Source organism: Raphanus sativus, chromosome 7, assembly GCF_000801105.2.
Source record: "Raphanus sativus cultivar WK10039 chromosome 7, ASM80110v3, whole genome shotgun sequence".
Classification (NCBI taxonomy): Eukaryota; Viridiplantae; Streptophyta; class Magnoliopsida; order Brassicales; family Brassicaceae; genus Raphanus; species Raphanus sativus.
The window spans coordinates 8,503,162-8,558,351 of record NC_079517.1 but is presented as its reverse complement, the minus strand read 5'-3'; the positions used below and the strand labels follow the sequence as shown (position 1 = coordinate 8,558,351).

Genomic DNA, 55,190 nt, shown 5'->3' with positions numbered 1-55,190 from the left:
CTTTTAAATTCAACCTGATTGTGATTATACCGGTTAACCCGGAGATCTGACAATTCAATTTATGTTTTTAAAATATTCATATTAAAAAATCACTAAAACCGAGACTAACCGATTCAACTGATGGATGACCGATATGTAATCTAATTAGATTTAAATTGTAATAGTTTCATAATTTGTAATCTTATAATCGAAATTTTAAAGTTCACTATTTTGCAATTTATGAAATTATGACGTTTTTACAAAATTTTAAAGAGAAAATGATAGATATAAAATAACTAAGATTAATTATTGTATTATTTGGAAACATTGATAGTAGTATAAAAATATATTGTTTGGAAACATTGATAGTACTATAAAGAAATAAGTATATTGTTTGGAAACATTGATAGTAGTATAAAGAAATAAGTATATTGTTTGGAAACATGGATAGTAGTATAAAGAAATGAACATTGGTGATTTAATGTATGTTTAACTATAAAGTATAAAGGTGTATTTAATTTAAAAACTTACAAAATAAATGTTAGGTCCAACAGAATGTTTCTGTTTTAATAAGATAGATACTACTCCCTCTATATTTAAATATAAGTCGTTTTAATAAAAAAATCAACACTAAAAAACTTATTAATTTTTAAAAGTTGTATTTATGTATAAATCCAATCAACCATAAAAATGCATGCATTATTTTATTGGATACACAATATTCAATAAATACAAAAGGTGTATTGAAATGTGAAAACAACTTATATTTTCAAATAAAAGTTTTCTTCTAAAACTATTTATAATTAAAAACAAAAAGAGTAGATTTTTATCTGTACTTTTAAAAGGGTGGACTTTTTACTTTGTAAAAATCTAACAAAAACATATCAAAATAATTTTATAGACTTTAAAATAAGTAAACATTTAAAGTTTTAAACCCATATCATATAGGAACCACATAATTTAAAACCATAACCCTTTTACACCATTTTAGTTTTAATATCTAATACAATTTTCCTATCTAAATATGTGAATCGATAAATATATATTTCTTTTTACATATTTGTTATTATAACAAATGTGTATCTACATAAAATGTATATCAATGATTTTGGATAGCAGTTGTTATGACAATCATTATTTTTGTTTATTTAAAAGTTATTTGAAATATAATTTAATTTTACAATGACATAATATTAAATTTAAATAACTTCTAATCTATCTTATTAAAACAGAAACATTCTGTTGGACCTAACATTTATTTTGTAAGTTTTTAAATTAAATACATCTTTATACTTTATAGTTAAACATACATTAAGTCACTAATGTTCCTTTCTTTATACTACTATCCATGTTTCCAAACAATATACTTATTTCTTTATACTACTATCAATGTTTCCAAACAATATATTTTTATACTACTATCAATATTTCCAAATAATACAATAATTAATCTTAGTTATTTTATATCTATTATTTTCTCTTTAAAATTTTGTAGAAACGTCATAATTTCATAAATTGCAAAATAGTGAACTTTAAAATTTCGATTATAAGATTACAAATTATGAAACTATTACAATTTAAATCTAATTAGATTACATATCGGTCATCCATCAGTTTAATCGGTTAGTCTCGGGTTTTAGTGATTTTTTAATATGAATATTTAAAAAACATAAATTGAATTGTCAGATATCCGGATTAACCGGTATAATCACAATCGAGTTGAATTTAAAAATACTGATTTAAATGCAAAAATATTTTAAATACACACTCTTTAAAAATAACCAAAATATTTGTTAAATTATTAGTGAAATTTTTCATCGTAAAATATCCCGCGCTTCAAAAACGCGGGTCAAAATCTAGTATTATTTAAATTAAGAACGGTTACGAATATAACGTAAAACATATTGTAAAAGTATCTTTATATTTAAAATTGGAAATGTGATATTTATATAATATCAAAAACAATGTTTAATATTTTGATAAACTTATAATTAACATATTAATATAGTTTATGCAAAGTTTATATATTTGTAAGTTGTTTGATAAATATTAATCTAGAATATGACATATGCCTAATTTTATTGTTGATTTTAATGGTTGATTTAATTCAGCTGTCGTATTTTAGGATAATCGTAATATATATAGCTGCATTTAATGATAAGGTAGAATTTTGGTTACTATATCTTAGGAAAATCTCAACTTAATATTTATTTCTAAAAGTTGTTACATATATTAATTACGATTTTAGTATTTAATTTAATTGCTTGGGGAATAAGGTTTTTACAAAATATATATTATGTAGCATAATAATATCAGAATGATTTTTAAAATATTAAGCAGTAAATATCATACAATACTATATATATATATATATATAATATGGTAATTTATACTGAGTGGCTTTTGTAAGTGAAAATTTATATTGTTAATTTTTCATATCTATAATTTAAATATATTTTTTTTGTTGATTTAAATATATTTTAATGTTTCATAGAACAACACTTTTTATAATGAAATATTAATTTATGTATAAGCATAAGATCAAACTTAGGGTTTGTATTACTCAAATTTATATCATATAGATTTAAAATATGAATCGTATTTTTATATTTCTATAGTTTGTATGTTTTTAGATAATGCTTTAATAGAAACTAGATCATGATCCGCGCACCTGCGCGGATTTATCTTTTGCTTCAAGAAAAAAATATATATATATATATATGTTTTATATTATTTTAAATTACATAGTTCTGAGTTGTATAATACTTAGTCTGTGTGATATATTTAATTTTATTGGAACTATATGTATTTAAAGTTGTTCATGGGTGGAATATAAATATAAACTCGTTGACACACTTCAAAACGGACAAATCCAAAACATAATATCTGATTTTTAGTATAAACAGAAATAAAACATACGGACTTGAGAATTGTAAAATGATCAAATAGAAATAAAATATACAGACTTATAAGATGTAAAATAATCTGCTATAAAATTTGTGAAAACTTTATTTATATTTGAATATAAATGGACTGTATTTTGATGTAAATTACACTTGGCCTAATGATATATTGGTTTGCTATATAAAATTTGGGTTAAAGTAATAATGAGCTAGTTCAAAATAATTTTTTGGGCCGGCATATTTACATATAAGCTTACAATCTAAATATAAGTTATGTATTTTCCTTTTATCTTGAATCTTCCTTGAATCCGGAGATTTAAATAAAAGAAATATCTTAACTATTAATTTTGATCATTTATTTTCGGAATATAATATATACGAACTTTCCTATCAAATAAAGATTTTTATTTAAAATTCTTGGGGAAAAATGTTTACCACTCATTCACGTTTAAAAATAAGATAGATACCAACTTCATAACCGAAAAAACTATTACTATTTCCAAATGGTTGGACTGTAATGTTCAACATGATGTATAGAAACCTCTAAAATAATATCTTTTATTTTATGGTTTAATCATAAGAAAGACGATAAGAGAGATTATAAATAAGAAAGATTTTAAACCATGTTGAAAACTGCTTGAATTTTGAACTATGTAGGTTAATAATTAATGGTTAATAAGATAGATATAACGTAATTAAACTATAGTATAAAAAATAAACACCGTAAAACGTTTTTATGCCGTCACACAGATTTATAATATAATATGTTAATTGATGTATTATTAAAAATCTATTTTATAGTACTTTAGTAATCTATATTATACTATAATATGTTAATGGATGTATGTAGTTTATAATATAATATTAAGTAATATAAGGAAACATGTGTAGTGGCTGTATAATAATTAGGTGATGGTTGTTATAAATAATGGTTGCTAAATCGGAGTATAAAAAGGGATGTCTAATGATATGGGTTAATATAACATTAGTAGCATTAATTTGATGAGGTCCAATTTAAAAATTTACCTAGAATAAGTTGTAATGTTTCCGTTTTAATAAGATAGATGCTTTGAATTCTTGAATGCAATTGGTTTGAAAAAAAATCGTGTCAAAAATAGAAATTTAGTAATTAATGCTTTATGTAGTTGTCTTAAATATTAGATGATGACTTTCGATTGGTGGTAATTAATGATAATATTTTTATTATAAAAAATAGAAAAGACAGTGGCAGTCTTTTATAACTAATTTGAAAAATCAAGAGAAGAATCCTGTAAATGATTCTATTTTAATAGTATAGATAAAGTGTTCTAAATATATAATTAAATATTTTATTTGATATAAATTAAATAACCTTACTTCCAATTATTTGTGTCACCATCTGAAATATAAAAAATAGAAGAAGTAAGTTTTGTGTTGCTGGTTTGCGGGTTTTGATTTAGGCTAAACCTAGCATTTTTTTATTCAAAACCAAATCGAAAAGCTATTTTGATATATACAAAAAAACCAAACATATTCCTTCTTCCGACGTGTGAAACCTTTCAGATTAATTTTATTTAACTATTGTTCCAAATAGCTTACCAAAGCGATTATTTTTATAGTCATGAAATAATTTTGTTTGATTAGTGATTTAACAGTTTATAAACAGTAGATCAAGGATTCTAATAGTAACGGCAGATTTGATAAAAAACGGTACAAAAATAAAATATAGCAGAGTATAACTGCGGTTCAAACAATATTCAAGTGCAGTACTGTTATCAATATAATAAATATACTTTAAAATTATTTTTTTAGATACACATTTTTTGGAAAAGAAATAGTAAAATTATATTAAACATTGAATAACAAAATAGTTAACACAACACAATAAGTACATATTATTTAAATAATATCAATTAAAATAATTCTTTAAAATATCAAACTAAAATTACACACAGATTTTACATAAGTACATATTTTTGAATAATATTAATAATGTAGAATAATATGTGACTGGTGAAAATGTTCAATACTAATTATTAATAAAATAATATTAATAAAACATTAAATTTATATTGTATACTTAGTATTAAAATAATAGCTAGTCAGATATGTTTATTATAAATATATAAATTTTAAATAAAATATTTAAAATGTGAATATAATAAAATATGTTAAGATTTGAAGAACATGCCTAAAAGTTAGATAATAAAATGGATGTATACTATTTAATAGAATTGTATTAATTATAGTTACTGTGATGATGTTCTAGTAAAAAATGATGTATATGGGCATCTCCAACGGAACACAATTTTTTTCTTTATATTTTATTCTACTATAGAATAACTCTATTATATAATTGAATTTGCTTCAATAGATCACTCTATAATAAAATTATTCTAGTTAGTGTGAAATATAGAATGATGTTTGTTTTTTACTCCAAATATAGAGTGAAAAACAATATTTATTTATATTTTACATTATAATAGAGTAATTCTATTATATAGTGAATTTGGAGCAAATTCAACTATGTAATAGAGTTAATTTATTTTAAAATAAAATATAGAGAAAATAGTGTTATATTGGAAATGGTATAAGTGTATTTTACTATTTAAAAGTAAATATTTATTTTGCACTGCACAAGTGACTTTGAAAACAAAGTAAAAACATATCATTCTAAAAAAAGGTAAAAATATGTGCGATTTTCAACTGAACCACTATCTTTTAGGTGAGGTAATTTTAAAGTGCCTTTTTTATTTGGATTCTGCATGTATACAAAAATATTTTGCGTATTTATTTTTTACCGTTTCTTTAATGTGTGTTTTTAAGTGACAGTGATGAATGGTGATATGGCGGTTTCGACAATTCCTCGATGAAAAATGCGAGTTACATGTCTTCATTCTCAACCTAAAAGAAAGTGGTTAAACGTGCACAAAAAAAAAGAAAAAAAAGGGTTAAAGAAAAAATGGAAATAGAACGAATTGGGATCTCAGGGAGAATGTGTATAAAATAATAAATAAACAGGTCTGACTCCATGAATGTATAATGATATGCTTACACCCGCACGCATAAACCTCTGCCATCTTTACTGCACACTCTTTTCCTTTTTCTTCTTAAAAGTAAAATCTATTTGCTTTCATTTTGATGATAACCATAAAATGCAATCTTCTTTAGATGACATTCTTGAAATCTGAAAACTTCAACTGCGATAACAATTATTTTCAGTAGAGAAACGACTGGTATGAGATAACCTCATCATCACTCTGAGTGTGTATCTTTAAGCATAACGGTTTACTCATTCAAAACTGCACAATGCAAAGAAAACTATATTTGGTCATATGTTTTGGATGCTTCATGGAAAATTAAATCATATGGTGTGTGGGATAAACTTATTTTTAGTTTTATCAAAAAATTAAACTTATTTTTTAGTCAATGTTTTTACGGAAACTCCTAATACATTGAATGGGTTTTGGTATCTATTTCAACTTTATACCCACCAAAAATACGCTCTATCAACCAGTTTTATTTCGTTATTTCAGTCAAAATAACAAGGACATTTTTTGTTGAAAAGCGTACTAATAGTCTTCTAATATACTTCATAAATATATTAGACGTCAGTTTAGATTAAAAATATTGTATAAAACAAATGTTATATAAATGTGACTGCAATGATCCGTTGACCAATCGAGTAGTCATTAACGAAAGATCATAACTTAACATCACATTGTCTCCATCAAAACTCCAAAGACCATAAGAATTTCGCTAGAAAAGTATAGTGTTGAAGCACAAAACGGCAAAGAGTTGTTATACATTGATTATTTACACATAGGAAAATAAGAGTGAAAAGAATAGAAAGAGACTACCGAAAGCTGGAAGGCCAGTTACAAAAAAAAGAGACTACCGAAAGCTCCCCAGGTGAGTGCAAATAGCAGCCTCTAATCCCTGAATTTCACAGCCTTTATCATCAATGCTCCTCTAACCTCAAACACTCAAAATCCACCCATCTCTCTCTCTCTCTCTCTCTCTCTCTCTCTCTCTCTCTCTCTCTCTCTCTCTCTCTCTCTCTCTCTCTCTCTCTCTCTCTCTCTCTCTCTCTCTCTCTCCGGTTTATGTGCCCTTTTTGTATATAAATATATATGCACACAATAAGGTTATACTCACCATCACCTTTTGCATCATTGCTATTTGTTCTCCTTTTTCGTGTCTCGTCTGATAACAAGACCTCGACTTTAAAGTCTCGTTTTTAGTTATAATAATCAAACGATGATGCTTGCGGTGGAAGACGTGTTGAATGAGCTCGCCGGAGAAGAGAGAAACGACAGAGGGTTGCCACCAGGCTTCCGGTTTCACCCAACTGACGAAGAGCTCATTACTTTCTATTTAGCTGCCAAAGTCTTCCATGGAGGTCTCTGTGGCATTCACATAGCCGAAGTTGATCTCAATCGCTGCGAACCTTGGGAACTTCCAGGTATCTTAAAAATTTTTTTTTGATAAATGTTAAGATTTATACTATTTTCAAAGTACATCTTAATATAAATATTTTTATAATTGTGAAAATTTATAACATTTTCAAGAATACAACTTAACATACTTGTTTTTGTATGAGTGTTCAGACAGATACTATTTTTAGACTACATCTTGATATATTATTTCCTTGTTTTCCTTTTGTTTTCTGAATCTTTTTTTGACGTTTCATGTGTTTTTCTTTTGTGTTCTCAAGAAATGGCGAAGATGGGAGAGAGAGAGTGGTACTTTTACAGTCTAAGGGATAGGAAATATCCGACGGGGCTAAGGACTAATAGAGCCACTACCGCTGGATATTGGAAGGCTACCGGAAAAGATAAGGAGGTCCTTTCCGGCGGCGGCGGAGGAGCCCTTGTCGGGATGAAGAAGACGCTTGTGTTCTACAAGGGTAGGGCTCCACGAGGCCTCAAGACCAAGTGGGTCATGCATGAGTATCGCCTCGAAACTGACCTTTCTCACCGCCACACGTGTAAGGTAAATGATAACTTTGTCACAAAAAAAACTGTTACTTTTAGTCCTAAACGTGCCTCTCTTAATACTTCTAGTACTACCAGATTAAACGAATTCAGTTATAACATTAGTATTTTTTATGAGTTGACTTTTTGAAACTAAAACTGTAATAGGAAATTCTAACACATTTAATATTTCACCTTCGTTCTGTAACTTTACTCCCACCCGTACGGCTCTTAAGCTTTTTTTAAATTACAGGATTTAACTATATATTTCAGCATTGCAAATCTAATATGAACTTCATCTAAGAGTTGACTTTTAAAAACGATGAGCTGAAAAGAAAGGTTTAACTGAACTATTCACTTTTTCACATATTCATCTGTTATACTATTTCCTCAAAACTATTTTTCAATAGTATTGTCATTATTTGGTTTAGCTAGTATGGGGTGGACAGGAAAGAGAGCAGTTTGAGATGTGATAGATTTGATATAAATCTGTACGTGTAGGTGTCAACACCAAACACCTTGCTGTTTTCTTTTCCTCTATGCTACACTGTTGTGTCGTTTTCTTCACTATTGCTTTCTTCAATTAACTCCATGTATCGTCATAAATCAGTTGGTCAGCTCGCATTTCAAACAAGATCTTGTTTAGGTAAATTAATAAAACAATACAAATATAAAATATGAAATATCTTATTCTTAAGTTATAAGTATATTACTTCAAAAAATAATTTCTAATAGCATTTTTAATGTTAATTTTTTGGTGGTGGCACAGGAGGAATGGGTGATTTGCAGAGTGTTTAACAAAACAGGAGACAGAAAGAATGTTGGAATCCATAACCAAATCAGCTTCCTCCATAACACTTCACTATCAACAACACATCAGCATCATAACCATGACCTTTATCATCATCTTGAAATCTTGCCTCCTCTTCTTGAACCATCTAAAACCCAAACCAACTTTCCGTCGCTCCTCTATGATGATACCCACCAAAATTACCATAATAACCTACTTCATGGATCATCAGCCCACAACGTCGACGGGTTCAAAGCCCTAATCAGCCCAGCCGTGTCTCAGCTTAACGGAGTCATTTTCTCTCAAGAAAACAGCTACTACAACAACGAGGAAGACAACAACTTCGGCGTGAAGACAGAGCAATATTCGAACGGTGGCAATAACGATCTTGATGTACGAGACTACTTAGACAACCCTTTTTGCCCGGAAGCGGGTTACGGTCTGTTGGGTCTTTCATCTTCTCCTGGACCTCTTATGCTATTAGATTCTCCATATGTCCTTTAGGTTTCCAGCTGTAGTGTCCAGGCCTTTCGATTATATATTTGGTCTTTTATGGTTTTTTATATATTTTCAGCCTTTGTGAAATACTATATGATAATAATATTATTGTTCCTTTTTTTTGAACAATATTATATTATTGTTCCTAAGAATCCAAATATTTAGGACTTGTTTTTTAAATTTTTTTTTTTTAAGTTATGTGGCTGCTGCAGCCTTGTAGGAAAAGCTATTAGTGTGTTACTTTTGATGAACTGTATTTGTGGGCGTTTCACTGTTCGATGTGATGTCATAAATACGAATGATATTTATAACTATTCTGACGTCATTGTTTTATGTCTTTTTCTGTCTATGGACTCTTTTTTTTATCAATTGTCTATTGACTATTTATTCTTTATTACTATTTATCTTGTTCCATGTGGTCAATAATAATATGGAACTGTTAAATTGGCACTTCGGATGAGTTGCTACATTGTTAGGGGTATACTGGTTATAGTCAACTGAAATACTGAACAAGATTTAATCACCAATGCAAGCGTTGTCTTGGTTAGCCACACACAATCCCTAACCATCTTCGATTATTGTCTTAGAATTGTTGAACCAGGTTTGGGGTGACTCAGGTTTATCTGTGTGGTATATGTGAGCTACTGCTTCAGTTTTGAACTTTTCTTCATGAACACGCAACCACAAGTTGGGTACTAATAGACTATTCAAAGATTGACTTTAAGAATACCTGAAAAACTATCTTTCAAAATTTCACAAATTTGTTTTTTTTTTCACTAATGACTGCCAGCTTTTTGTTCCTTTAGCAAAAATAATAAATCTGCTTTTATTAATTAAGATCACTCAAATTTCGAACTATGAAGCCCAATAACTATTAACAAGGCCCATAAATTGGTAGTAGCTAAAATACTATAGTTTCTTTTTGAATCAATATAAAATTTATTCAATCAAAACCTCTAAACTATTAAAACTGAATTACAAAAATGAAATACCCCAAATTTTTCCTCAATATTTATCAAAGAATGCCACTGCCTTAAATTCTTCCATTTCTTTTAATGACTTAACCGAGACTAAGCGATAGCAATAACAAACCAGGGACTAAGCGATACCAATAATAAATCAGCTGTATTAAATGACAGCAACTAAACCTTCAAACCTGCCTTTTCTTTTATCAACAAACCATATAATTACCAAACATGTAGAAAACCTTAACAAAACAGAACCAACTGAAAACAATCTGAATTTTCAACCTTTTCATTGCATAACCACAGTACAATATCTAATGGAATTCACGACCAATTTTTTTCCTCTTGCTCTACAAATAATAAGATTCAATATTTTATATTCATAATCATATGTACCTTTACCATTACTAAGTCATAGATTCCATTGTGATATTCCTTGGTTAATATTGGTTTGCATAATCTAAAACCGTCTATTAGGTGTTTTCAAATTAAATTATACATTTAATATAGATTTTATCATAGTTTATATTATTATTTAAATAAAATAAATCATTACTAAACAATACGATCTTATCACTATATATTTTTTGGGATTCAAAATCATGACTAATCATTTATTAATCTCCTTAATAAAATTATCTTCCTATATTCTCGCTATAAACTTAACCATTTTTTGCATCGATTAACTACCGCAAAATACATTCTAATCTTGCAAATCAAGTATAATATCTAACTATTAAAACCTACATTCCTAAAAAGTCGTAAATATTTAATTAAAGAATCTTATCTATATTATTAAAACTGAAGTACAAATTAAGTTTGTTTGGAAACATAGATAACAATTTTAAAAAGATGTTTGTTTGGAAACTTGAATAACAATTTTAAAAAAGAAATATGTTTGTTTGGAAACATGAATAACAGTATAAAAAATATAGTGTTGATTGGAAACATAGATAGCATAATTATAAGAAAAGAATGAATTTATGTTATTAAGAAAAATTGAAAATATATTATATTATAAGAAACACTCTATTTGGGCCAATTTTAAAATATACAAAACGAGCTAATCTAATTATCTAAAAATATCATTGTCTAAAATAATCATAAAAAAATAAACTTTATATATATATTTCAAATCAAAATAATAATTTAAAGTTGATTTATATCAAAAACTGATACAAAATATACATATTTTCAAAATTTTATTTTTACTAAAATATTTTCCAATAACCATTATTAAAAGATGTTTTTCAATATATATAAGAAAACTATAATACAAAGTCAAATTTCATATACCAACTTAAATTATGATTTTTATATTTCACATTGAATTTTAAAAATATAATATATGTAATTATTTATATGATAGTACGTATAAAATACTATTAATTATATGTGTTATGTTTTTAAAGGAAAAAAATAGATTGTGAATTAGGGGTGGGCTTTTGGGTACCCATTCATATTTAGTTCGGGTCTGTTTGAGTTTCGGGTTTCCGGGGTCAAAGATATGGATATTTTAAATTTTGGTTCGTATTCGATTCAGATCTTTGCAGGTTCGTTCGGGTTCGGATAATCATTTTGAATTATTTTTAAAATTCATTATATACTTTAAATTTCTCAAAATATATAACAAAATAATATATTGCATATAAATTTGAATAACATATATCAGAATACCTAAACTTAACATATAAATTGGTTTGATTTAAATATCTGGATAGAGAATCAATAATTATTTTAAATATTTTTGGTGTTTTTAGTATACTTTAACTATTTTAAATATTTACATTTGACTATTTAAATATATTTTAAATTATTTAAACCAACTTAAAAGTACCATATATATTCTAGATGTTTTTATATACATTAAATCTAAAAAATAATATATATACAAGTGTATAAATCTTTTTCAAATATATTCGGGTATCAAAAATACTTCGGATCGGATTCAGTTTCAGTTATCTAATTATCAAAATTTTGAATAATTTGGATATTTAATCAATTTCGGTTCGGGTTGGTACTTCTTTTTGGATCGGGATCGGTTCGATTTTTTTTGGATTCAACTTTTTTATTCAATTCTAATATTGACATAAAAAATAAATAGCAATACATTTTATAAAGAAAATACATCCGCACGGACGTGCGGATCAAAATCTAGTCTTACATTGAATACTATCTCTTTTTTTTAAGTTTAAAGAATCAAAAAAATCCGAACTAATAAAGAATTCTTTCACGAGTCTGTCATGTCCTAAATACTACGATATTGAACCTTGCTATATCAATACACATGTGATACAATATACACACATTTTAACAATCTATAAACAAATATGCAAATTTTGAGTTGAAAAGATGGCATAAACTTAACAAGTGTTATATTATTATGTATAAATGTCACTGTGACAAATCCAAAGGATCTTAACATATAATCCTCAAAATTAATAATGCATGTGCATGTTTATAAGTATGACCCATAGCAAAACATAATTAGTAGTGCATTTGTAAATGTAGTCTTATTCAGGTGTGAAATTTCTAATGCCAAAATAGAAATGAATTTGTCTACCAAACCTGAATATGAACATTACTTTTTTATTTGTTCATTATTCCATAAGTGAATAATAAACAAAAAAAATATTTTATTTATTGAATACACCTCATCATACAGCGAGATATGAAACTTCATTGTAGCATTTTTTTAATTCTATACTCTGTTTTAGAGTAAAAATTGAGTAGAATTGGTAGAGTTGGAGATGTTTTAAACCTTCCGGTACATACTTATGTACTCAGCCGATAATGATTTTGTTCAACTATACCACCACAAGAATCAACCAGCGAATCTCCGGCCAGATTTGGAAAATCAGTCATCATTTTTCACTGAGAATTTACGGTTTCTACTTTTGACAACCAAAAAAGCAGCTCTTTACTTCTTTCTTTTGTTTTGTAACTGAGCTCTTTACTTTCGACTTCCGACTATTTCTTTGGGATTCAAAATCCAAATAAATAAATATTAGTATAGCTATCATTTAGTGATATTATTTGAGAGCTAGGCAAAATAATGCTATCATCTATCCCTGGTAATAAAGCCAAGGGACAAGGTAACAGATCAGGCACATGCACGCACGTACAATAGTGCAATATATTATATATAAGCGGATACTGGATTCGATGTTGGGGGTGAGAGCATTTCCAACTATACTCCAAAACCCACTCCAAACTTCATTTTGCAGTAAAATCAGCTTTAAAACTCACTCCAAAATAGAATAATAGACATGATTATTTTAAATATGGAGTAAACCAACTCATTACTCCAAAATAGAGTTAAACCTTTTTTATTTATAAAATAGTTCTTCACATTTAAATATTTTTCGTTTTTAATAAAATAATATTATAAATACGTATAATAATATTATTTTACTATATATTATAAAATTTACGTTAATATTTATTAATTATTTAAACAACCATCTAATCTAATAAATATTTTATGCCACAAAATATATAATATAAAACATAAGAGCATCTCCAACCCCACTCCATAATTTACTGCAAAATGGAGTGGGACATGGAGTAATTAAGAAACAAAAAAGTGATTACTCCATCCATGGGGTTAGAGATGCTCTAAAAAATCTGTGATGAATAATTATAATAATTCTAATGAATAATTTAATTTGATATATTATTGTGTTTAAGCTATGTAATGTAATTCTTAATGTAATAAATGTGTCCTTTTTAAATTTTGTTGAGTAATTTTAATTATATAATAAAAAAATTAATTGTGGTTAATATTGTATTTAATAAAAATATTATAAAGTGAAAATAGACTATTTTGCAAATAATATAAATGAAAGGTGATATTACTAATTTTAAAATAATTATAAAACATTAAATATTAAAAATATTTAATTTGGAGTAAAAAATGAAGTAATACTTTGGAGCAAAAATCAACTCTATTTTGAAGTTACTCCATTTTAAAGTAGAAAATAAAGTAATACATTGGAGATGCTTTGATTGGTTGGATTGTAACTAGTGATTTTAGCTTTAATTTCTATCTACAACTAAGTTACCAATGTTGTTTTATGTAGTTTTTAAAGTTAAAGTCAATAAAATAAAAAATAATTGTTGAAACTTTATTTTCTAAAGAAAAAATATAGATGTAGAAAACTATTTCCTTTTTAAAATATTGATGCAGAAATATATTTTATTTTCATTTTTTTTTTATTTAATTTTTACAGCTACACGATACAATTACATCAAAAAAATTTACAATATAATTCTGCAGTTACGATCTAACCAATCGGTCCCATAAAATACCACAATACGATTTTTAAAATATCTTTTATCCGTCTTCTCGATTCGACATTAATCAGTTCCGAGTAGAATATGTATGAACTGGAAAATATCAACAGTGAGAAAGGTATGTCTTTTACCAAAAAGAGAGAGGTAATGTCATGGGGTAATGTGTATTGGTCTAGTATGAAAATTGAGTTAAAATCGTTTTTGCGCAGAAAAAAATATACTCTTTTGTTTCAAAATGATCGGATTGTAGAAGCAAAACTGTTTACAAATATAAACTTTATATTTTCAGTGTATTTTTACTAAACTGAAAATTTCAGAAATATAATTATATTTATTATATTTTGATTTGATAAAAACTGAGAGAAATAATTAATTATAAAATGATAGATTTATAATTAAAATTTATAATATTTTTTAGTACGTGTGGAAATTTCAAAACATACTTTTTATGCGGCAGATGGAGGATGGAACTCCATAAGACCGAATTCCATTAATCGTTGTCACTATGTATAATTAAAGTGACTTATAACCACGTTTTTGGGTTAGTGGTAATAGCTCTCTTTCCGCTCAGAAATTTAGAAGACTTGGAGCATTAACTAGCAGTTCGAGCTATATCATCAAAGCTAATAGTTAATGGATAGAGTTGATGGATATTTTTCGTTTTAGGTTACTTTTATTTAAAAAAGTTCTATACACATTCTGAGTTATACGATTAAACAAGGTTATCACTTATAACATGGACGCACAGCAGCACTTTCCATAGTGGAAAAACTCGTGATGATAGCTCGCGATGGTGGACCGTCATTATTCGTACGTGTTTTATTTGATGGCTACACGTAGAAAGATAAACAATCCATATAATAGTTTATTTTTCATGTGTGTGATTATCTACATCTTGACTAATTATTATCAAATTATTTTCTCATTCTCTTAATTAGCACTTCAGTTGTACTCTATGATCTTGGCGATCTTTTGTTAGGTCAATGTTCGAAGACAAAATAAGATCATTTTCGATGGTCATTTTCGAAGTCCTAATGCTAATAATTTAAAGTCGCGTAGCGTTTGATAGTTTAGTGGGATACACAGGCTCGTGTTCCCAGTATTCATAAAATACTCAAATGAACAAATCAAATAATATAAACCCCAACAATTTGCTTGATGCTTTATAGATGAAAAAGGGAAAAAGAGAAAACTCACACAATACACATACACCATCTGTTCCCCAGACAATGGTCCATCTGTCTACTTTTTCATAAGTTTTCTTTTGAATAAGTAGCAACGAACAACCAACAATCACTTATGATTAATTGAGTCCATTGATGCTTCTGTACATGAACTTGATGCTTCTGTACATGAACTTAGACGTAAACCATGCATATTACTACAAGGCGAATCTGTCATTTTCATTTTGTAACACATACGATTATATTAAATCTAAAACGAATTTAAACTATTACATTCGGAGCTATGTTCAACATGGTAACAAGATAAAAGTCAGAGGGATCTTCAACGGTGTGATGAACATCATAAAAAAGAACATTCAAACAAGTGATAACAAGCTAAATGAGAGAGTCTTGTTTGTCCATTGGAGAACCGTGGAAAGCATGAGATGTATTTCTGAATAAGTTATTATCACGAGTAAGAAGTAATCGAAAACGATGTTGATTAGACCAAAAGGTAAAGCTTGGAAGGAAATGGAACGGGCATGAACAGCTTTAGCTCCAACATTGAGTTTCCACAAAAAGACTAGGTAAATCTCAACATAACCGGAAAGTATAAAAGTCGTAGATTTGATGTTGACGAACAAATAGAATGGATCTTGAAATCGAATAGCACCAGTGACAAAATCAGAACTAATGAAAACTCTATTAATATGTGATAAATGTATAAATAATGACAATTTAAAACAACATCATGACAATGTCATTGATTTCGAAAATATATACAGATAATGGGTTCGAAACCCGCCAGGCTCAAATTTATTTGTTTGTGTAGGCAGACGACATAGATATCTATTTACTAGCAGTCACATCTATTTGGCGCTGGTGAAAAGATCATTCCAAGAAATTAGTAGGTTGGATTTCGGTCAGCCGGATACACCCAAGTTATAAAAAAAAAATATATATATATACACATCTTGCGTCTTCTATCAAATGATTCATATCAAATTGTGCTTCGAGGGAATGTTGATTATAGATTACTCTTATTATTGGGTTTTCAAAAAGAAGTGCATTTAATTCATTTATGATTAGTTAGACACTTACCTATGATATTTGCATTAATACAATCACGTTACATCGCATATTCCCTTAATAAAATACATTCAAGCATATCTGGTTGTTTGGTTTGGTACCAAATTTTAAAGTTCTGGTAGTTGATTTGGATTGTAGTTACGTATGAATTGTGTGGTCCAACGGGCAACGTCTAAATTTCAAGTTCTTGCAACTGTTTCATGGTCTCTAGTTAGTTCACAAATCACGTCGATATCCATAAACGATATATTGATAAAAATAAATTACTTTGCAATATAAAAAAATGAAAAAGTGTTCAATGACATTAACTTTTCCATTACAATAAATAAATATTTACATATGACAGATTACCATTATCCTCTAAAATGATAAGGAATACTCTTTTAATTATATATATATTATTGTTATGTGTAAAAGTCGAAAAAGAAAAGAATCAAGCCAAGAGGCTACTAGGTTCATCTTCATGTTGCTTGACCCGGGTATCAGATTCGGATCCTGAGCTTGAGCTACCGGGCACACCGCCACATTTGTGACACCTGGCAACCACCAAGATCTGGCGGCAAGAAGGACACGAAGAGTGAGACCCAAGCCACGTGTCGATACAAGACACGTGGAAACCGTGACCGCACTGCGGCAACACTCTGAGCTCGTCGCCGGCGGCGAACTCCGTCAGGCAGATGGCGCACTCGGCCAGTTTCTCCGCCGGAGGAGAATCCGGCGAGTAAGTGAGCTTCGGCAGCGATCGGAGGACTTTCTTTTTCAGTCCTCTGTTGGCCGCAGCCACCGGCGGTTGAGGATTCTGATCAGAACTCGCGGCGGAGCCGTTCCTGGCGGCGATACGTCGGAGCCAGGAGCATCGAGAGACGGCGACTAAGCCGAGGACGCAGATCAGTGCACAGATGAGAGCAGCTATGATGAGTATGAGATCGGCGTTTACCGCGGCCGGCGACGGAGGATTGGCTTCTTGAAGAAGACGAAGGAGAAGACGCGCCATTGCTAGAGAGAGCGAGAGAGAGAGAGGTTTGATTTGAAAAGTAGAGAGGGATGATTAGGTTTGAGGAGTGTGAGCGTTTGTTTAGGGAGGCAAAGAGTAAATGGTATTTATAGTGAACGAGAGAGATCGCGTCTTGCTTTATAATAATATCGCTTTCGGTTATAAGATTATTTTCTTAATTAAAGTTTAAATTGTTGCTTTTAGTCAAAAAGACATAAGTTCTTTTATTTGAAAAAGGGTATTTTACCTTGTGTCGTATTTTTTCTTCAATGCTTTGTATATCAAGTTTTTACGTAAACAAAACAGAATATTTACATTTTATTTGGGGACTATTTACTGGAACTTTTGTCTAAAACTAAACCTTCGAGTCTATTGAATTATACATAAACAAAATAAGTTCGAGTGATTAAAAACTTACTGTGTGGAATTAATAGTAATTTTAGTGGATCGATAAAGATTTTAATTTGGTGTATATGTAAAATTATATGAGATAGTGGTGCCTGTGGGGGCAGTGCACACACATGATGGAAGTGGTAGAAGAAGGCGTGTGTGCGCGATGATGCGATATCTTTGCTTGGACCATTGAACACCAAATCACGAGATAGATTGATAAGGTCTGTACCACTTATCCTAACATTTTTTTCTTTTAAACAAACTATTGATCGTCAGTTTTTCATCTATGGAAATTAAAACATAACGAGCACTTGTAATGAATTCAACTAGTTTTTAGATTGTTATATGTATGGACTATGGAGTATGGACTTGAGATTTGGAGGGAAAAAACACGTTTAAAGACATTACTGTGTTGGTATATCTAATCTATTAAATCTAATATGTTAAAGGGGAAGTACAAATAGTTAATATCCCTAAGTTTTCCTCAATAATTACATATCTATGCCACTAGCTTTAAAAACTGTAATTTTGAAATTTTCCTAAACATCCAACTTAAATTCAGGTGATAATATTGAGTTTAAAACAGAACCTAAACATATCTTAACTAATTTTAAACTTGCCATATTAAAGTATACAAATTACATATATTTTCTTTTTCTACGTGTAAGAGAGGAGAGTTCTCTATATGTAATCTCAAAAGTTTATTCAATTAGCTCACTTTGGTTTATTTTTTTGTCTTATAAAAATATTTTCTAAGTTATCATTATTGTATCTTTTTTTTATCACTAATATGATAATTTGGTATTTTAAGCGTTGGTGATATTTTGTTAAATAATAGTCGTTTCGTAACAACTAATTGGAAATCTAATATGTTAAAGGGGAAGTACAAATAGTTAATATCCCTAACTTTTTCTCAATAATTACATATCCATGCCACTAGCTTTAAAAACTGTAATTTTGAAATTTTCCTAAACATCCAACTTAAATTCAGGTGATAATATTAAGTTTAAAAACAGAACCTAAACATATCTTAACTAATTTTAAACTTGCCATATTAAAGTATACAAATTACATATATTTTCTTTTTCTACGTGTAAGAGAGGAGAGTTCTCTATATGTAATCTCAAAAGTTTATTCAATTAGCTCACTTTGGTTTATTTTTTTGTCTTATAAAAATATTTTCTAAGTTATCATTATTGTATCTTTTTTTTATCACTAATATGATAATTTGGTATTTTAGGCGTTGGTGATATTTTGTCAAATAATAGTCGTTTCGTAACAACTAATTGGAAAGTTTATTAAAACTACTATTTTGGAATTTTTTTAAAAGTCTGAGATATGTTTTATGGTTATTTTAATTGACAAAAAATAATAATAAATGCTAGAGGTTAGGCTTAGATAGTTTCTCAATGGCATATGAGTGTAATAAAAGTTATTTTAAGTTTTTTAGATATAATTTTGATTAGTTTAACATCTAACCACAATATTAACCATCACCCCATTTAAAAATATTTATAATCCATCTATAAATCATAATTAAACCATAATAATATTTATTACAAGTTAAAGAACACCCGTGCGGACGCACGGATCAGAATCTAGTTATGGTTATAACTCATTAAGGTCATTTCCAATGGGACACTAAAACACCAAATTTGGAATAATTTCATCTCCAATAAAACACCAAAAATTATACCATTCCACCAAATTTGGTGTAGAGTGAATAGTATTACACCAAATTTGGTGTAACACTATTCATCACACCAAATATTTTATATACATATTTTTTGGTGTTTTCATTTAATATTATAGTTCAATTATTATTATTAGTTAGTTTAGATTTGTTTCAATTATTATTAATCATTTCAAATTTGTAATTAAACAAAAATATTTTTATATTTTTAAATTATTTTACATAATTAAAATATTTTTTATTTTGATTTCAGGTAAAATCACTAAGTTATTATAATAATTTTTATGTTATTAAAATAAAATATCATAGAACTTTATATTTTATTTTTAAATAAGAAATCACTAAATGTTTATTATCATTTATTTTATTTTATATACTGATTATAATTTTTATTTAAATGTATATAATACTATTAAATTCACCAAACTTTAAAATATTTTATTTTATTTTATTTTATAATATAGTTAAACATGTATTACTGACTAATACAAATTTATTAAAATAAATATATTGTTATGTTATGTGCTTTTCATAATTAATGTTTTGTAACTTTGAATATAGTATTTTATGTAAATTAAATACATGTATAATATTATTAAACCATAACATATAAATTTAAATAAATTTTATAAATTTATAGTTACGTAAATTTAATAAACATAATATCAAAATGTGATAAAACAATTATTTATCAATTTCATGAAATACCAAAAATGAAAAAAATTATTAAAACAAAAACATTAAATAATATAATATTACTTTTGGTGTAATATTTGGTGTCATGGTTGAAGTCTTGAAGATATCAAAAAATATTTGACACTAAAACACCAAATTTAGTGTAATTTCAACACCAAATTTGGTGTCATGATTAGAGATGCTCTTAAGATCAGATACATTAAAACGAATATAATTGCTACTTGCTAGTGGCAAAGTTCTATTCCTATCTTGTTGTATTGTTGCTGCTGCTAGAAACTGCATGTGGGAAATTAGACAGATTTAAGAAAACGTCAAGAGTATTACACAAGAAAGGTGCATTGGTAAGGAATACGTACGCACACCAATTTGTCAGATGCACATACCACAGCTAGTATATCCTAGAAGCTGCACTCAAAGATTTTAGTAGTTCTTAACTAGTATAGTAATACTACTTCAATTAATTTATATTCTTATTATTTGGTTAATTATATGGCCGAGCATCTGACGTTACTGCCTCAACGTTGATGACACATTTGTTACGAATAACTTGATGACGTTTTACCTAGTGGAGAAAGTGTTTTTCTACGTACAATAATGACCTTTGAAACTACGAAAAGAACATTTTGTTTTTAATTAGTGGCTGCAAGACAACTTGGGAACCATAAAAACTAGATCGTTTGTTAACTTATATAATTATACTCTCGTAACAACATTTCTTTAAAAGACGTTACGTTGTAGACTTTTAGGTGATATATGATTCATTATACGGAGTCGTTATACTGATATCTATATATATAAGAAACTACTGATCATCTGTCTAAGAAAATATTCAAAGTTTTTTTTTTTGAAAAAAGGCTTAAGAAAATATTCAAAGTTTCTTCGGTTTTTACAAAGCTTAATAATTTATTATCAACTCAACAAGTTTTCAATAAGCTACGATAATGCCTTTTTATTTATTTTATTTTATCACTCTGTTGGTTCAGGACTAGCAGCCAATCAAATTGAGATGGCATCTGGGATTGGGATAAAGACTAATTCACTAAGAAAAACCTTTTAATGTTTAGATAAGATCAAAATCTTATTCCGTCAAAATGATTATGACCTTTTCATATTTATGGGATAAAGGTCATGTTTATAATCTGTATCGAAAATAATTGAAGTGTTGAAACAAAAGACACAATTATTTAAAATTAACCGTGGAATTGTGAATACAACCACATAAAAAACAATAAATACGAAGGAACAAATAAATCTCGTATGTTAAAGGCATCTTTAATCTTACTCTTTTTGATTCCAAATTTCATTTTAGAATAATCTTATCTAACGCTATTCCATATTCAATTCTAAAATGAAATAATAGTTATGGTCACTTATTTTATAAAATAATCTTACTTATACTTCATTTTAGAGTTGAATTTTTTTATCTATGCAATGATCTTTTTAATTTTAAACATTTTTATTTCATAATTAATATTTAAAATGGTATATAACATGAAAAGAAATATAATACTCTACAAAAGATTATTTAATAGTTCATTAAAATATGCATAAACTAATAAAAATCAAAAATTAACATAAATGATATAAAATAAATACAACGTAATATAAATAAGTAATTAAATAGTTCGGTATTTTTTTTTGAAACTACTAAAATTAGTAAAGTATTATTCAAATGGAATAAATAAATCCTTTTATCTTGCGGGCCAAAATTTCATTTGATAACATTTATACTTGTTGAATTTGATATATGCACATACGTTTGAATCTAGTACATAATTCAAATTACAAAACAAAATATTTTCTTTTTTTATGTTCTTTTAAAACATAATTTTATTTTGAATTAAGAAAATTGCATATGACAAAAATTGCACCAATTGAAGTTGGAAAAAAGCTCTAATTATATTTTTAATAATAGATATTTAATTTAAATAAAAAATATTTTATAGAATTTTGGTAAACATAAAATAATTAAGTTTAAATTTTTATAATTTAAAGGTACTACTAACAATTATTAACTAAGTAAAACATCATTTTTGAATATTTCTTTTTGAAGTAAAAATAAAATAATACATTAAAATTAAAATATAATTTTATTTTAGAATCACATGGTAAAAAATGGAGCAAAACATTAGAGATGTTTTTAGAACAGATTCTAGATATAGAAAAGTGAAACATTCACCATAACATCCAAACTTTTGTAAAAATTATGTGGCTTTTAAAATACATATATTAATCGTTTAGCCTTCAATCTTGAACTGATTCACATATCATAAATCTTGTAGCTGGTCTCCATACTACACTAACACTAGCTGAATACCATCGAAAAATTTGCTATCAAGTCTCCACATTAGTTTGAAGGACTTGCATTTTATTCAAATACTCTTAGCCATGAGCTTAATGCCAACGTACACACATGATGAACAGCTGAGCTAACCCACGAAAAGGAAGTTATGACTTCAGGGTGCAGAAAATAAGTAGTTCATTTCCAAGCCTACCCATACCATATGTGACATGACCGACTTGGTAGAATAACTTAGCAACCAAAAAAATATGTTTCTTTAACATGTTTACCAAAAAAAAAAAAAAAAAAAACTTAGCAACCAAAAAAATATGTATCAAAGATTCAATGTTCATCGGCCTGGAAACTAAATAGTTCAAGTCATTTAGTTTTAGTCATTTTCTCATCGCTAATACTCGAATACAGGATCTCGAGAACTCTTCTCTGTAAAGTGATGATCAACAGTACTAGATGGAATAACAATTTACTTTATAATGATTTCATCTATTGTTATGCAAATTTTTTAATGCATTGTTACTAGAGAGACACTCCTGTACATGCATGTATATCGATTTGTGTAAACGTGTAAGTTTAGCTCAAGCATTTTCTTAGCAGAAAAGATAATAAGTTGGCAGGTCTGCGCGCCCTCGATTCGACATAAAATAAGAGAATTTGAAAAGGTGGTCATACATAGAAGCGCCTGACATTTTAAATTTTAAATTACAGTTAATATCATCTATGATAACATAGACCTATTCTAACGAAAGTATTCATATGGAAAATAGTTATAAATGTCGTCCTGCCTAAAGTAAATACTAAATCCAGTTACAAGATATACGTGGAGAACAATCACCTAACAATCACTGCCCGCCACCCGGGTTCGAGCTTTGGCCACAACGAATTTAACATTCTTTCCGTTGGGGCGCTGGACCCCTTTTTGGGTGATAGTTGGGAATATGGCTGCCCAGATAACAAAATTATCAAAAAAAAAAAATGAAATAAAAAAGTTCTTGTGGAACTTTTTTCTTCCATGGTCATCACCACCATATAAACCATATAATTTGCGTGAAAGATGATAATAACAACTAACTGAAAGATAGTCTATTTTTCTTCCATGGTCATCACCACCATATAGACCATATAATTTGCGTGAAAGATGATAATAACAACTAACTGAAAGATAGTCTATTTTTCTTCCATGGTCATCACCACCATATAGACCATATAGTTTGCGTGAAAGATGATAATAACAGCTAACTGAAAAACATGCGTCAAAAGACTCGAAAAGATTTGGCGAAGAGGGACGCTTGTCTATTTCTTATTCACAAACTTTTCTCTTTACTTCTCACTCGATTTATATATGTACACTGCACTCCCTGTTGATTTTATATATTCTGAACTATCATAAACTCGTTTTTGAGATTTTTTTCTTTTATTTAAATAATTGTTATATGAGAGATGGAATATGTACGCCATACCTGAATACAAAATAGTCTATGGTAAGAAGAGGAGGAGCAAGCGTGTTAAATTCTAAGTTTCCAAATAGAGTTAGATGACAAAAATGGAATAATATTAAAAAGACCATTTATTAGTTTTCTTGACTCTTTCTCTTATAGTGCACACCCCACTTTCCGATTTCACACCGCCCATTTTTGCTTCCTGTCACATGCTCCGCATTTTATATATTTTATGGGAACATTGAATATATTTTTTTTCGGAACATTGAATATTTTTTTGGGAAAATTGAATATTAATTCTAAATTTCTAGATAAATCCTGGAATTAAATAAACTCGTTACATATATGTTGTTTAAAAACACGTTTTTAAATAAAAAGTTCATCACTTTGTTGACAAAAAAATTTACCACTATAACATGTAGCTAAAATATCTAAAACCTAGTCAAATTCAAAAGTTAAGAACTACTTTAATGTACTTTCATCCTATCGTCATCTGACAATTCATGATTTAGATTCAATTACTTATCTAAAAATGATGAATTCTACGTTCGAAAATACTAGACTAATTTAATAATATTAGAAATTACATTTAATTTGTAAATATTACATCATGATTCTAAAACTAGCTCTAGTATTGTGAAAACTTATATTTTTTTTTGCTAAAAAAATATTTAAATTCGGATCTATTAAAGACACAGACCTAACTAGTTTTAATATTGTGAAAACTTGCATTCTTTTTATAACAAGTAGAAGCAAGATTCTTATTTAAAACATGGTTGAATTGGTATTAGATTTTATAAAGATGGTAACTAGGTTTTAGAAAATATTAAGCTAATCATCTAATTATAATAAACTGTATGTAACAGCTCAACAATATAAATTTATTCAGTTTTTAACTCTGTGTATGAGTTCGTCTAAGTTTGGATTAATATTTCATAATTATTATTATTATAGAGAGTTTGATTTACACCGGCGGGATTATACACATGCAATCACATGTGAACATGTAAAGCCACATTCTACTTTTTTCTTTTGTCTTATACACACACCTTTTCTCGGACCATGTATTATATATTTTAAACATTTGATTATGCGAAAGTGTTTGTTATTATATAAAAGGAAACTTGGAAGTTTGGAACTAAAATAATGGATTTAAGAAAATGCATTGAATGTGACCAAATTAACTTTAATTCCAGCCACGAGATTTTCTTCATTAGTGGCTTATATACTCCTAAGCAACTTTTAGCATTATCATCTAAAAGCCGACGACATGGAACTCTTTCAATCGAAGAAGTGGCTTGCCTTGTGATTAGCCTTTCACCAAACATAATTCGAATGAACTTTAAATAATCCCATCGAATTTTTTATTATATACAAAAGTTTCCAATACTGCAGTTTTCTTTTCAATAATTATCATTTATTCTATTCATCATATATCTTCAAATCGAATTTGGAAGAATAGATATTGCTGAAACATAATGGTAATCTAAACCACTTAGTTTATTGTTGGAGTATAGGTTGAGTACCACTGTTGTTGACATATAATTTTACATACTAGATGGTACTAAATTATTCGATATGGTTAACGTTGGAGTAACAAGCGATTACACATTTACTATCACGATGGATATATCAACTGACATAGAGTTAATAACAACATGCTAAAACGGCTTATCACCCGATAACATTTACATACGAATATGATTAAAAAGATGAATCACATACATGAAAAAAGAAGATCATTGCAATTACTTTCCAAAATAACTTTACAGGTTGGGGAACTAAAAGTATGTAACAAAGATTCTGGGATAAAGCATGTCACATCTAGTGCAATTTTCTTTACTAAGTTAATCACCTAAAGCTATTTAAATACGGCTGCCCCTTGATGAAAACACTATTGAGATATAGTTAAATATGCAATAGAGATCACGTGGACTAGTATTAGACTATTAGTTAAAGCCACTACCAAATCTAACGATAAAATCAGTGACTAGTCCATGTCTCTTTTGCTTTTACTGTTTGAAAACTATCTTTGATCCTTTTTTTTTCTCTTTTGGAGTGATGATGATCAGTAAGCAAATCTTGAGCATACCCCATCTTTGGATTCTCAAGAACCAACACTTTTGTGATGAATTTTTAACTCATGTGTTTGGCATTGATGTTGATGTTCTCAGCAGTACCACGATCTAATAAAAACACAGCAAACCACAACACAAACCAGACCAAACCAATGTGAGATACGCCTGGTTCTCTGGTGATCCGGTTTGGAATTGGATAATGTAATTATGATGGATTTTATTCGGTCATGTTTAACGAGACACGCCTGGTTCTCTGGTTATCCAGGTCTGGAATTTGGTTAATGTACACTTATGATGGATTTTTATTTGGTCTAGTTTCCTTTGGTTCGGCTTTGACATGTGGTTACTTCATATACATAAACATACCTATAGTTCTAAGATATTAGAACAGTCACATTTGCCTACATAATCTTGGCAACATTTGTGTGTTTAAGTTCACTCATGCTTGCAATAGTAAAGGAGATGATTTGGAAGATCTCTGAATTTGACTAAACGGGTTGAATGAAAGTGTGCTCTCTTATCCCGTAAGTAGTACTAATACACTTCTCAGACGAAATATTAAATGCAGTTACAGCCTTACAGGTCAAACCTCAAGTTCCATTTCCCCTTCATGTTGGCGTTAAGAGTCCAATTGTTTTCTCTAATCTGCATATAAGGAACCTGAAAGAAAAGACACAACTCCATTGTTTACTTTGAAGACAGTGAACATATTCTTCAGCAACGAGAGAGAGGGATGGATACCTTATCAAACATTTCGTAGCCAACTTTGATCCTCACATCCTGATCTTCCTTAAAATTCATTATGTTCCAGGCAAATTCTGCAGCTCCTATAGGGTTCCTCTGTAAAAGCACCAAAACGAGCATATAAGCAAGAAACATAAACTGAAACGAAACTTCTTGAGACCAAAAAAGAAAGAAAGAAAGAAGAGAACCTGATTGAAGTCTTGATCAAAATCACACCGGCCTTTGACATTGAAGGTGACAGTCTTATCATCTCTCACGGGAAACTCTTTTTTCCCGCGCACATGGCACCGAAGCTTTTGGCGCTTATCATAATGGAATCCAACTCCCAGCCCTGTTGAAGCCTAACCAAAAGTTTGTGACAACTCTATGAGTATTAATTAGTCTACAATGGAAAAATGTTTTTTTTAAGTAGAAAGAGATAGTGGAAAGTGATGTCAAACCTCGGGGAATAAGTGTCTTATCATCGCACAGAAGTAGCTAGGAGCCCCAGTTCCAGTATCTAGCTCTCCATGAAGCTATCACCCAAACAAAACCCACCAAAGAAAATAAGAAAGATAACACAAATTGGCAAAGCCGCCTAACACTCATAGTGTCTACAAAACATAGATATGTCGAGAGACTGTAGCCAAAGCCAAACAAGTGCGGGAGAACAAGCAAAACAGAAACACATACTCACATGTAACTAATGAAACTGAGATTCAGGGAAAGCCTCAGGAGAATGGATGTTAACCACTCAGACAATAAATCTTATTCCTAAACTAAAATACATTCTCAAAAGCCCAAAACTCAAAACCCAAATTTCAAGCAGATGAAGAGTTAAAACACAAAACCAAAACCATTACTCAACTCAAATTTAAATCCCCAGGCCACATTTGTCAGCAGCTTCACATCAGTTTAGGCTTTTTTCATCTTAAACCAAAAACTTCAGGATTGAACATAAAGTTTGAAACTTTTACACACAAAACTCAAACCCCTTCAAATAAATTACGCAATTAAGCTTCAAGTTGCAAAGAAACTAATCGAAACAATAAGTTTAAAAGAGCAAACGAAGAGTTTCACCTACCTGCAAATGGGTTTTCGAGTTCACATGGAGCTTCTCTTTCGCATGGATTTTCAAAGACTTTGAATTGCACGTATACCTCAGAGACGTCTCCATCTTCCCCTCCACCAAAGATTTTTCTCGAAAAAATCGCCCAAGAAAAAAAACACACCAAAACACAGAAGGAAGCAGAGCTAAAACACCAAACCAAAACCTCACCTAGTTTTGACTTCTGTATTATCACCAAGCTTCGACCAATAAATAACTGCCACGTGCTACAAAAATTCTTTTACCTAAGCCCGCCCATATATATGGGAAGCGGGCTTATATCTGGTAAAATTAGCCTACTTGTGATTACTGTATTACTACCACGTGTTACGGACCTAAGCCCATTCAATGTATATGGGCTTTTATCTGATAAAATTAGCCTGTTTGCGCGGGCAAAACCCGACCCGGGAAAGTGAGCTTTTTTCCGAATAATTTGTCACTTCTTCTCTGAGTGAAGAAGTAAAGCTGAGTCTCACCTCACGGTCACGAGACTGATCTGAAATCATCTAATCAACGATGAAGAACTCGAGTGTCGTCGATCTGCTGCTTCTTCTTCTGCTAGCGATCACCGTTCTCACAACCCCCGCGTTCTCCGATCTGGTTCTATCCAAAGTCGAACGTCGCGTAAGTCTCCAAATTCGATCTAAAGTTTTTTTTTAGATTCACGAAGTTCCCCTGATCGATTCCGCAGAGCTTTCATTTGTTGTTGGATCTGTGTTTAACACTCTCGAAATGAGATAAAAAAAAAGATATAACCTTTCTCTCGATTCAATGTGATCGGATGTGTAAGTCGTTACTTTTTTTTTTAAAATGTGCAGATCGATGTGACGTCACAGATTGCTCGTGTTACTAAGACCCTTAAGGTAAATTCCAAAACTTGTCACGAAGATTGTGTTACATCAGATTTCAATCTTACCTTTGTATCCATTTCGGTGTGTATAGGTTGTAAACTCTGGCTCCGAATCAGTGTCCGAGTTTACTTTAACCTTCCCTAAGTTCCTCGGTAACAACTTGGCTTACCTAACGGTTTCACACAGCGAGGGAAAAGGGAAAGCCAAACGGTCTCTAGCCAATCTCTCCGTGGAAGAAGCTAACCCTAAAGGAATGCCTGATTCAGTCAGTTTCTACACGGTCGCATTACCTAAACCGCTCAGCAAAGGCGATACTCTGACGTTAGAGGTGGTTGCTGCTTTCACCAATGTGCTTCAGCCGTTTCCGGAGAAGATAAGCCAGAGAGATATCCATCTCGTTATGCTCCAAGAAAGCGCGCAGTATCTCTCTCCTTACGCGGTAGAGTCGCAGTCGTTGTCTGTTAAGCTACCACACAATGCGAGGATCGAATCTTACACCAAACTTGAGAACACAAAGGTTCAGGGCTCGGAGATCAAATACGGGCCTTATAAGAATCTCGCACAGTATTCGTACGCTCCCATTGTTGTTCACTTTGAAAGCAAGGCTGCGTTTGCTGTGGCTGAGAAGCTCGTGCGGGAGATAGAAGTGTCGCATTGGGGGAACGTGCAGGTCACGGAGCATTACAATCTCGTTCACCGAGGGGCTCAACTCAAGGGAGAGTTTTCAAGGTTAATACTCTTTACTAATGCGTTGTTTAATTAACTTCGCTATTATAGTTAACAATCTCGTTCAACGCAGGTTAGAATATCAAGACAGACCTAATCCTCAAGGAGTATCTGCCTTTAGGCATTTACTTGCCAGATTACCACCAAGAGCCCATTCCATATATTACAGGGATGATATTGGCAATATCTCCACGTCTCAGATGAAAAGTGATTCGAAAAAGGTTAGATATCTTGGATTAGTGTTAATTTGTTCTTTAATGTGTATGTGTCTTGACTCTCTTTTTTTGCTGGTTGCTTGCAGACAGAGGTTCTTATTGAGCCTCGGTTTCCATTGTTCGGTGGGTGGAAAACGTTTTTCACGATAGGTTATGGTTTGCCACTCAGTGACTTTTTGTTTGCATCGGAAGGGAAACGTTTCCTCGACATCTCCTTTGGCTCCCCTATGCTTGACCTTGTCACTGAGAAACTTATTGTACAGGTTTGGTATAATAAACTTTCAATATAAAGTGTTTATACCTTTCTTTGTTTGATTTTCCTTAGATTAGAAATGATTTGGCAAATTAATCAAAGCAATCAATCTTTTGCATTGTCTTGGTTGAATCAGTAATACATCCATGATCTCATTAGCTACAATGAAGACGTCACTGAGCATTCATTTGTGTTTTTCCTCAATTGTAGGTTGTCTTACCTGAGGGTTCAAAAGATATATCAGTTACCACTCCATTCGCTGTCAAGCAGTCTCACGAGGTAACACAGTCTTATATCTCTGTGTGTTTTGATTCTGATATGTGAGCTCTTCATGTCTGCAATCTTATTCTGTTCATTCTGCAGATCAAATATTCCCACTTAGATATAGCTGGTAGACCAGTTGTTGTGCTCGAAAAGAACAACGTTGTCCCTGATCACAATCAGAATATCCAGGTACATATAACACATCTGACTAACTATTATTCAATAGCCAAACACCTTCGTAGTTTAACTGGTCAAGAGATGTGTCTTTTGCACAGGTCTACTATAAGTTCAGCAACATCAATCTGCTGAGTGAGCCATTGATGTTAATCACTGGATTCTTTGTTTTGTTCATCACTTGCATTATTTACACACGGGCTGACTTCTCCATCTCCAAGTCCTCTGCTGCATATTTGGCCAAACTTCAATGGGATGAGGTACATTGGAACTTGTTTAAATCACATTTTACATGTAAATATGTAATGTACTAATATCTTATGTGGTAGATATTAAAAATGTGGCACTCTCTTTTGTTTATCAGGTCCTGGCAACAGTCCAGGAAGTTCAAAACATCATCCAAAAATGCTTAGCTGCACATGATAAGCTGGAAGCATCGCTGCGTGATCTATCAAGAACCGGTGACATTCAAACCTGCAAAGCAGCTCGCAAATCCACCGACAGTTCGCTGAAAGATCTCTCAAAAGAACTGAGACCTCTTCTGGCTTCCTTACAATCTTTCCCATCAGCCTCTCAAATATCTCCAAAGGTTTCAAATCTTCTCTCCACCTGTTACTCATCTCTTTGTCTCCTCGGCTCTGCTTAAACTGTCTCTTTTTTCGTAACAGGTTGAAGAGCTAGTTGCGAAAGAGAGAGAACTTCAAGAGAAGTTGATGGCCAAACACACCACTGTTGTTGAAGGGTACGAGAAGAAATCCTCAGGGCGTGATATCGAAAACCGAATCGCTTCTCAGCAGCAAAAGATCATAGCCTTGAGGCAAGAAGTAGAAGATCTTCTAGAGTTCATTGATGAAATCTAGAAAAAAGTTAAAATGTAGCAGATCCCTTTTAAGCTTAAAAACCAGACTTTTAGTTTATCATCAAACTTTAAAAGACAGCTCTAGTTCCTTCACAACATGAAACTTTCAATCAATTTCTCTTACAAAATCATTTACAAGTTTATGCATATAGACTCACTTAACCATTGTTGGTGGGATGAATATACCAGAGAAGTTTGGGATCTTATCGATGTGCCTCAACGCGTTCTCAGCGATCTGTTTTGTTCTAAAATCAGCGTTTTGAAAGGCGTCAACAAGTGCTGCAGTCACGTTCTGTTCTTCTCCAAGCTCTCTAGCTATATCTTCAACACGTAAGATCCTCTCCACTATCCACACAGCTCGAATCCTTAAATTCTCTGTTCGATTCTCCAACAGAACGTTTAATATAGGAGTTAACCCATCTGCTTCAACAATCAACTTCACCGCGTTTTCTACTTCCAAACCGTCTTCTAACAGCGTCGAAAGAGCCGCAAGTGCTGGCCCAACCACCTTGTCGTTCTCATGGTCCAATAGATCAACCAGCTTATCCACCGCTTGTCCTTCAACAAGACAAAAGCTGTCTCTCAACGAACATATCCCCTGATGGATCTTACACATCCCTAGAACAACAGGCGGTTTGTTCAGACACGAAAAGATGGACACACAGTAGCTCGGAGGAGGCAGTTCCGGTATCATCGTTAGGTTCTTGGTTTCAAGTGAAAGATTCTCCAAAGCTATTGCAGAAGCCATCTGGATGTTGTCTTGACTATATGACTGAAGAAGATCGAGGAAAAGCGAAGCGAGATTGTTTTCACGGCAGAACGAAACGGCCTGAGTCTCCTTGGTGAGTGCAAAGGTGATCCGAGCAAGAACTTTAACAAGTCCTTCCAGAAAAGTTCTCTCAAACCGTTTCCCCCTGATCTCGCCTTGGCGAATAAGAACAATCTTGGAGATGATTTTCTCGAAAGCACCGTCTCCTAACAATCTCTGCGTCAGACCCCAATCTCTCTCAGGGAGTTCAGCTAAAAGCCCAGCGGCAACAGCTTGATCCTCGGTGATAGTTGTTGTGCTTTCAGATACGATGGCAACAAGGTTCCTAAGCTGTCCAACGGTGCCACGCAACACATTGGCTAGCTCTTCGCTCATGTGCGGTGAAATGTTCTGAAGTAGCTTGATAGCAGCCAAACGCAAATCATCGTTATCGTGAACCTCAACGAACTGAACCAAGCTGATGATGGCACCCGAGTTTCTGATGGCGGAAACAACGTTTATAACCGAGTTCGGGCAGCTGGTTAGTCCAACAAGAACCTCCAACAGCTTCCCCTGGATCTCCGGACCAGTGTTGCTGATTAACAGGAGTAGGTTCTCCACTACGTCCTCTGAAACAAGCGTTTGGTGGTGAGATCCAACACAGACTTTGTCAAACTCATAGCCAATGTTCACTATGTTGGCAAGGATAGTAGCTGAGATTTCTTTAAGTCGAATGGGAAGCTGGTTCGGTCCAACGTAGAACAGGTCTTTGATAAGCGGCGGGAGAAGTCCTGTGCGGATCAAGACTTTAGCACTCCCTTCGAAAGACGAGATCTTGTTGAGAGCTCCCAGAGCAGCTCCACGCATGTCACGGCTTCTCATAAGATCGATAAGACAAGATCCAACAGTGTTAGCCACCACAACTTTCACATCGTTGTTTAAGGCAAGCTCCCCAAGATAAGAAGCCATGGAGACTTTTGTTTCAGGTGAACCTGCATTATCATGTTTCATATATGATTGATTCAGACAGCTTAAAGAGTATGAAAGAAGGAAGAGGTTTGGGAGAAATCACCTCCAAGAAGTTTAGCTAGAAGAGGCTGGAGTCTACCATTGCTAGCCATCTGTCTAACATTTTCCTCTGATCTCTCCAAGTTCGTCAAAGTCAAATCAGCTTTCTCAACAGTTGAAACATTCACTGACTTGCTGCTTGTCAGACCAACCAACAAGAGGATGGCTCCATGAATAGATCCAATCTTCTCACACAAGAGTTCTGATTTAGACAGCTCGAACAACAAAGAAACGGCCGCCTCCCTTCCCTTTGGCGGCTCTTTCGCCAAAAACTTAACTATCGTACGCACGGTGTCTCCCTCAGCCACGATCGCCTTGCTCTCTTCATCTTCCTCGACGACAACCTGCAGCGTCTGCAAAGCCTTATACCTCACTTCATGACTATTACTTTTCAGCATGTCCGTAACCAACCGAACAAGCTGAGGGTTTCGGACACGGCGTTTGATCAAACGCATGTTCCTGCAGATGTCTCTGACATTCTTCAACGCCGACAAAATATTCGCCTCGGCGTTACCTAGATAGAGCGACTGACGTGCAATGTCGAGCTTCATACAATCATTCCTAGCTCTCCACTCTTCGATAGTGTCACGCAAAGCTATACTCGGGCTTAGATCAGTGATGCTCAGCTGCTTAGAAGTTATGGGACATAACAGAGGTTTACCGTTTTGGGTACATTCTTTGAACCATTTCTCGATGGCTTCACGCTCAAAAGTCTGGCCGTTCTCCAAAGTGACTGGATCTTGCATGACTTGCTTTGTCAAGGGACAGATAAACGCTTCGTATATGTTGTCGATCCCTGGCTCGAAAGTAGAGCTTTGGTCTGATTGACTTCCATCACAACTTCCAGCCATGTGGTAAGATCACTCACTCACTGCAAGCAAGAGTTCATATAATCAGAGTAGAAACCAATTAATCGTCAAATAAGAATCTTTTTAAAATAAAATATATCAATTATGATCTAAAATTTTAACTTTATATACCATTTTTTACTAAAAAAATGTTAAACATATATAAATGACTTATAAAACTACTTCATTATATTGTATATTAATAATTTTTGAACATGGTCTATAAATAGTTTAATATACACTTACTGAAGAAGTGCATTGCTTTTATACCAAATTGAGAGCTAAGCTCTTCATTTTTCTTCAGCTCAAGGAACAAAGATTCATTATCCAAAACTATATGGTATTAGGGACAAAATCACACATCTGAAATTGGAAATGATCTTGAAAATATATGCCATGATACGAACCAATTGATTTTAAGTTGGAACTAGAGGATTCAAATTTGGTTTCTTTGATCCAAACTCAATATTTCAAGTAGTGGTACTAAAAAGCAATCATATCTAGAGTATGGGAAGAGAAAAATTCTAACATCCAAAGTTAGGAAACAACTAATTTGATTTCTACAACCCTAATATGGCAAGTGTTACCTAATTTAGCATCGAGTATAAAAGGACAAAACAAATTACTCAGGATAGTTCCTTTATTAGTGAAACACGAAAAAAGGAAGATACCGCGCGTACCAGTTACCTAAACGCGATATGCCCAGAAGAAACCGATCCAACGAAGAAGAAGAAGAGAACCTAAAACCTTAAGCTTCTTCTTCGAGCTTGACAATTCGATCACGATCGCTGATTAAATCGTTAAACCTCGATTTGCATCACTATGAGAGATTGAGCCACTTCTTCGTCTTCTATATACACAAACAGCGAGCAGGACGTGCTTTGTACTCTATCTCTTCTTCTCTAAGGTTGAATTCGACGGAGATGTAAACGCGACGAAATAAAATGGAAACTGTAGAGGAAGAAGAAGGAAGAGTCTCACTCAATTAAGCAACCAGAAGAGAATAAAACACCGACAAAGGAAAAAACGATGCGAAAAGGGTTGACAAAAATTAGAAAAGTCACGACAAAACCTGGTTAAAATCTGGTCGGATAAAACCAGGTGGGGGTAATAATCACCCTGATTAAGGCCCATACAGGCCCAATAACGAAACTATAGACGTTCGAAAATTAATTAATTTGATAACGTTACAGCTTTTACCAACTAAAGGCCCAATAAAATTCCAAATATCGAAACGTTATCCAAGGACTGCCCCATTCAGAGTAAACCACGTGTGTAGTATAGGCTCAGAGTCGAGCACGAGTTACCCACGTACGAGCTCACACGTGCGGCGTATTTCCATTTATGCGTTTAAAAACAAAACAAAAAAAGAGCCGAAACGACTGTTTAGAGAGGAAGAGAGAAAGGGGAAAGAGAGAAGAGAGAGAAACAAGAGAGGACAGAGAGAATGGGTGAGGTAGCTGATGCATTGACGAAGAAGCGGAAGAAGAAAGGAAGGCCATCTCTGATCGAAGTCCAGAAGCGAGCTCTGAAGCAGCAGCAGCTATTGCTTCAGAACAAGGAAGAGGCTAGATCCGGATTCAGAAACCCTAATTCCGCCGCAACCGGATCCAGTCACCGGATTTATAATCCAAGCGGAGAAGAAGAAGAGGAAGAGGACGATGATGAGAGACGAGACAAGAAGCATCGGCTTTTGCACGGATTGAACTCACACGACCACGACCGTCGTCGTGGTGATTCTTCTAATCTCCAATCTAACGGCTGTGAATTGGACGCGTCAGCCGCCGGGAAAATTGGTGGCAACGGATCTGATGTTACGGTAGTTACAGAGTTCCTTAATTAGGGTTTTTGAAATTAAAAATAAAAAGATAAAAACTGTTAATTTAGGTATTTAAAAATCGTTGAGATTTCGCGCGTTTAATTGAAGTTTCCTTCTTCGGAGTGAGTGATGGAGTTTTGACTATTTCATTTTTTTTTCTTCTCCTTATTTTTGTTGGTGGAAAATGGAAATTCATAATTTTTTTATTTTATTTTTCCTTTTTGTCTTGTGTTTTTTTTTTAGGTTTTTAATCTTTCTTTTGAATATTTTATGTTTATTCTTTGATTCTTGGTTATTAGTTCCATAGTTATCTGAATTAAAAGACGGTTCTGCACTAAGAGTCAATCATGTCTGAGGACATGTTCTTCTTCAAGTTGTCTTATTATTATTATTACTAGTTACTTTTTGTTTTTGTTTTTAAAGTTTTTTACTCGAAGGACTTTTACTGTCTCTTCTTCTTTTGATTCTTACATGAACACATGGAAGTTATCACAAATATACCATACCTGTGTAATTGTATTGTTTCTAGGATTTTTTGACTGAAGAAGTTAATGAAGTGTCTGTTGGTTTTTTTTTGTCCTGCAGGGACAAAAGGGTTCGAAAGCGACAGACATTCGTCAAAGTATAAAACTTGGAATTTGTGTAAGAGTAAAAGTGAAATCTTCCTGCTGAGTAATTTTATTAAAAAAATGTGTGGCATTTACTTGTGGACAGGGGTGTCTCTTGTGGAGTCTGGGCCCGTTACACCATTGCCAGACAAAAAGTTGCTCTTGTTCATCCTTGATAGAGTTCAAAAGTATATATAGCCTCCCTCCCCTTCTCTATGTTCTTCTCATTTTTATGATGCTTATATCTGGGTTTGGTTTCTTAATAAAATGTTGGTTTACAATACCTGAAGGAAGGATACTTATGGAGTGTACTCTGACCCAGTTGATCCAGAGGAGGTTAAGTTCTCTAATTTCTCTTATGTTATTAGCTCATTTGTATTTTGCTTTATCTTTATTATCTGTGAGAGTTTGTTTTACAGCTTCCTGATTATCATGAGATTATCAAGAATCCTATGGATTTTACCACATTGCGGGAGAAATTAGAAGCCGGCGCTTACGCTACCTTAGAACAATTTGAGGCAAGTCTTGTCCTTTGAACCTATCGATACTTCTCACTATATTTCTTAGTTTTACTTGTAATGTGAAAAGATTGCCACTATCTTGTATCTTGATATCTCCAACATTTTTTATAGTTACCGTGGTTTAACTATCTCTGTAACTATGAGAAGATGCAGACATTATTTCTGATCCCCTCTCATCTTTATGCAGCAAGACGTGTTCTTAATATGTACAAACGCGATGGAATACAATTTAGCAGATACTATATACCATCGACAGGTTTTTGTCTTGACTTTTACATTATATGATGTTTGCTACGCTTTTTCCCTGATGGTTATTTTCTACTTTTCTGATGACGTCTCTCTCTCTCTCTGGCTATAACAGGCACGAGCAATGCTTGAGCTGGCCAAAAAGGACTTTGCAGATTTAAGACAAGAAAGTGATGGAGAAGAACCAGTGTCAGTGTCACAACAGCCTAAAGTGGTCAGAAGAGGCCGTCCTCCAGGATCAGGCCTTAAGAAACAACAGTCTGAGCAATTTTTAATTGACCGGACTATATCTGAGAGTTCAGCTGATGCAGCAGCAGCACACACTCCTGGTGGAGATAGCTCAAGACTATCCGGTGCTTACAATCTAAGAAGAACACCTCCTTCTGTTAGAACCAACCATTACAGCGAGAACCAAAGCAGCTTGTTGATTGATTGGGAGAAGGAGTTCCCACGTAAACTTCTGCCTTTTTTCTTAGTTTTACTTTCTACTTCTGTTAGACTTAAAGAAACTAGTGTTCTTTTATTTTCTGTTTATAGCTTCGGTTGTAAAGGCCGTCAACAAATACGGAATGAAGAATGTCGACGAGAACAGGCGAGATTCGTACTTCCTGAACGTCCCTACTTGCTTGCAAGAAGCTTCGGTTTGTACAACTCTTGAGGATGGTTTAAAACAGTTAACTCCAGTACGTGTTAGCAACCTTATGTGATATCTTCTTTTGTTATTTACAAACAAACAATCTGACCCGTTTTTTCTTTTTAATTAATAACCAGGTTGGGTTGAATACTGAATATGGGTACGCCAGGAGTCTAGCACGATATGCTGCAAATCTTGGTCCTGTTGCTTGGAGACTTGCTGAAAAGAGGATTGAGACAGTGTTGCCAACTGGAACCGAGTTTGGTCCAGGTTGGGTTGGAGAGAAGCCAGAAGCTCCTCCTCCTCAGCAGCAAAAGTGTTGGAATGACTTGGCAACTGAGCATCATTCAAGCAGGATCATGTCTCCGACCACCTCTGTCATAGGAAACACACGTTCTTCCTATGAAAGTAAAGAGACTGCACCAGCTGCTCGCTTGTTGAAGTCAGAAATCAATCCTGAGAGCAACGGTCTAATCCGTGGTTGCAGAGAAGTTAACCGTAATCCAAACTACATGATGGAAACAGCTTTGTTGCCTAACATAAAAAAGGAATTAAACCGGTTTCAACCTGATCTCAACTCTAAGCTCGTCGTCTCGCCAAACTCGCCAGTCTCTAACCATCGAGCAGGTTCATCCCAGCAGCATCCAGATTTGGCATTACAGCTCTAACTCACTAAGTCGTGAAAGCTTTTCCTGTAGGAAGAGGAGGAGGAGGAGGTTTGTGATTGTGGATGAATTATATAGGGAAGTCTCTGTACAGATTGTTGCAGCTTCCAGATTTGTGTAGGGTAAAAGGAAAAAACCGATTAAGAGAGTACTCTCACAAGGTGTATGAATGTTGTTATTTATACAATATTTTTTTTAGTTGATCAATTTAGAACAGTGAACGAGAGACGATTGTAATATGAATGTCTTGTGTATAATACTGTATGCCTATGCTTCGCTTGACTCTTGCTTTTGTTTTTGTAACTGTCAAGTGTAATTAGATAAGCCATGTGATTTTTTTTTGGTCAAAGTATGTGCTAATACTGCAACGTTTGTTTTTTTAGGTTGTTTAGATAACTTCCATTGCTTTTTCTATTGATCAACTTTGTATTCTCTTTTACATTATAACTCATTAGATAATGAGGAGCGCTGAAAATTGTTGTCATTAACTTGCATTAGAACTTTCTATCGGTTAAGCTTCTTTCTTTTTAGAGCCGCAGATGAAAAAAGAAGAGATTGTTTAACAATTTTTACTTATTCATATTTACATTTATGTTTCTACCATTAAAAAAAGATTATAAATCAAATATGGTTGATTCTACCATCAATTTGTTTGACTTTCAAATGTGTGCCTTGATTGATTTTAATATCTAAAAATTTAATTGGAAATCAATTAATGATATACATGGGTGTGGAAATAAAGTTTTTTTTTTTTGAAACTGGCTTTCTAGAAATAAAGTTCAGAATCCATAACTCAGTTTAAGTTAGTAAGTTTATTTTATTGGATGTTTAAAAGAAAAATTTCTAGAACAAAGTTTACAAAAAAAAAAAAATTCTAGAACAAACCGCGCTTAATTTAACAAGAAAACATTTAAAATTCTAGAAAAACAGTCTCTTTAGTTGTCAGCATACGTTACAAATTAACCGCTTAATTTAGCTCCAACGGAAAGAAAACAAATTATACGTTGAAAAAGAAAAATTCAACAGAAGGAAGAATAAAAAGGACACGCAGTTCCAAAATTAGGTATCACCGTTCCTTTATTTCCTCTTCCGTTGCCCTCAAACTTCCTCAGTTGCTCTCTCTCGTTGTTCTTTTGTACTTCTCTCCCTAAGATTTTTTTTGCCATTTAGAAGAGTGTAGAGAATCTCTCCCTTCCTCTATTAAGTATAAACAAATATATCATTTTTATGATAGTTGTATAAGTTTACTTCTATTATCTTCCATTTGAGATTCTCTTTCCTTCTTAAGGACAAATCAGTTCAATCAAATTGTCTCCTCTGTGTTTTGTGGGTTCATAATTTTCCCATTTTCTGGGATTAAAAGTGAGAAAAAAAGAAAGTTTCTCTCTCTCTTTTTATTCGTTTTATTACAAGAATCCTAGTTTTATTCTTCTTTTCCTGTGTAAGGGTTGGTTCCAAGGAGCTAAGTTTGGTGATATTGTCGGAACATCATCTCAAACCAGCTCCTTCTCTCAGAATCCGTTTCTTTCCGCTTATTGTTTTTTTCTTCCTCTGAGATCTCACGTTAGTTTCATCATATCATCGCCAACGTTTTATAAAGGAAAATGAGGTGTTTCTCTTGTCTCGACACAAGAACCAATGATATGAGAATCAACACTGATACCACTTCTTACCTAACCCAGGGTTCAACAGGTTTGTTTTTATATAATCTCCATCTCTTTCTCTCTTTTTTTATTTATTACAAGTACGTAAAAATCTCCATCATACCACTTTTTTTGCTAACTTATTTCAAACGTTTTGATGATGAAAAAAAATGTTTTGGTCAGTTAATGGGAAAGTGAATAGCCCTAAACCAGGAGGTGGCGCAAAGATTTTCACGTTCAAGGAGTTAGCCGCCGCAACCAAGAATTTCCGGGAGGTGAACATGATCGGAATAGGAGGATTCGGTAGTGTCTACAAGGGATATTTATATTCAGGACAAGTGAGTTATCAACCTCCCTCTCTGTCTGTATATTAAACATTTGTAAGAATCATTGATATTAAATCAAAATGTACGTATAGGTTGTGGCAATCAAACAATTAAACCCAGATGGGCATCAAGGAAATCAAGAGTTCATAGTCGAGGTTCGGATGCTTAGTGCCTTCCACCATCCAAACCTAGTAACTTTAATCGGTTATTGTGCTTCTGGTGCTCAAAGACTTCTTGTATATGAATACATGCCTATGGGTAGCTTAGAAGATCATCTTTATGGTAAGTCATTGTGTTTTACAAATCTCACGAAAATCTACTCTGAAATTCATATAGACTGTCATTTGAGACTTATTTACATACACTCTAATTAACCTTTATTCATACACTATAAATTTTTCTTTCTCACTAATACATTAAAACTTAGAGATAAAAGTGAATTTTTGTTTAAAATTTTGCATTAGAAATATAAATTACATTCTTTGTGAAACGAAAGGGGTATTGTTCATCATGTTCTTTTACTACTCAACCTGATTTGTTCTTTGTTCTTGTTGTTGAACTTTAGATCTTGAGCCTGATCAGATTCCACTAAGCTGGAACATTAGAATGAAAATAGCTGTTGGTGCAGCTCGTGGGATGGAGTATCTCCATTGTAAAATAAGCCCATCTGTTATATACCGTGATTTGAAGTCCGCAAACATTTTGTTAGACCGAGACTTTAGTCCCAAACTCTCAGACTTTGGACTTGCTAAAGACGGTCCTGTCGGTAACCTGACACATGTGTCTACACGGATCATGGGTACTTACGGATACTGTGCTCCAGAATACGCCATGAGCGGCAAGCTAACCATCAATTCAGATATATACTGCTTTGGTGTAGTGTTGCTTGAGCTTATTACTGGTAGGAAAGCTATTGATTTGAGTAAACCACAGGGAGAGCAATACCTTGTTGCATGGGTAAGTAAAAAAACCCCTAATAATTAGAAAGAAAACCGTATTAAATCGGAGCTAACTTGTTGGTGTATTTGCAGGCTCGGCCGTATCTAAAGGACCCAAAGAAATTTGGACAACTTGTGGACCCCTTGCTGCGTGGAAAGTACCCTCAGAAGTGTCTTAGTTATGCGATTGCTATTACAGAGATGTGTCTGAAAGAAGAAGCGAGTCGACGACCGCAAATAGGAGATGTGGTGGTGGCTTTTGAGTATATAGCTTCTCAGAGCAGATCTTATGAAGAGAAAAGAGTGGCTCGCAAGTCTACGGACTCTGACCGGTCAAGAGGAGAAAGAAAACAGAGTTTCTAAGTTTGTATCAATCAGATGTGAAGTCTCTCACAGAAACAGAAGGTTGCTTATAAGACCTCGAAAAATATTTGTTTTTCATTTCTTGTTTTTTTCAGGGGTTTTTATTTAGTTCAGTTTTAATAATGGGACTCGGTAAGATGAAAAAAGTGATTTTTTTTTTGTTTAAAAAGGAATTTTACGTTCAAGAAAAAACATTATGTATAGGTAAATGTTCTACAACTTCCTTATGATATTTTTGGTGGGTAGTTATCATCATCTCCTTTTCATTGTCAAAATTAAAGCGAGAACAAAAATATAATATATATTTAATACTAAATTAAATAATATTATATTATGTTTCTTTAATATTTAATTTATACTATTATTTTTTTCTAACTGAAAAAATTTAGACTTGTCTCGATTTATGAGTGTCATTCTTGAGAAAGATATATTTCAGTTGGATAAACCTACAAAATGTATTTAAATTTATGTGTAAAGATGCGGTTTATGAATTATCATATATTTATTTATTCATATATTGCTTATCTCCGAGATCTGCAATATATGTCTATTTGAAATATCGATATCAAATTAAATTGAGAATGTGACATACATGATACATGATACAAATAGTATAGTCCTCATAACTATTTGAGCTTCTCTTTCGCAGAAAAAAAAATTGATAAATGAAAGTAGCTGACGAACGGAATCACGCGGGGCACTCTAATATTTTATGTCAACACTAGATTCTGAAAGAGCAGGTATATTTTTTGTTTTACATTTTTAGAAAAAAATGAATTTTTTATATCTTTGCTTTTAATCATATTTATGTTTTTGTTTGTAACTAAATGATTAGTAATATATTTTAATAACTAATTGCATTAAAATAGTTAAATTAATTTTATATCAATATGTATGTTCCTAATTTAATAGAATAGATATATTGGAATATCAAATCAATTTTTAAAAAATGATTTGGACCCGCAATTGAATAGATAAACCTAGTGATCCAAGATAAATCTAATTTTGGTTTTGTGAAAAATATCAATATTTAAAAGCCCCATAAATCCCGCAAAAATCACTAAAACTGGAATTCGGTTACCGGTTGAACTACTGGTTGAACCATTAAATAATCTTTTCCTTTTAGTTATTAATTATGTTTTTAAAATCTATTTTGTATATTTAAATTTGAAATTTGTTGCCATATCAATACTATTAAATTAGGAACATGAATGAAAAATATAAATATAACTACAAATAAAAATATAAATGTAAATTTGAAAATTAAATTTCTAAAAGAATATAAAAAATAAAATAAAAATATCCGTTCTTCGTAAGAGAGGGTCAAGAATCTAGTAATAAACCTTTAAATAGGAGTTTGGAAGGTGGTTACTTAATATATATAAAATTCGAAACTGTTTAGAATAATATACTTAGTTCCTAGAATATTTTGTTTGTTACGTACATACTTTGATTTTGGAACTAAACATAGTTGTATTATTAGGTAAGAAAGAGGAGTAAGGAAAAAAATTATATATTGTCCAACACTTTTGATAATGCGATATTAACAGTCCTTAAAAATAGGATGGTAGTGGGTGGTTATCAAAATCGAAGATTGACTTTATTTAAGATTATATTATAGGTTATGCAACTATTTTTAGATGTCATTTTATTTTAAATTGGATCCAATTAATATCAATTGGTCATGCTGAAGAATTAATAGTATTGATGGCCACATTGCCTAATTGGATCTAGACATTATTCCCCAATCTATATAGATATATTCTAACATCTGCCCACGTTTTCTACGTGAACTCGTTACAAGGTAGTTTTTCAAAACGAAAAAATAAATAAAAGCAAATCAAACCCTCTCATTCATCGGTCTTAGTGTCATATTACTATCATATGCATAATTTATCTTTGCTAAAAAAGATCCTAATATATAAGGTTTTCCAACCTTAGTGTCATTTTTGAATTACTATCATATGCATAGTTTATCTTTGGTGAAAAAAAGATCCAAAGATATATATATATATATATATACATATATATATAAGGTTTTTTTGTAATTGAAATATATATAAGGTTTTCTAACCTCGTTTTCATATATTCTTGTTTTACATTTGCGATATTTATAAAAAAAATATTTGGTATTATCTCAGATTAGTTTGCTTTCGTGACCACTCAGTTATCTGAATTCGTGTGTGTGTGTTGTGTTCACTCTAGTTGTTTACGTCAATGAGATATGATCGGCATTAGTCCGTATGAATGGTAATTTGGTATGCGAAATTGCTAATAATAACAAGTACAATGATTTGGGTAAATAACATGCAGTATAATTCGAACTAATTAACTAAATAACTATAATTTTAATATTTGTAATAAACAGTTTAATTAGCTGCGTGTTTATATTCCTAAATAACCTTAAAATAGCAACCATGTTTTGTGTGTTTTTCACAAAAAGATGTTTGTGTTTCAATGTCCATCGCCTATAACCCCTTAATCAGATATCTAAATTACTAGTTAGATGGTATAAACTAGGATAAACATTTATAAATTATAATAATACACTAAATATATAAATTATATTATATTAAATAATATAATCTACAATTAGTAAATTATTTTTATTTTCTTAACTTTTATACTTATAATTTATTAATTAATTATCATAATTGATAAATTATATATTATATAAATATATTATTGTTGTTATTATTAATGCAGTTTAAAAGATAACTCTCATAGTTTTAGATGTAGCGCCACCTGATTAGATGCTTGAACTGATTTTTTTAGAATACTTATGCAATTAGTTTTTGGATTGATAAATTTTAGAATTCATATTTACAGAACTCTATCATTTGAAGAAATACAGATCGAAAATGAAGGTCCACAAAAAAAAATACTGAACTTGAAAGGAAATAATTACTATGGATTTTAATGGTGACCAAAACAATGAGTGAGAATGATTTATTTTTTTTATTATTTCTTTCAATTTACACAATTTGTAATAAATATTTGTTATTTGTGATTCTTTAACATTCCTTCATATTTAAAGAATAATAAACTACATTTATTCCTTATCAAATTAAAAAAATACCATAAATAACAGATTTTTCTTTTTCATTTTTTCCTTTTTTATTCCTCCATTCGTTAAATGGTTATCAGTTAAAATCTATATGTTTTTGGCTAACAGAAAAGTTTCCCAAATTTTGATCCGTATATCCGTCTGGACAATGGACATGACAATCCTAGTATGAAATGTGAAAACGTTACATGTATATTATTTTTTTGTACAGCCAATTAAAAAGAATGAATCATGACACATAGACATTGATATAACTCTGGTATTAAAAATAGCAACAACCAGCCAATTAAATCGAAAGGGTATATAACCACGACGAAATCAAATAAACACACGACAATTTATCAAATTAATTAGAAAAAATATCAAATTAAAATTATATATGTTATCCCAAAGAGTGTGCTTGCTCGGTCCTTCCTCTCTATTTCTCGGATCTTTCGTCCATATTTCAGTTAAAATCCGCAGAAAATTTCTCTCTACTCTCAAAGTGATCGTAAAGTTTGAAGCGAACATAACAATAGAAACAGAGAAAGGTCAAAGCTTGTTTTGTGTTTTGATGGGGAACTTCTGTCCTAACGGATCTTCCAGTGTTGGACAAGAAGAGATCCCTGTCTCCACCAAGCCCCTCCCAGGTTAATACATGTTTTTTGAAAACGTTTTTTTTGTTTTTCTTCTTTTATATCGAACTATTGTAGCAATGTTTCAATCTAACAAGATCGTGTGTTGATCTTAATTACAGCGGTGAAACATGGTCAAAATCCAGTAAATCAAAAGGCTCCGCCGCCGGTGGTGGTGATGCCCCCGGCTAGGGGCTCGAATCCAAAGTTTCCAGCGGCGGAAAGAGGAATGAAAGCAAGAAACGTCGATAACACGCCTCGTCAAAAACCTCAAGAGGTGAAAAGACCCGTCGATGATCCATCTCGTGGAAAACAACAGGAGAAGCCAAGATCCGTCGATACACAGTCGTCAAAGCCGGTGGAGAAACCAGGTGTGGGCAAAAAGGCAGTGCCGCCGAGCGGGAAGATAGTGACGCCAAATCTAAAGATGTTCACATTAATGGATCTTATGACGGCGACAAAGAATTTCCGGCCGGAGTCGATGATCGGAGAAGGCGGGTTCGGACAGGTTTTCAAAGGATGGGTTGACGGGGAGACCTTATCTCCGTCGAGGGCCGGCGTCGGAATACCAATCGCTGTTAAAAAATCAAACCCTGATAGTGCTCAAGGGTTACATGAGTGGCAGGCAAGTATCTCCTAGTTTTCCTCCTTTTTCTTTTATTTTAATTCAACTTGCATGGAAATCATTAGAGCTTCTAATTTAGGCAAATCAAATATCATTTGTGCATAAATATAGGAGCAAATTAGGGAAGTAAATTCAAATTGCGATATGACACAATTTTTTATTTATTTAATTATGACATAATTACCAAAATGTATTACTAATAGATGGGCATTTCAATGACTGGTAGCCAGAAAAGATGTAAGCAGGGGATTATACTCTTTAACCATTTTCTGGACAACATTTTAGCTTTGCTACTTGTCGTTTTTCTGCTCAATATAACGAGTTCTTAAAACGTATTAGTAATACTGATTAGTCGAACAGATCAAATGCTATTAATTTGGCAATTGTTTTGTGGTTCTTAACACCACATCAATTTAGGGTTTGATTGTCAATAACCAAAAAGACTTAAAACGCCATGGTGTAATATATTGTAGTGGCGTTTTATCAATGATCAGTCATAATTTTTGTTGAAAAAATGATTAACCATAATACTGATGTATTTTGAACCACACGCATAATACTTTAAAAGCTAATAATTATTTTTGAATATAAATTGTATTTTAGTCATTTATAATTGAATTTATTTTATTTACCCATCTCATTTATATCACTTTTGAATACGTAAAAGTAGAAGAAGCAGTCAAAGCATTCCACGTAACTGCATTAGTCATTCAAAAGAAGAATACATTTATAATTTTCAATAAGATATACAAAAATATTTAATGATATGGTTGATGCGTGGAAATTATTATTATTATTTTTCATATGTGCAGTTTATCCAGCTAGAAATTCCGTTATAGCTACAATATCAAATTAAAATTTGAAGTAAGAAACATTAAATTAGACCAAGGAACACAAAATTTTGTTTCAAAGAAGCTTATATCCATTTGAAAAAGGTTACATATATACTCATTCCTAACGTTAGATTTAGTGCACTCAGTTCGATTTCTTTTACCAGTGTACACTTTCATAATTATACAGTGATATACTAGTTGTTTGTTATATTTTTAGAAAAAATATTGGACAAATATCAAATTTATCAGTTTCTTCTAATCATCAATGGTCTTCAAAAATTTTAATGCATTCATATTGGATATGGTTGTAATCTGTGTGGATAAAACGTAAAAATTGCAGTGTGAAGTGAGATTCTTAGGGAAGTTTCATCATCCAAACCTAGTCAAGCTATTGGGATATTGCTGGGAAGAGAATCAGTTCCTCTTGGTCTATGAGTTTTTGCCTAATGGAAGCCTTGAAAACCACCTCTTCTCAAGTAATCACGTTATCTTATACAACCATACATCTTTTTTTTGACAGCCTTATTCATCTACTCCCTCCGTTTCAAATTATATGTCGTTTTAGAGCAAAATTTTCGTTTCAAAATAAGTGTCGTTTTATGATTTCAATGCTAAATTTATTAATTTTTTAATCTAATCTATTTTTCTATTGGTTGAAATCTAATTAGGTGTATTGGTAATGATGTTTTTATCTAGTAAATATACAAAATTAAATGTTTTATTAATCTGTGTGCCGAAGTCTAGAACAACAAATAAATTGAAACGGAGGGAGTAGTATATAAGATGTGCATGTAATGTTAATGCAGAAGGAGATGGGTTGACATGGGATACACGTTTGAAAATAGCCATTGAAGCAGCTCAAGGACTTACCTTTTTGCATAACTCTGAAAAGAGTGTTATTTACAGAGACTTCAAGGCTTCCAACATTCTTCTCGACTCCGTACGGTGTCGTTTCTTTGTCATCTCCATCTCCCACACGTTTACTGCATGCTACACCTTATTTTTGAGCTAACAGTTCTTTGCCGTTTCTTACAGAACTTCGACGCCAAGCTTTCTGACTTCGGCCTAGCCAAACATGGACCAATTAACGGATTCTCCCACGTGACCACGCGTGTCATGGGCACACAAGGTTATGCAGCTCCCGAATACGTGGCTACAGGTAAACAAAAAAAAACGTGCAATATTGTTTTAAAAAACGTGTTTCAGCCTCATCTTTTTTTTTCTTGAATGTTATAGGTCATTTATACGTGCGGAGTGATGTTTACGGATTTGGAGTGGTCCTCTTAGAGCTATTAACCGGTCTAAGAGCACTAGACCCAAACCGACCATCTGCACAGCAGAACCTCGTGGAATGGGCTAAACCGGTTCTGACCCAGAAAAAGAAAATTCGGAGGATGATGGACCCACGGCTCGAGCACAAGTATCCACTTTTGGCGGTGATCAAAACCGCCGCACTAATTCTACGGTGTCTGGAGGCTGACCCGAAGAACCGGCCCCCAATGGACGATGTACTTAGAGAACTAGAAATCGTAAGGACTATCAGAGACCAACCAAAAGAACAGAGGGGTAACCGGAATAAATAATGGACATGGTTCACTGCACGTCCGTAGAACCAGATAGTCTAAAAGTCCCCTTTGGAAGTTTGGATCAGTCATATGTACACACAAACATACATAAAAACCATCATTTTTGAAAAAACCATTTTCTATTAATAAAAGAAATATAAAAAATTTTCCTTCTACATTTATAGACTTAGTGAATTACAATGTCAGACAATCCCTTGATTTTATTAATGTTTTTTACTTAAATAAATTTGTTTGAGTCTTTAAACATAAATTTATTATAAATTATTCAAATTATAGAGAGAAAAGTGTAAATAAATTATTTAACATGTGGCGTTATAAAAAGAATTCGATATGGTGCAAATAAAATTAATCATAAATTTTCCTATAATATATATAATTGTATATTGTAGAATCTTCGTGTAATATAGTTTTCATATACTAGATTAATAAATAAATATTTAAAAATTAATTTCAGAAAAAGACTTAGTAAGATATTTTTTGTTGTTTACTATGACAGTATTATTTTCTCCAGCAATGTTTTTTAAAAAAATTTTTGGTAAGTATATCTCTTAGTTTTCTTTTCCTTGTAATGCAATTTCAATTTCTACGGACAACAAATGTTTAGATTCTTAGTTTATGAAAAAAATTGTAATTATTGAAAATGTGTATCTACATTTGCAAACCAACAGCAACATTACAATACAAACATACTAGTAAACAAGAAAAATAAAATTATTTGTTTCTATAAGAAAGGCACTTTACATGCTCTCTCTCTCTCGGCCCTATCAAGCACCACCTAATAATCTTGAAAAAAATGGAAGGAAAACTATGAACAATGCTTACACAACAACAAACTATATGCGACATCTTTCTCTCCTCTTCGTCTTGTCAGGAAAGTGATCCACTGACAGAAGAACGTTCTTGCAAATGCTGAGAAGAGAGCTGAAGCAAAAGCTTTATCGTCTGTCCAGGGAAAGATCTGCAAACATCAACACATTCCTCTACATCATCATCACATCTCAACAAAACCCATTCATTGTCTTCATCTAAGTACTTCAGATCATATCTGCTCACATCTTCTATGCTAAACCGTTTCGCTATTTCCCACAACAGATCTTTTAACCTACGAGAGTTTCTCATCCTGAACCTAATCTTCTCCTCCTCATAGCTCACCTTTATCCTCAGAAAATCATCGTCCTGTGATGATGTTGAAGGTGACAACTGTGTGGTCTGCGTTTCCTTAAAAGATCTCGAGAGAGTCATTGCATCTTCTCTAGCTTTGTTCGTAGGTTCTTCCTTGTTTACTTGCGTTTCACTGGAACAGCTCGAGGTGTGGCTGCAAGAGGAACCAGGGGACTTTGCAGGCTGTGACTGTGAGGAAGGTAAGAACGTTGTCTGCTTAGATTGTTGTTGTTGCGATGATGATGCTTCTTGTGAAGAAGCTAGGTTTGGAAAATTAGCATAGAAGGAGCCAATAGGAAGATGATGACCAGAAACACCTTGAACAGAATCAATGACACGCTGGATCTTCTGAAGCGAGTGACCAACTTTCTTGATCTTTCTTGATGGCCATCTCTGTATCCCATGCTGTCTGCAGATTCTCTTCAACGTCGTCGGACAAACTAAAACAAGTTCCATGATCAATAAACAACACAATAATCCCTAATGAAAACTGAATAAAAATGTTTTTTTAAACTTACCACCAATACTCTTAGCAGCATCTTTGAGACTCCCTGCAAAGTATTGGCGAAGAACATCCAAAGTAATGTTCTTCTCAGCTTTTGTTTTCTTCCTCTCAGTCACTCTACTTGAACCACCACCACCACCACCACTAGAGAAAGTGCTGTTCTCATTCACACTCACTCCTTTACCATAGTCAAACCCTAGCTCTCCCATCTCTGATGTTCCTCCTACACGTTGAGGATTATTACTATTACTTTCATGTACTTCACATGTACTCTCTGTCTTGGGCACTGTCTCAACCGTCGAATCTCCTTCTTCTTCTAGCTCCTTATCAGTGACCGTCCTTAAGCTTCTAGGTACATGAGCCATTATAGTCGAAAGAGCATTCAGCATTCTCCTCTGTTCCTCGATATCCCTACAATCTTTAGGCAAAAAGAACTCCAAGACAAAGTCAGCCGAGCCTGTGTGGATGCAGCGCAAGCGTATGGCTACCGTGCCGTGTAAGCCAAACATAGTCGCGTGGTGAGAGAGAGGGTACTCGGATTTCTTGTAGCTAGAGACATCTGATGAGAAGCAAGGACCGTTGGTCAAAAACGCTTCTCCAACAACTCCTTGACCTTTCAAGAGATGGTGCTCAGAGCAGGCTTCGTGGAACTCACGGACCGTGGGATCACCTACGTAGCAAGCATCGTCTATCGTGGAGACGCAGTGGATGTAGTTATGATCGTTGTGACGGCAGCCGGTTTTGCTTTGTTTAAGACAAGACATCCATGTTTGAGCTAATGGTAGTTTATGTGTCTCACAGGCACATCTCAAGAGGTTTCTGATCTCAGGTAATGCAGCTTGGTAGGTGAAGTCAGGTCCCTGGTTACAAAGATAAACAAAGGTGATCAGATGTTGTTAGCTCAGCTGGAAAGGATCCTGACCAAACTAATTAAACATTAGGCCACTGGTAACATTTCGGCATCGCCAGAAACAGAGGACCGACATGTGACTAGTCTGGACCATTTCTGTAGGGCTAGGAGTATAATTCGAAAAAAAATAAATAAATAAACATTAGGAGGTTTTACCTTTAGAGAAGGAGAAATAGGAACTTCAGTGCTTCTAAGATCAACAGCCTGTGAGCAAAACCAACTCATAAGGCTCCAAGAAAAGCAATAAAAGATTCAAAAGGAGACAACAAAGCAAAAATGAAACAAAAACCTGAAGAGCTCTGCAGATGCTGTCAAGCTCAGGGCTCAACTTAACCATCTGAGTAGTCATCACAACCTCAATAACACCTAAGCAAGTCTTACTACCCTGTTCAAACACAGGAATAGCTAAAGTCCCACGAACGTCGCAGTCTTGAGCATGTTGGACTCTAGGATACTCCTCGTTCTTGAAAAACCTCACATCAGGAGTCCACTCAGGGACCTGCCCCAAGAAAACTCTACCAGGCAAACCAACCAAGTCCTTGGAAGAAGAGCTTGAATCTTCTTGCTCAGCAGAGAACTGGTACTTCTCAGAGATCTCTCTGTAATGAGCAAGCCTTTGAGACATGGGATCATGGCTAAAAGGCTGTTCCTTTGTGGTTAAAACTCGCTTACCTCCTCTATCCACAGGCACCCACAGCTGTATAAGAGAGTCACCTCTATCGCTGCTGAAATCTTTAATGTGTTTCACCGCTTGAACCAATCTCTCCATAACGGTAGAGCCGAGACCACCACCGCTTGGTCCAATCCACCACCGTCTGTTCAGGGATGAGAGATCCTCAAGACCCTGACCATAGTACACCTGGGATAAGGTGGAGGAAGAGATTGGTGCTGCTGTTGTGTTGTCTTGCGTTGGAGACCACATGAAGGAAGAAGGATCAAATGGGGATATGGAAGTTGAAGGACTAAAGTTTGGGAACTCAGATGCATCTGTTGTTGTTGTCTCTAACCAGCAACCATCTAGAAGCAATCCGTCCATGAATGAAGAATCCATAGCTGGATCCATGGGAAGATGATAGTTGTTATTCATCAGTGAAGCAGCATCTGAAAAAAGAAGAAGCCATTTTCAGGAGGGAGAAGAATCAAATCAAATCAAAGCAGAGAGATCTTTGTAAACAGGGGAAGAACAGAGAATCCAATCAAAGAGAGAGAGGGGAAAGCTTCCAACTTTGGTGATTCCTAACAAGTTGGTTAAATAAAACTATACCCTAATCCCTTGTGGGTGAAGATACTAATCTGAAGAAAGAAGTTTTTAGCAACTAATCTGATTCTTTCTTAATGGAAAATAAAAATAAAAGTGAAAACTTTAGATAAAGAAAGAAAGAAGAGACTCGCAAAAGACGTCAGATTCACGGAAGATTCCTGGAGTAGGTTTATAAATGTTTTTCCCTTTTTTTTTCCTTTTTTAGTTGAAGAAGAGAATCTTGAACTGTCCCTTAAGACAACTTGTTGTCTTTCAGACAGGAGAAAACAGTTGAAACAACACACCCAAACTCTGAGGGAAAAGAAAGAAAGGGGCTGTAAAGATGTCTTTGATGGGTATGTCCCTGGTTCAGAAGTTAAGTACACCTCTTCCACAGGAAATTTTTAAATTGCTCAAAAAGGAAAATCATATTTTATGAGGCATCGTTATCTCATATACGTATTGAAAACAATATACCCTTCAACTGAACTTTTGAATTTTGCATTTTTTTTATAAAATAGTACTCCCTCGTTTTATTAGAAAAATATTTATACGATCCAAACTGAATGACGTTTATAATTTTCTGTACAAAATTTTATGTTATATAATCATTTCTATTGTGCAAGTATCAGCTAATTTGTGGTTAAATGAATAATTAATCATATTTTTGTTTAGAAAATGTAAAAAAGAAAAATTAACTATGTACATATAGTTTTCTTTTTGAGAAAGATAACTATAATAATGCCCTTTTTCAGAAGAAAAAAAAAAGATAACTATAATAAAAAATGGTAGGAAAATTATACTTTGGTCTCTTTGTATCTTTCTCTCACTTCCAGGCTGCGTGGGTGTTGGAGAGATTCCCATATTCTAGAATGAGAGAGCGTGGCAATGATATTAAAAGTTTTTTTTGAGAAATTTCATGCCTTGGGCAGTGAATAGCTCTCCATGTATTCTTGATGATATATTGTATTTCTATGTAAAACAAAGTCAACTTTTCTCGACCAATGTTAAGGAGAAGTATAAGGCAATGTTTTGGAGGCAATAATAAATAATAAGGTAACAAATAGAGCTGACTAACATTATCAGATTTAGCAAACAAAACTATGAATAATAGTTGAAATTTTCGCCGCTGACTTTGTTATTTTGCTTATTTTTTAGGACAGGACTTGGGTTCACCCCCTATGGTGAACCTTAAAATTCACCATTTGATTAATGACCAATCAAAGTGACATGTGGATAATTAAATAAAAAGTATTAAATATATTTAAAAATAACTAAAAAAGAATAATGTCAATTCTAAACCTTAAATTTTAATTTCTAAACCCTAAACATTAATTTCTAAATCCAAACCCTATACCCTAAACTCAAATCCTAAACCCTAAACCCAAATTCTAAACTATAAACCCAAATTCTAGATTTTAAAGCCAAACCTTAAATCTAAACCCTAGATCCAAATACTAGACCCTAAACCCAAACCGTATACCCTAAAACCAAATTCTAAACCCTAAACCCAAACCGTAAACCCCGAAGAATTACTACGTAATTTTTTCTATTTTAGTGATAGCACCCCGAAGTAGGTATGGTTTGGGTTTAGAGTTTAGGATTTAGGTTTAGAGTATAGGGTTTGGGTTTAGGGTATATGATTTGGGTTTAGGGTATAGAGTTTAGATTTAGGGTTCACGGTTTGCGTTTAGGGTTTAGAATTTGAATTTAGAGTATACGGTTTGGGTTTAGGATCTAGCATTTAGATATAAGATTTGAGTTTAGGGTCAAGGATTTGGGTTTAGCGTATACGGTTTGAGTTTAGGGTATAGGATTTGGGTTTAGGGTATAGGATTTGAGTTTAGGGTATAGGGTTTGGATTTAGGAATTAATGTTTAGGATTTAGAAATTAAGATTTCAGATTTAGAATTGGCATTATTATTTTTTAACTATTTTTAAATATATTTAATATTTTAATTTAATTATCCACATGTCACTTTGATTGGTTATAAATCAAGTGGTGAATTTAAAGGTTCACCACAGGGGGTGAACCCAAGTCATGTCCTATTTTTTACTATACTCGGTAGGTTATTATAAATCCTACAAAGCTGGAGAAGAGATGGGTGTCTATATAAAAACGGTTTCGTCTTTGAGTTTACTACATCAGCGCACCTTTCTTGAACAGTTCTTGTAGTGATTCTTTCGTCCGTCTTTGCTAGTACTGGAAGTCGAATAAATTAAAAGGTAAATGAGTTAGAGGAATAAGTAAGAAGAGAAATAAAACAAAGGCTCTCCCATGTGTATACTCTCGATCGAAACCATCACTATTTGATGTATCAGTTACTAAATTTTTCTAAAAACAAAGATGGAGAGAAGATATCAAGTAATTATTTTAATTTTTTATAAGAAAGTAAGTACAGAAGTAGTTAATAATTGATGGAAGCAAGTTGGAATGTAAGAAAACAAGTGGGGAGCAGGTTTTGCTTTTATCTTATGGGTAAAAATAAAAATCAATAGAAAATATTATTTCTGTTATAAATATTATGTTTATGGATGTCCAGCCCATTAGATATTTACTTGTAATCTTGGCCCGTCTATGGCCTATTGTATTTAGGTCCATGTCGCCATATATTTCCTATATAAGGAACATTTTTATTCAATAATAAAACACACTTTCACAACACGTTATCAGCACGAAACTCTGAAATCCCGAGCTACCTCAAAAACCCTAATTGACGGCGCCACTTCAAACAGCTCGTTCTCTTCAACCGTAAGGATCCAGACGACGAGCCACATATCAAATTGAAGCTCTTGACGAGACGAATCCAACGCCGTCGGCC

At 32.6% G+C, this 55,190-nt stretch overlaps 9 protein-coding genes across 15 annotated transcripts; 5 read left to right on the top strand and 4 right to left on the bottom strand.

Annotated features, from left to right (window-relative positions):
- Positions 1 to 6,970: 6,970 nt before the first annotated feature.
- Positions 6,971 to 9,383, top strand: LOC108816406 (protein CUP-SHAPED COTYLEDON 3). The gene is made up of 3 exons (XM_018588981.2): positions 6,971 to 7,326; positions 7,579 to 7,856; positions 8,607 to 9,383. The coding sequence occupies exons 1-3, from the start codon at positions 7,122 to 7,124 to the stop codon at positions 9,129 to 9,131; spliced, it is 1,008 nt and encodes a 335-aa protein (XP_018444483.1). The 5' UTR covers positions 6,971 to 7,121; the 3' UTR covers positions 9,132 to 9,383.
- Positions 9,384 to 12,875: 3,492 nt separating this feature from the next.
- Positions 12,876 to 28,236, bottom strand: LOC108815958 (outer envelope pore protein 21B, chloroplastic). 2 transcript variants are annotated; one of them, XM_056990185.1, is made up of 6 exons: positions 28,035 to 28,226; positions 27,412 to 27,486; positions 27,160 to 27,312; positions 26,969 to 27,067; positions 26,780 to 26,887; positions 12,876 to 12,888 (listed from the first exon to the last, which is right to left on the bottom strand). In XM_056990185.1, exons 1-5 carry the CDS (start codon positions 28,125 to 28,127, stop codon positions 26,804 to 26,806), a joined length of 504 nt encoding a protein of 167 aa, XP_056846165.1. In that variant the 5' UTR covers positions 28,128 to 28,226; the 3' UTR covers positions 12,876 to 12,888; positions 26,780 to 26,803. The 2 variants fall into 2 exon arrangements, with proteins under 2 accessions (XP_056846165.1, XP_018444004.1); XM_018588502.2 differs by lacking the exon at positions 12,876 to 12,888 and having other exon boundaries at positions 26,581 to 26,887; positions 28,035 to 28,236.
- LOC130497416 (RING-H2 finger protein ATL8) lies at positions 16,938 to 17,726 on the bottom strand. The gene has a single exon (XM_056990184.1). The coding sequence runs from the start codon at positions 17,630 to 17,632 to the stop codon at positions 17,072 to 17,074; it is 561 nt and encodes a 186-aa protein (XP_056846164.1). The 5' UTR covers positions 17,633 to 17,726; the 3' UTR covers positions 16,938 to 17,071.
- A 252-nt stretch (positions 28,237 to 28,488) lies between the features above and the next one.
- LOC108817350 (dolichyl-diphosphooligosaccharide--protein glycosyltransferase subunit 1A) lies at positions 28,489 to 31,531 on the top strand. Its single transcript, XM_018590014.2, has 10 exons — positions 28,489 to 28,682; positions 28,877 to 28,921; positions 29,001 to 29,638; positions 29,709 to 29,856; positions 29,937 to 30,113; positions 30,314 to 30,382; positions 30,467 to 30,556; positions 30,643 to 30,801; positions 30,906 to 31,130; positions 31,210 to 31,531. The coding sequence occupies exons 1-10, from the start codon at positions 28,575 to 28,577 to the stop codon at positions 31,399 to 31,401; spliced, it is 1,851 nt and encodes a 616-aa protein (XP_018445516.2). The 5' UTR covers positions 28,489 to 28,574; the 3' UTR covers positions 31,402 to 31,531.
- LOC108817348 (U-box domain-containing protein 43) lies at positions 31,483 to 35,093 on the bottom strand. Of its 3 annotated transcripts, none has more exons than XM_056990800.1 (3): positions 34,745 to 35,093; positions 33,221 to 34,083; positions 31,483 to 33,140 (listed from the first exon to the last, which is right to left on the bottom strand). In XM_056990800.1, exons 2-3 carry the CDS (start codon positions 34,065 to 34,067, stop codon positions 31,555 to 31,557), a joined length of 2,433 nt encoding a protein of 810 aa, XP_056846780.1. In that variant the 5' UTR covers positions 34,068 to 34,083; positions 34,745 to 35,093; the 3' UTR covers positions 31,483 to 31,554. The 3 variants fall into 3 exon arrangements, with proteins under 3 accessions (XP_056846780.1, XP_018445515.1, XP_018445514.1); XM_018590013.2 differs by having other exon boundaries at positions 33,221 to 34,087; positions 34,752 to 35,093; XM_018590012.2 differs by having other exon boundaries at positions 33,221 to 34,087; positions 34,745 to 35,092.
- Positions 35,094 to 35,432: 339 nt separating this feature from the next.
- Positions 35,433 to 38,841, top strand: LOC108817248 (uncharacterized). The gene is made up of 9 exons (XM_018589889.2): positions 35,433 to 35,883; positions 36,469 to 36,505; positions 36,598 to 36,679; positions 36,782 to 36,827; positions 36,911 to 37,009; positions 37,200 to 37,268; positions 37,374 to 37,710; positions 37,796 to 37,941; positions 38,030 to 38,841. Exons 1-9 carry the CDS (start codon positions 35,512 to 35,514, stop codon positions 38,558 to 38,560), a joined length of 1,719 nt encoding a protein of 572 aa, XP_018445391.1. The 5' UTR covers positions 35,433 to 35,511; the 3' UTR covers positions 38,561 to 38,841.
- Positions 38,842 to 40,005: 1,164 nt separating this feature from the next.
- LOC108815277 (probable serine/threonine-protein kinase PBL22) lies at positions 40,006 to 41,827 on the top strand. The gene is made up of 5 exons (XM_018587920.2): positions 40,006 to 40,249; positions 40,384 to 40,538; positions 40,619 to 40,808; positions 41,092 to 41,483; positions 41,558 to 41,827. Exons 1-5 carry the CDS (start codon positions 40,162 to 40,164, stop codon positions 41,825 to 41,827), a joined length of 1,095 nt encoding a protein of 364 aa, XP_018443422.1. The 5' UTR covers positions 40,006 to 40,161.
- Positions 41,828 to 45,292: 3,465 nt separating this feature from the next.
- LOC108817249 (probable serine/threonine-protein kinase PBL11) lies at positions 45,293 to 48,732 on the top strand. The gene is given in 7 exon segments (XM_018589891.2): positions 45,293 to 45,523; positions 45,631 to 46,133; positions 47,307 to 47,442; positions 47,773 to 47,906; positions 48,002 to 48,125; positions 48,203 to 48,543; positions 48,545 to 48,732. Coding segments are annotated over 7 exon segments (1,356 nt in total). The 5' UTR covers positions 45,293 to 45,447; the 3' UTR covers positions 48,587 to 48,732.
- A 439-nt stretch (positions 48,733 to 49,171) lies between these two features.
- LOC108817250 (protein NLP5) lies at positions 49,172 to 52,708 on the bottom strand. Of its 4 annotated transcripts, none has more exons than XM_018589893.2 (5): positions 52,517 to 52,708; positions 51,418 to 52,229; positions 51,285 to 51,332; positions 50,232 to 51,078; positions 49,172 to 50,153 (listed from the first exon to the last, which is right to left on the bottom strand). In XM_018589893.2, exons 2-5 carry the CDS (start codon positions 52,213 to 52,215, stop codon positions 49,420 to 49,422), a joined length of 2,427 nt encoding a protein of 808 aa, XP_018445395.1. In that variant the 5' UTR covers positions 52,216 to 52,229; positions 52,517 to 52,708; the 3' UTR covers positions 49,172 to 49,419. The 4 variants fall into 4 exon arrangements, with proteins under 4 accessions (XP_018445395.1, XP_018445396.1, XP_018445394.1 ...); XM_018589894.2 differs by having other exon boundaries at positions 52,521 to 52,708; XM_018589892.2 differs by having other exon boundaries at positions 52,393 to 52,533.
- Between the last annotated feature and the right edge of the window lie 2,482 nt (positions 52,709 to 55,190).

Coding starts and splice junctions, on each gene's coding strand:
- LOC108815958 (XM_018588502.2), bottom strand. CDS start 28,127: ATGGAGACGTCTCTGAGGTATACGTGCAATTCAAAGTCTTTGAAAATC. Junction 27,068..27,159: donor TTGATCAAGACTTCAATCAG/GTTCTCTTCTTT, acceptor GTGCTTTTACAG/AGGAACCCTATAGGAGCTGC. Junction 26,888..26,968: donor GCTACGAAATGTTTGATAAG/GTATCCATCCCT, acceptor CTTTTCTTTCAG/GTTCCTTATATGCAGATTAG.
- LOC108815277 (XM_018587920.2), top strand. CDS start 40,162: ATGAGGTGTTTCTCTTGTCTCGACACAAGAACCAATGATATGAGAATC. Junction 40,250..40,383: donor CCTAACCCAGGGTTCAACAG/GTTTGTTTTTAT, acceptor TGTTTTGGTCAG/TTAATGGGAAAGTGAATAGC. Junction 40,809..41,091: donor CTTAGAAGATCATCTTTATG/GTAAGTCATTGT, acceptor GTTGAACTTTAG/ATCTTGAGCCTGATCAGATT.
- LOC108817348 (XM_056990800.1), bottom strand. CDS start 34,067: ATGGCTGGAAGTTGTGATGGAAGTCAATCAGACCAAAGCTCTACTTTC. Junction 33,141..33,220: donor TCTAGCTAAACTTCTTGGAG/GTGATTTCTCCC, acceptor ATGATAATGCAG/GTTCACCTGAAACAAAAGTC.
- LOC130497416 (XM_056990184.1), bottom strand. CDS start 17,632: ATGGCGCGTCTTCTCCTTCGTCTTCTTCAAGAAGCCAATCCTCCGTCG.
- LOC108817350 (XM_018590014.2), top strand. CDS start 28,575: ATGAAGAACTCGAGTGTCGTCGATCTGCTGCTTCTTCTTCTGCTAGCG. Junction 28,683..28,876: donor TATCCAAAGTCGAACGTCGC/GTAAGTCTCCAA, acceptor TAAAATGTGCAG/ATCGATGTGACGTCACAGAT. Junction 30,114..30,313: donor CTGAGAAACTTATTGTACAG/GTTTGGTATAAT, acceptor CCTCAATTGTAG/GTTGTCTTACCTGAGGGTTC.
- LOC108816406 (XM_018588981.2), top strand. CDS start 7,122: ATGATGCTTGCGGTGGAAGACGTGTTGAATGAGCTCGCCGGAGAAGAG. Junction 7,327..7,578: donor CGAACCTTGGGAACTTCCAG/GTATCTTAAAAA, acceptor TGTGTTCTCAAG/AAATGGCGAAGATGGGAGAG. Junction 7,857..8,606: donor CTCACCGCCACACGTGTAAG/GTAAATGATAAC, acceptor GTGGTGGCACAG/GAGGAATGGGTGATTTGCAG.
- LOC108817250 (XM_018589893.2), bottom strand. CDS start 52,215: ATGAATAACAACTATCATCTTCCCATGGATCCAGCTATGGATTCTTCA. Junction 51,333..51,417: donor GCATCTGCAGAGCTCTTCAG/GTTTTTGTTTCA, acceptor TTTTGCTCACAG/GCTGTTGATCTTAGAAGCAC. Junction 51,079..51,284: donor CTATTTCTCCTTCTCTAAAG/GTAAAACCTCCT, acceptor CTTTGTAACCAG/GGACCTGACTTCACCTACCA.
- LOC108817248 (XM_018589889.2), top strand. CDS start 35,512: ATGGGTGAGGTAGCTGATGCATTGACGAAGAAGCGGAAGAAGAAAGGA. Junction 36,506..36,597: donor AGCGACAGACATTCGTCAAA/GTATAAAACTTG, acceptor ACTTGTGGACAG/GGGTGTCTCTTGTGGAGTCT. Junction 37,010..37,199: donor CTACCTTAGAACAATTTGAG/GCAAGTCTTGTC, acceptor ATCTTTATGCAG/CAAGACGTGTTCTTAATATG.